At 35.2% G+C, this 72,089-nt stretch overlaps 1 protein-coding gene across 2 annotated transcripts; it reads right to left on the minus strand.

Annotated features, from left to right (window-relative positions):
* Nucleotides 1-619: 619 nt before the first annotated feature.
* LOC145692857 (uncharacterized) lies at nt 620-59,198 on the minus strand. Of its 2 annotated transcripts, XM_081768380.1 has the most exons (3): nt 58,981-59,198; nt 8,652-8,835; nt 620-3,881 (listed from the first exon to the last, which is right to left on the minus strand). In XM_081768380.1, exons 2-3 carry the CDS (start codon nt 8,706-8,708, stop codon nt 1,377-1,379), a joined length of 2,562 nt encoding a protein of 853 aa, XP_081624506.1. In that variant the 5' UTR covers nt 8,709-8,835; nt 58,981-59,198; the 3' UTR covers nt 620-1,376. The 2 variants fall into 2 exon arrangements, with proteins under 2 accessions (XP_081624506.1, XP_081624507.1); XM_081768381.1 differs by lacking the exon at nt 58,981-59,198 and having other exon boundaries at nt 8,652-8,937.
* Between the last annotated feature and the right edge of the window lie 12,891 nt (nt 59,199-72,089).

Below are 72,089 nucleotides of genomic sequence, written 5' to 3' on the forward strand. Positions count from 1 at the left end.
TTGCAAATTCTTGTAAGCTAAGCACTTTGCTTTAGGGTTCAATTGGGAAACAAAGGACCAGGTGCATAAGTAAAATGATATGTCATATTTTATTGCCTGACTGACACCGATGAACATAGTAGCTATTTCCTTTCTCACTAGAATTATTAGTCAAATGTTGAAATCAATCATCTTTCAGACTGAACCTACTTTATGACTTACTTTAAATTTTCCATTAACAGATTGAGGTATCTAGATCTGTTTGTCTCTAAGTCATTTTTTGACTAAAAATAATTCAACTTTCACCCTTTCATATGTGAAATAATGAGTCTAGTCACAACTTCAGTTCGAAAACCACCAGGTTCCTCTACCGGGGCTACATGAGAATAATATTTACAAAAGGATTGAAACAAAATACCAGAATAAACATACACAATAAAAATCTTATTTAAAAATATTTATTACACATGAATCATAAAAATTAATTTTAATATATAATGTTCAGCAAGTATCTCAAATATGTTCTTTTAAAAACACATTTAAAAGGCAATTAATAGCAATGTAGAAGGTTACTGAATCAATAAACAGCAAAAACTAAATATAAACATTTTAGAAATTGGACTAATAGCATCAATAAATATTAAGAATCAATCGTTAAATATAAAAATAGAATAGATTACACTCAGTTATTATTAATTTAAAAATTCTTTACGTATGTAAGATTTCATCCAGTTTTCTAAATATAATTATTAAGAAACATGACATACTGGCTAATATATAAAAATATGAGGAGCGTTTTCCAAAACTCGATAGAGCAATTTTTGAGAAAACGGATATATATATAATTGATATGCTTTTTATGCTACCAATCAAACTGTGAAATCAGAATTGGCAAATATCGAAATGTGCAGAGTGTATAGAATACTAAACCATGAGAGTTTTGTCAGAACTCAATTGAGGTTATGTACAATAATAATAAAAACGCAACACCTGTCAAAAAGATGTTTTGTGCTCTATCGAGTTTTGAAAAAAACGTTCCTCATATATTAATATCTTACTTATCTCACAAGATCAGAGCACACACTTGTCTAAATTTAACATTGACAACATTAATATTAAAGTCGGTCGTCGAAAGTAAGAAAATGAAGTTTACAAATATATTATAAATAAAAGTCAATATTTCAATGGTCAAATAAGATATAATAAAAACTTTCAAATAGTAAAATATAATATATTGAAACCTTCATAAATAAATAAAAGTAAAACCTAAGGTAGAGGAAAGAATATACTACTAGAGGTCAACTCAATTTGTTGTTTTTATATCCAGAGTAACGTTTCTGAAGGTAATCAATTGTAATATTATTTTTTTCACCATAGAAACATTTTCATGTACGAATTCAAATCAGTACATTAGAGTATTGCCTTAAAGTTTTCCAAAACGGAAGAAGTACATTGGGAATTTTTTCATCAACATGTTTTAACATAAGGTCAATATTGTCTAGTACAGTTTTAGGAACATCAAAACTTTTCAAATATTCAAGATATCCTTTTACAAATACTCTGGTTGTTTTGTAGTTAAATACATGAATTTCATTAAATTTCTTGCTATTATTATATATGTATTTTAAAACCTCCTTGTGAGCTTTCTTTAGCATTCCGGATAATTTGAATGAACTGAAGATTGTATAAGCATTTACTCTAAGAGAATGATTATGTCGAACTGTATTAATCTCTTCATCGGTTGGGTCTTTCAGCAGTTCTAAATAGTGAAGGATTATTTCAATGTTCCTTTTATCGTAGTCGTTAAGAGAATCACTTATCCGAGTTAAAATATCAGGGAGATCTAAAGTATTTGAAACCGGTCTATAATTTAAAATAAGAGATTTAAACCTTGGACTTAGAACGAGTTCGTATACATACTTGACTGCTTGTTGCAGGTTCAAAGAGAGTTTTTCTGGTTGCAACAACTCAAGTTGCTGAATGAGTTTCTGTCTAAGATATGATATACTAGTGACCTCTTCATTGCCACAAATATGGTTGGGTCTTGGTAGTGACGATGTATTGTGCAAATAACTCAATGGGAGGATTGCAGGATGATGCTTGTTAGAAATTCTAGTGTCGGCTCGTATCTTAATACTTTGAAGTAGTTGAAACATATCATTTCTGTCAGATTCTAACAAATTGCTTTTGTTTATGTTTTGAAAAGAGTTTCCCAAAGTTTCTATGTCAACTAGATGAATGGAAGTACCAGAAGACTCAAATGTTATATCACTCGTTGTGAATAAAAAATTATTCATAATGTTATGATTATGGTTTCGCATTTTGGAATTTCTGTAACACTTTGAAAAACAATTCGACTTTGGTAACGGTATAACAATTTCATTGTACTTGTCCTTAACTGGACGAGCAATGAGAATATCTTTGTTATGAATTGGAAAACTATTAAGAAATGTTTGAAAAAGACATTTTTGTGCTGGTTTAAGTACTTGTGGGTGTTGTTCAAGAAGTATACGAATGATAGCTTGAAAAAGTGGTCTTGCATTATCATGCTTTGAGATGTCTATTTGTTTAGAAACTATAGACCAATCAGTATTAATTTCTAAAAGTGTGTTTTGTAGCTCCAACAAAAGCATTCTCTGATCTTCAGGTAGTTGAAGAGATCCATAAGCATCTAAAAGTAACATGACGTCATACACTGATTTTATCATCATTTTGTCGCTTTCTTTAGCCATTTTGAAGATCACAGCAGCTAAAATAGATCTTATACTTTTTCTCCTGAGACTCCAGTTTGGTTCTCTATGCCACAAGTACTGCAAGAAAGAAATGAATGGTAATCGTGAATCGACAATTGAATCCCCTACAGCAATCTTCAAGAGGTCTTCATTTTTTATCTTTACAGCACCTTCAGCTATATCATTTTGAAGCTGTTCGACAGCATTAACAACGTCTATAGGATACTTATCGTTTTCTATCACTTTAGAAATATCAACTACACGTAAGCCTATTTTTATAACTGGTACCTTCATGATCTTCGATACGGTAAGCATAGCGTTTGCTAAGTGATGTACATGTTTCAAAACTATAGGATTAGTGATGAGGCCACTAATACTTATATTGTGCAAAGTGTCTGCCAAAGCTGTTGAAATGTCTTTGTAATTTTCATAGTCAATATTCACCAATATGTTCTTAATAATTTCCCTAAACTTATTGCTATTTTTAAATGTTTCTGTTACGTGCTCCAATGCTTTCTTTGCTCCTGGAATGATAGGATTTGTTGGAATATTTGAAAGAAAGGCTACAAACAATCTTTGATCAAGTCGAAAGTATTCTCTGCGTATTCCTTCCCAAAGCACTTCATAGAGTTTACCTTGTCTACTACAAGGAATGTTATACATAGCTTTTACCATGTCACTCAGTTTGGATAACCATCGAGATTGCAAAATGTCTTCTGAAATTAATGGTATATTCTGCAGAAGTACTCCATTGCTATAATTTAATAAACTATTAACAATAGGATTATCTATTTTAATTAATTTATCTACTGTGTTTATATCGCACATATATCGGACAGGAGCTGTTTCTTTCAGTCGTTTTAATATTTCAGCCAATCCAATCTTACTATCAAATATATTAGTTGCTAATACGTCTAAAACAACATCAATGAAATATATTTCTCCATTCTGAACAGCATATACAACATTTTTTAAAGCTTTTAGTTCAATTAATGTTAATTCTAGTTCTTGTGATGTGAGTAGCTCAGTGAAAAGAAGCAGAACGTTCTTGCGAAGCTCCTCTGCAGCTTGTACCGTCACTGTTACTTCGGACGGCTGTGGACGATGCAACAGTTCACTATCGTATATTGCAGACGGAGGAAGTGATTCTATTTCTATTTCACAACATTCCTGAAATTGCACAATAACAAAGAACAGTTAAAATAGCAATTTAATAATAAGATTTTTTCGATGTAATAGGAGCAAATACAAAATTGGAGGAAAATTGAGGAAAGGAGAGCACTTAACACAAATTGCAAAAATGTCAAAAATTATATGGAATGGTAAGAAAAGAAATGGTGCATTAGAAAGAGCAATGCTTCTAGTATATTTTTGTGAATTACGTTCTGCAATTTCATTATTATAATTATTCTTACAAATTGCGAAAAATTTACTGTATACGTTTGTTCGCAATTGAGTATGGTAATAGAAATCAGCAATCTTCGTAATTGTAAATCAATACCAATTCATTGTACCACACAGAAACTATACTTTATGCACTTATATTTATTAACAACACAGCCACACACACACACATACACACAAAATAAAAGTTTTCTGCACCGGGTCCCAAGATATGAATTCGATGGACTTTGTTACACATAATCCAAACTTCAAAACTCCAAGACGATTGACCTTGTCAATTCCTTTCTTATGGGCGAAAAATTTAGGGAATTTGGATAGGAAGGATACACGAAACACAGCCATACTAAATAAATAAATAAATAAATAAAAACGTTCTCTGTAGCGGACCTCAGGATATGAATTTGATGTATTTTGTTACACAGAATCCAAATTTCGAAATCCCAGGACGATTGAAAGGGTCAATTTTTCCCTACGTGGGAAAACCTTTTTGGATAAGGAGGACACACGTTTATTCGCCCATAAAACAGAATTGACACGGACACTCGTCGTAGGGTTTCGAAATCTGGATTCTGTATAACAAACTACATCGAATCTATACCCTGGAGACCACTATACCTTGAACAGAACTTTCGTCTTTTTTTTTTTCTTTGCATAGCTGTATTACGCGAATCTTCCCTATTCAAAATCGCTCAAGTTTTTCGCCCATAAAAAGGAAATTTAGACGGTCAATTGTCCTGGGGTTTTGCAATTTGGATTCTGTGTAACAAAATACATAAAATCCATACCCAGTTAGAGAGGAAAAATATTATGTCTAACAGTTGTTTATTCTATTTTCTCTATACGAACTACATTTCCTTTTCTCAATGTTTACGAATAAATTACAATATTAAACATACATCCTGTTTCCTTAATGTAATGAAATGAAGTCTTTCAGTTTTACATCCCAGCTAGGCTAAAGGAGACGGTGGAATGAAGAAAGTAGGAGGAGAACCTCGAGAAAACCTACACATAAGGTATTTGTCCACCACAAAGTTTACTTAGCTGGAGCTGGGATCGTATTAGGTTCTGTTTCCTTAAGTTTAATCTTTTCTTCTAATCAGTTTAAAACTTTGGCTCAGATTAATTACTGGTGCGCTACATCTTATAACTTACATAGTTGGTGGGAGTTGCACAAGATACAATACGCCTTTCGAATGAGCTGTGCCAAACTTATTGAAGTAAGCATAAACGTGTTATGTAATTCAAAGGACGATATGAGAGATTATTGAGTAATTTAACGATGGAGCGGATATATATTTCCAGAAATATTATGTTGTTCCACCAATTGCTAAAAACTTTCATCGGATATAAACCTAGCGTTAGTAAAAGGCGTGATTAACGTTCAGTTCATTTCCGTTTCTCCTTCCACTGACATAGTATCATATTTTTATTTCATTTTTGATGCAGATGACTACGGATGAGTATCTGGCGTTTAACAAATTAAAATCTTTTAGTTCAATCATCAATCAGCATTTGAAAGTTATTTCGATTAAATCAGTGGTCGCCAAGCTTATCAAGCTTTTGAGCTACCGTACCATTTATAAATTCTACTGTGAGCTACCAACTAAATGAACTATCAACTTTTTTAAAAAAAATCTTTCATTTGTTTATTGCCTATGAACTTACAGTTCTATTAAAAATGAAATCAAACTATCCAAATTAGCTAATGTCTAATATACATATAAAAAACATAATGTGTACAACCCTACGCGTATACAATCAACTGTGAGAGTAGGCTGACAAATGGCAGTTGCGTGGGAGAATCAAGCAGTTGTTGTCGTCAGCGCCCCCTGTCGTTAGCGTTAGTTCAGTAGATGGATCAAGGTTAGCCAATCGGAGCGTTAACGCGACCAACCGAAAATGTCTCCGGGAGCTACTAGTAGCTTGCAATTGACGGTTTGCCGATCACTGGATTAAATGATAAGTGAACGAGTAAATTCATCTATCAGTTTCAACCTCGCTGAAAAAAAAAAAAATTGAAGTTTCCTATTTCATAATTTGTGGACTCAATAACAGTAACTCAAAAGCCAACTATACTTTTCATATTCTTGAAACCGATATTTTACTAGCTTTCAAATGATAATGATCCCGCAGTTTAGAGAAACGATATTAGTAAATAAACCGAGCATGTCCCGAGCTGGGGCTCCTGTTATGCTGGTGAATAAATACGCAGTTCCTGCTCTTGCATTTTTGGACCATGCTCTTTAATTCGTCTCTAATTTGTTAATATGGCATATTAATGATTTATACAGGGTGTTTCAAAACAACACCGACAAAGTTTGGGAGCTGATTTCTGACACCAAGATGAGACGAAAAGTATAGACCAACCTGGGTGCACAAGTGCTTCCTTTCAGAGTTATTCGCTACCGAAAACACGAAATAAATTAAGTTTAAAGATCCATAGCTCCTAAACTATGGGACCTACCGTACTCTTGTCAAGATTTCACTTAGGAACTATTATGTGCACTATCCGAAAATACATGTTTCAAACTACTGCAGAACTTACGCAGCAATTTTTATAGAGGTAGTTTGGCTAATGCATATAATTGGATCCGTGACCAACTACTAATATAAAAGTTGTTCCGGAAGTTCCGCAGGACTCTCAAACATGCATATTTGGATAGGTCACATACTAGTTCCTAAACAAAGTCTTAACCCAACTACGGTAGGTCCCATAGTATTTGAGCTATGGACCCTTTAAAGTTCATTTTTTAAGTTTTCGGCAGCCGAAAGGAAGCATTTGTGCACCCAGGTTGGTTTATGCTTTTCGTCTTATCTTGGTGTCAAGAATCACCTCCCAAACGTTGTCGGTATTATTTTGAAACACCTTGTATATAATGTTTAATATGCAATAATAACGTTTATTTTGTGTTTAACTTACGGAATGATATATGTGCCTAATAGAAGTACCACGCTAATGACCACGTTTACGACTAATACCGTTGAATTTTACCTACGCCAAGGTGAAGAAGTTAATGTCCTACATTCTTGCTGTTTGAAAGAACTTGCGAATTCTTTTAATTAAAACAGAACGAAATCTTGAGCTTTTGCTCCTGCAATGGTATGTAGCTACAAGTTTGTGCATGAACTTCTATCGCAATTCTGCTTTTATGTACTGTTTAGTGGTGTTAAAACTATTTAAGAACCGGTTCAAAAGCAACGTGTTGCGTCATAATTTGTATAATAAAGGGTCAACTTTTCTACTTCTTAACTTATTGTTAGGTCAATTATGTAAAAAGAAAAATATGAATTCCAATATAAATAGCATTTATTACTAAATGCATAATATAATGTTGATAATACACCTATGAGGAAAAATCAATATATCTAGTACATAAAACAGTTTTAACATGACTTAAATCATGTTCACTGGTTTACACAAGAACTAGAGAAAGATAGCATGTTTTCAAGAATATATTCAGTGTCCATTGTTTCTGTGGATGTTAGTGTTTGATAAACACCCTGAAAAACTGGACGAGTATTACCAAGAGATATTTTAACATCAGGGCTGATATGTGTCGCCCAACTGAATAGAGCAGTGGTATTTCTTCAAGAAGTGTAGCCACATAAGGATAATCAACCACAAGATCTCTTTTGGTTTTAGAGCGACGAAATGGTATCTTCTTGAAGAGTTCCATGTCAAAACAGATGTATTTGAAGGAATGTATGCCTGGGAGTGCACTATCAAATTTCAGAGCAGTTATTTTCGTGATAGGAAAGCTAGAACCGGATATTGCAATACCAGTCTGTACTATTTTACTGTTCAACTGTTGGTACCTCCTCTATTGCTATACCAGCGACAATCGGTAAGTGGCATATAGCTCCTTCTCTCACTCAAAATGTTGCTGAGGACATATTCATTAACACAGAATATTTACTGATAAAAACGCGGGAGCTATGTTACATAATTGTAATTTACATGATAGATAACATGTAGCATTTCAAGATTTGTGGCATAGTTTTCCCTCTCACTAGACTCCTCAATTATTAACAACAATTATCTCACTAGATTCCTTAAAACTTTTGATAAATCCAAAGAATGTTTAAACTTAATCTTGTAACAACTTGACCGTAATTTTCATAACAAACACCTACAGTCCGGCTCAAACCTCCTGGCGTTTAAGGCATGTCCTCCTTTTGACAACATCCAATGCAAGTTGGGCGACCTTGTTCTAATAGCTTTGTTCCTGGAACAGAGAAAGCAGTTTCGAAGGTACATCCTTATGATTTATATCACTATTGTGTTAATAAATTTGTAAGAATGAATTTGTTTTTCAATATCTTAATTTCTTGCTTTAATGTTTCACGTCATGTCTGTACACGAAAGGAAGCGAAATCCGACAACGTCGCGCCTGCACACCATTGGCTTTCGACAGACGTCAAGAGGTTTGAGCCGGACATTAATGTCTTTATCGGGAATCAAACCGGGTATTAAACCAATGATAGCATTTTCGAATTAAAGTCTGATAGAAGCTTAGAGTTCTAGATTTAACTTACCTGACAGAAAGGTTTCATGAAATAAAGCACAAGGACAGATATAATTTTTGTTCTCATTTTGAAAAAGGATCTTCAAGAATTTTTGGTTTCTACTTTTCTTCACTGGGAGATATTCAATTCTACGTAATGACTAAGATTTCTATTCGCACGGCATATTATCTGTCAAGCTCGTATTGTTTTCCTCCTAAAACGAAACACACAGCCTTAAAACAGCATTAAAAGGAAACATATGAACCAATACTTCAAAGAGAACAATGAAATTGTGGAAAAACGTTTACTCAGTACTTGCCCACAGAAGTTTGACTGCTCCAAGAAATCTGAAGAACGATCAAATGCATAGTTATTTAATTCAGATTGGCATTTATGGACGACCGTGCAGAAGCGTTTAAGTAACAGCTTTGACTTTATGTTTTGTCAACTTTTCGGAAATAATTTACGGTATGTGTAAAGTTAGTACTCTTCTGAATTCAATAATATCCTAAATAGCAATATCTAACAATTTCAGTGTTTCTAAGAACTAAACAAAGAAAGACAAAGGGAAATGCGTTTTTATTCTGGCAAAACATAATATTATATTACTTGTACAGTAACTAAATTCACCTAAACGAAACAAGATTAGTAACAAGGAGAAACTGTTACTACATGATTTTTCTTTGTTTCTTTTTATTTAAGTTTTATTTTACGACTTTTTTCTTTTTTCTGTTAGATCTCAGTTTTCTGAAATCTAAAGGACGGCAATCAACAACAAACATATAGCAAAAGAGAAGAAGAGGGGAAGAGCGATTGAATAAGAATCAATGCCTTCATTACAGCAAAAAGAGAAAAAAGAAGAAAGAAGCATTTGATTTTTATGAAATATGTCTGTGTTTCTTCGGAAACCAAAAACTTATTTCAATTATATTGATTGAATAGGAGTTTAACGTCCCTTTCAACACTGAGGCTGTATGAGACGTACGTTTTACCCTGTAGGCTGAAAGACGGATGATTATAAAAGCGATTGATGGAATAGCCATGTAGGAGGAAACAATCGCGAGAAAACACACGGACACGATATTCTCTACCATAAACTCACATGGACTAGGATCGAACCAGGAATTTCTCGCAACAGAAGTGACTGTTTCATCACTTAATCGCCATGTTCCCTCATTACTGAATGAGTACAAAATTTTGTGATACGTCCTGACGAGTAATATACACAATATTCTGTGCCAGTGAGTGAAGTAATACTGGACACAGGTTAATTCTATTTTTCTTTGAAGCATGTAGTTATTGAATGCAGAAGGTGGCGTTGGAAAGCTCCGGGTCTTCTTAGCACATCGGTGATGTTAGAGATGGGCCCCGGGGCCTGAGGCCCCAGAGATGAGATACGAAAAGTTTGGGCTTGGGTCTCTTCTATTTACCTATTAAACATGGAATCCTTGTACTAGAATGGTAGCGTTTAAAAGGTTGAAAACAATTAAGAAGAGTGGTAATGTCAGAAATCGGACCCTAAACTCGAAGCCCCAGATATGGTGTCCCAAAGTCTTGGGTTCGGGTTCATTCTATTTCTCTTTAAGCATGAAGTTGTTGTATGCAGATGGTGATGTTGGAAAGCTTCGGATCCTCTCATCACAGTGATGATGTCAGAAATGTCAGAAATCGGGTTCCGGCCATGAAATCCCAGAAAAATGGTCCCGATATTTTCGGCACTGATCCCTTCTATATGCCTGATAAACATGCAGTTGTTATACGAGTGTGGGGGCGTTAGAAAGGTTCGGGTTCTCTGAGCACAACGGAAATGTAAAAAAAATCAGGCATTGGATTCAATGCCCCGGAAATGGGGTCCCGAAACTTTGGGTTTGGGTTTCACATTCGGTATTAAACAAAGTGTTTTTAAACGCAGGTAGTGGCTTTGGAAATGTCTTGGTCCCTTGAGCATTGCGGTGATGTCAGGAATCAGGTCCGGACCCAGAAGTTTGGGTTGTGTTCTAAACCTTTGCCGGGCTCAATCTCAATACTTAATTGCGCGAGATAAAAGCATCAATTCAGCTATAAATATGGTTTTATTTTGCGCAATCAGTTACTGAGATTAAGCCACAGAAAAATGTGACAATCATAAAAGGGGCCCTGACCCAATTTTTCACATTAATGCTGTTAAAGGAATCAAGATCTTTCCAACGTCACCACTTGTGTCTACAATTCCATGTTTAATAGGCAAATAGAAGGATCCCAAGCACAAGATTTCCGAACCGCATTTCTGTAGCTTCAGGGTCTGGGCCCGATTTCTGACATCACCGCTGTGCTCAGACGATCCGGACCTTTCCTGTGCCACCACTCTCGTCCAAGAACTATACGTTTCATAGGAAAATAAAATGGATCAGAATAAAAAAAATCGGGACCCCATTTCTGGAGCTTTGAGACCTTGGTCCAGTTTCTGATATTATCCTGTACTCAGACGACTAGAACGTTTCCAATGCCACCTTCCGCGTCCAACAACTACATGTTTAAAAGACGAATATAACGGATCCGAGCTCAGAACTACGGGGTCCTATTTCTGGGGCGTCAACCCAGGGGTGAACTTCTGGCCTCACCACTGTGCTCAGATGACCCGGTCCTTTCCTACACCACCACTCTCATCCAACAACTCCACGTTTAATAGGCAAATAGAATGGACCCGAATGCAAAACTTCGGGATCCTATTTCTGGAGATTTGAGACCAGGGTCCGATTTCTGACATTATCCTGTGCTCAAACGACTAGGACATTTCCAATGCCACCATTCTACGCGTTGGATGGGAAACACTATTGCATCGGCCATATTCCCCGGACATTGCACTGACCGATAATTATCTGTTCCGTTCCTTCGACATTCAGCTTAGAGGACGCCAGTTGAAGTCCCTAGTAGAGGTGCGAAATGCACTCGATACCTTCGCTTCACGGCCCACCACGTTCTACTGGGATGGAATCCTTGCCTTTGAGAACATTGGCGTCGATGCTAATGCAGGCCGGTAGCCACCCCGAAAATATAGGGAGGGCGTAGAATTTAGGGGTGCCCAATCTAACCATATTATAGTTCATTTGCAAGCCTACCGTGAAAATTTGGGCCAACAAAAATTTAGGGGGGCCTGGCCATCCTAGACACCATTTTGATACAGGCCTGTGCTGATGGGGACTATTTTTGATCTTCCAGATGTGTCTTAGGTGACATATCGATGTTCGAAAATGGTGGGTGAAAAAGCGATAGATCTTTCTTGTTTACCTTTATACTAGTTGATCTGATCGTCGTAACTTTCTTGTGCTCCAAACCACCAAGGTGATCACGAAAGCATTTTCCTTGTGGAAATATAGTAAGACAGCAAAGACACTACGTAATTCGAATTCTTATAGCATTAAGACACGAATAATTGCAGTAATGATGTGTGACGATCAATTGCTAGCATGTACAGTAAAAGGCAGAAATGATATAAAGGTTACGAATACGATTTGTTTTAACGGAATAGCTTTTGGGTGCAGAAAGTACACTACTTGTAGCCGTAGGATAGAGTGGGAGAAATTTATAGTCCGCCGTACGAGAGAAGTTTCGAAAATAAAGAAAAGCTACAAGCTTGTATATTTGTAACTCAAACATGGTAGCCCGGATATTCGCAAACTGGGCGTGATTTATTTTTAAATTTGTATTGAAATAAGGCACCTACTATTTTTGACCTAAAAGAAGTTTATATATATAATGATAGAACATTGTGATGTCACGCCAAAGCAGTTTGTTTTATTTGCAATAACTAAGAAATATTTTTCCGAGAATTTTGACATGTTCTACAGTGAAGACTAGTTCTTACTGTCCATTGGAATCATTAAACTAAAGCTTTTGGTCAGAAAGGAAATAGATGTCCATTGATTCAATATAATAAATAACTAACTCTAACTAACTAACTCTATGGCCTATGGAACCCGGAGGTTCAGTGCCGCGTTCACAAAAGCTCTCCACTGACTTCTATCCTTAGCTAATTGCATCCAGTTTCTACTTTGTATTCCTATCTCTGCGAGATCCATCTTAATATTGTCCTCCCATCTGCGCCTAGGTCTTCCTAATGGTCGTTTTCCTATGGGTCTACCAGTCAAGACTTTGAAAGCGTTTCTACTTTCTTCCATTCTAGCTACATGACCTGCCCACCTAAGCCTCCTAGACTTGACGACCCTAACAATGTTGGGTAAACCGTATAAACTATGTAGTTCCTCGTTATGAAGCTTCCGCCATTCCCCATTCTCGTTCCTCTTGGGTCCGAATATTCTTCTCAGGATCCTGTTCTCAAATACTTTCAGTCTATGTTCTTCTCTCAGAGTAAGCGACCATGTTTCACAACCATACAGAACAACAGGCATGATTATAATAAATAGAAAGGTCAATCCATAGGAAGTGGTTCAGAAGTGGTTGCTCGACCATCTCCGAAAATTATAAAACTTTGAGTGTGACGAAGCTTGTGTATGAGAAGGTCAATAACATAATTCACGTTGTCGTATGTATATACAAGTGTTCAAGAATGGCGGCCATCTTTGTTGTTGATGGAGTGCCATTTTTTGCATTTGCGAGCGTTTACGAAAACTACAGTTGCTCAGGATGTACGAATTAGACGAACACGAAACAAAAACGAATGTTTAGAGGAGAGACTGAGGTACACGGTAAATATAAACTTATGCGTCTAAATAAAAAAGCAGGGTTGCAAACCAATACATCAAATCATCAGAAAAAGTAAAAAAAAAAAATACACTTTTAAAGGTGCAATACTTTGGAATGGCATATACTGGGATGTTCATAAGTTTTGGGCTGAATACTATTCCATGTAAAGAGTCTGCAGAAATATCCACAGCTATGATACTACTGGCACCATAGATTTATGGGGGTCCGAAAGTTGAAGTTTGTGATTTTGATGCCATGTTTGGGGCGTAATATCTCAGGAGGGCAAAGTGCTTAAAATTGCTGCTTAGGTCACAAAGTAATTCTGTATGTGTATAAGCTATTGCAAAAAAATCATGACTGATATTACATGGAGAAAAAAGTGAGGACATGGTAAAAACGCAAAGAAAGCACGCGCGTGACGATGGTCGTAGCCCGGAAAAAAGTAAATATTTTGATATGTTTCATGCTAGATCTCAAAAACTACGCATGGTTAAGCAATTAGGCTTGCTTTTGTTTGTGTTCAGTTGTGTAAAAGCTTGCGAGTGGCGTATGTTCCATCTTTCTAGCTCCATGATCATTGCCACGTCTACAGAGTGGGCAATTTATCTAGACCATCTGTTATAACGGACAAACCAAAAGAGAGAGGAAAGCGAAACTTTGCTCGAAGCAACTATAAAGAGAGGAACATCTTAGTATGTATTAAACAGAAAGACTCAACGAACAGTGTTGCCAACCCAATAAAATTTATATTGCTTCAAATGACACTACGTCAGATTCTTACATACTTCAAATCAAGGTGTCAAACGTAAACTTAAAATACTACTCTTATTATTCAGTGTTGCAAACTAAGGATGTTATAGTATCACAAGCATCCAAAGTCCGGAAAACTCTAACGCAAATACAGCACAACCGAGATGCACAGGATAATGCACATCTAAAGCACTTTAGTGTTGGATACCATAGTGATGGTATGACTTTTTTCGAATGAATAGGAACAAAGTTACCAGGGCTTGAACATTTTAATATTTTTTGAAAGCATTTATTTCGAAAAAAATGCCAAAATAAGGGTCATATCTACTTACTTGTATGGTTTGTAATTGTTGTGTGAATTATTTTACCGTTTACAGCACCTAGATAAATCAAACCGTTCCGGGGATATGATAAACATTTCTGAAGTTCGCAACACTGCTTAAATCGTATAATGGCGAGAACTTGTTGTAATTACAGCTACTAAAAGCTATTGCTGTAATGCTATGGAAGAGAAGGGAAACAACAATCACTTTAAATATCTATTTTCCACAAATACGCCATTTTCAGCAGGATAGGATAGATAGGTGTAACGCTACCTTGTGAACACATTAACATTCGAAACTGGGATTGGATTCCAATGATACTTTGCTGATACATTACTGAAAGTGCATTAATACCGCGGTTCAGTTCGGCGATGGGTGTCGTGGGTGCAAGGGCCAATGATGTAGACATGGCAATGATCATGGGGCTAGAAACATGGAATAAACGCCACTCGCAAGCTTTTGCACAACTGAACACAAACAAAAGCAAGCCTATTTGCTGAACCATGCGTAGTTTTTGAGATCTAGCATGAAACATATCCGAACATTTAAATTTTTCTGGGCTACGACCATCGTCACGCGCGTGCTTTCTTCGCGTTTTTACCATGTCCTCACTTTTTTCTAGATGTAATATCAGTCATGACTTTTTTTTTTTTTTTGCAATAGTTCATACACATACATAATTTCTTTGTAGCCTAAGCAGCAATTTTTAGCACCTTGCCCTCCTGAGTTATTACGCCCCAAACATGGTATCAAAATTACAAACTTCAACTTTCGGACCCCCATAAATCTATGGTGTCAGTAGTATCATAGCTGTGGATATTTCTGCAGACTCTTTACATGGAATAGTATCCAGCACAAAACTTATGAACCCCACTTTAAGCCATTTCATATTACAGCCCCTTTAAAAAGTGTAATTTTCTGTACTTTTTCTAGTGATTTCATGCATTGGTTTGCAATCCTGCATATTTATTTAGAAGCAAAAGGATATGTTCTCCGTGTACCTCAGTCTCTCCTCTAAACATTCGTTTTGGTTTGGAGTTCGTCTGATACGTATGTCCTGAGCAACTGTAGTTTTCGTAATCGCTTGCAAATGTAAAAAATGGCACTCCACCGACAACAAAGATGGCCGCCATTCAGGAACACTTCTACATACGACAACGTGAATGATGTTATTGACCTTCTCATACACAAGGTTCATCACACTCCAGTTTCTATAGTTTTCGGAGATGGTCGAGCAACCGTTTTTACCATCTTTGGACCACTTCAGATGGCTTGACCCATAGAAGTGAGAATAGAAGAGAAATTGTTGAAATGAGATTAATTGGGTAAGATATTTGATAGGGATGTTACCTCTCACCAAGTTAATTTAATATTTATCCATAAAAAATAAATAATATACATAGGGAAATTAGTATTCTAATTATACGTAAAAAGTGAAACATGCCAGTGTGTGCGTCACGCTATCCTGGAATGTTATACAACCTTGCTTAAGTGAATTGTAGTGATGATTGCTGGAAGACAGGGGGCAAAATGAGAATTCCTTATTATAAACGGCTAACATTTCAGTGCGTCACGGTAATATCTAATAATAAACTGTTACGCTACTACGGAGGTCGTAGTTACGTTACCTGTTTGACATTAAGAGATGAAGCTATCTGCGGGATAATATAACAAGGTCCTTGAATAATTGTATAAAAAGAATATGATACGGAATTTGGGCTCGTTGTGGTCATGCTAAAAAGCAAAAAGCAATTTATTAAAGATTGAGTTAAGGTTTGTGCCTTGCTTTCCACTTGATCTAATGCATAGTTACATTGTCAGTAATAAATAAAAAGTTTAAAAAAAAAAACGAGTATGGCCAGAACATTGAAAAAACAGCGTATTTAAAATAAACAAGAAAAAACATTTAAAAAATACAAAAAAAAAATAATAAGAGTAATGACTAAGTGTTAGATAGAATACATACTGAAATAAGTATGTATTTAGTTAGATGTGCTGATAAGTCTGAAATGAAAAGGAATTTTCGAGTTGATTTTGGGAGGGTCACGACGGTTCATTGGTAGAGCGCTTACTTATGGTCCGTGGGGTTTTTGGTTCGATCCCCGGCCAAGTAAGTTTGTGGTGGACAACATAGTGTCCGTAGGATTTCTCGGATAACTCCCGTTTCCCTCCACTTTCGCTCGTTCTTCCATTATTATTCGTTTATCTTAGTAATCGTCTGCCTTAACCTAAAAAGGCATAATATTAGGATGTTAAAGATTTCGTTTCATTTGATTCACAGTTGATTTTCAAAAACATGGCTAACGAGACTGAATTTCGAATATCTTTCGGAACATCATTCCATAATTTCTCGGCTTCACACATTACTAGTTTCATGCCTCAGGAGATAAAGTAGTGACATTTTGCTACTCCTGGCGTTTCATTGATGAGAATGGTGCTGATATTGAAAACATGACATTAGGTACTCTGCTCTATTACATATCAATATCTTGATTAAAGTTGTAAGTATGTGATATCTAGTGCGTACCTTCAACTTCATCCACTTCAGCGTTTCAAAGTAGCTGGTAAAATTATTCGTATATTTCAAGTTAAATACAGGGTGTTTCAAAACAACAACGACAACGTTTGGGAAATGATTCCTGACACCAAGATGAGACAAAGAAGTATACACCAACCTGGGTGCACAAATGCTTCCTTTCGGAGTTATATGCTGCCGAAAACATGGGAAAATTAACTTTAAAGAACCATAGCTCCAAAACTATTTGACTTACCGTAGTCGGGTCAATACTTCACTTAGGAACTGCTATGTGCCCTATTCAAATATCCATGTTTCAGAATTCTAAGGTACTTCCGCAACAATTTTTATAGAGGGAGTTTGTAAGTACTTCAAACTATATGCCCGTAGCCAAACTCCCTTTATAAAAATTGTTGCGTTAGTACCACAGGATTCTGAAACGTCTATTTTTGGATAGGGCACATAATAGTTTCTAAGTGAAGTCTTGACTCGACTTCGGTAGGTCCCATAGTTTTGGAGCTATGGTCCTTTAAAGTTCATTTTCTCATGTTTTCGGCAGCCTATAACTCCGAAAGCAAGCATTTGTGCACCCAAGTTGGTGTATACTTTTTGTCTTATCTTGGTGTCACGAATCATCTCCCAAACGTTGTCAGTGTTGTTTTGGAACACCCTGTATATACTGGACGCAGGCATTTTAAATTCTTTGCAGTCTATTCGATATATATTCGCTCAAATCTAGATAAACAGTATTGCAATATCCTATTCAAGAAAGCACTAAGCTTTCCACTAGTTTTATTTTTATGGTGATCGGTAGATTTTTTTCAATCTACTTATGGAATAAAGAGAAGCAAACCTTTCCTGCATATATAACCAACGTGACTTCCCTACTTAAAATGTTAATCAAAAAAGAGTCCTTGTTTATTTATTTATTTATTTATTTATTTATTTATTAGTTTACCAACAACAGGTTTATTACGTTATTTAGGGATATGTTTGGGTTATCATTTAAGTCTGTTTCTGACATAATTCTCCTGACCACAATGAAAATAACCTAAGATTTATTCGGATTGGTAGATGAAGTGGCTTATTTTGTGAAATTTAAACAGAAAATCTATACTTCGGGAGAGATGTGGGATGAAAATACGTTACAAAAATTCAAATGCAACAAATTGGGACTAGATATGTATCAATTATAGAACTATAAGAGGAGAAAAGGTAGTAGAAGCTTCGATACCAAAGTTCACGGCTCTTTCTGGAAACTGCAGCATTAGAAGTCAGTCACGAGTGAGTGCTAAGTCGTATGATTTCCACAACAGAGAATATCGTACGAAGGTTTACAACCCGAGAGGGATAGCCTGAGTGATGTGGTATTGCAATCGTGCTATTTAGGCAGCATTCAGAAGTGAAGCTTGTGCAAACGAACAGGAAACGTGTGAGAGTGTCACAATTCTTTATTGACGTCCACGGACCCAATATGAACAAAGAAATATGTTTAGAACTGGATCGCATGGTGCACTTATGGAGAGACGACTTGCTGTACTAAGTAACTGAAAGTGTTATAAGAAATGCCATCACACATTGATGCCTGGGTGGAAAGAATAGACAGAAGAGAACAATAAACTTAGCGGTTGGACTATGAATCGTAAAATGTAAACACACCACGGCAGCAACACATTTTGTCTGTATGCAGTGACGTATTGTAAAGCATCGTCCAGGAATTAGCAAGTCTAACACTGAAACATGGTGAAGCGTGGGTTTGTTTATGTTAGTTTGACCATGCGTGCTGAACATCACGCATGTCTTTGCTTTCATTAATCCAGAAACACAAATGCTTGAACTGCAATTGACGTTTGATCAATACATCTGGCATCTGAGATGTAAACGCTCGTACTTGTGACCTCTTCTCTTCTACAGCAAGCGACTTTGCTGACAAATTACGGATGCTATAGTGTATGATGCCATTGTGGACAACACGGAATATCTGGTGTTATACATTGAAGGGAACCCCACTAGTTACTACTACATCAGAGAAGTTCTAAATGGCAAAGTTATATCCTTCCTTCAGACAATGTCCAGTCAACTGTAGTCCATCATGTGTCACCCTTTGACGAAAGTGGAGTACGGCTGCTTCCCTGGTCTGCACGACCTCCTGATATGTAGTATATTGAATATGTCTAAGATGTTTCACTGACCCTTCTTTGTCACTAACAGAAACCTTCGATGTCTTGTATACGCGTATACAAAGAGCAAGACAGGAGATTGAAAAGGAACAAATCCAACGCCTTTTTTGATTTGATACCACGATGTGCAAATTCTGTGATTTTAGCACATAAACAGTACGTGTCATACTGATTTATCAAGGTTAGAGGTATCATTTTTCTCGTAATCGTTTAACCATATAAATTTGATTCCGTTGAAGAGTGATTTCCTTTGAATTGCAATTTCCACATGCACCATAGTAATAGTGAAGATGAGAAGTGCAAATATGTAATAAGAACAAAAACAGGAATGGGACGAAAAGGACTTAGGAATAAGAAAACATATTTTGTGAGCTTTTGAATATAGAGTTAAAGAAAATGCTACTTAAATGTTTTATGCCCTACATCTTTTGTCAACACTTTTTCTCTCACGAGGGAACCTATCCAAGTGTAACTCTGACTTCGAGTCGAGACTATGGCCGTTGGATACCTTGTCCAAAAAGAACTTAACACGAAAAGGGATACATCCTCGATCGCAACTGTTGTGAAGATAAGAACGTGAAAAGTTAGAAATTGAGCTCCATACTATACATTACAAAGTCGGATTCCGGGTCAGATTTTTCGGCAACGGTCGGATAATCAAACGCAGCGAATACATATCAAATTAGTGTGGGGAGCACAGCACCTTTTGAATGAAACATTTGTGTCCACGGGACACTCGCAGGGTCCCAGGCGGGGTCCAACTCAAAATTTGCAAATTGGACCGGGGGTCAAGTAGCATATTGTATGAAAGCTATTGTTAAATAAAAGAAGAAAGAACAAATCTTAACTCTCTACGATAATCCTGTGCAAACGGGCAACTGGTCAAAATGTCAATGCAACCTACATCAGAAAATCTATGACCACGCTTCTAAATCCGTTAAGTTGCGACAATAACAAAACAGAAAAACACGTTTAAAAATGCAAGGCATTGAAGTAAAGCAAATTGCTGCAGAGTCCCTCTCTCAAAAGCATCCTCCGATATATTTTATTTCTGCACCATTACTCCAGTTTTCTCCAACCCTCCGATAGAAATTTCACGGTGCAATCTGTGAATCTGGGGTTCCGATGCGAGAAGCATATACCTTTGCCTTTTGACCTTCTCACCCTCCACGACGGTTGCGATTGACAATGTATCCGTTCTCTTCTAGGACACGAAGTCCAATGGTCATGGTCATTCTATGGTCCATTGGTCATTCGAAGTCACACTTATACTTGGATAAGGTCCGTTGTGCAACTCTGTGAGAGACTGCAGCAATTTGCTTTACTTGAATACCTTGCACTTTTAAACGTGTTTTTCTGTTTTCTTATTGTAGCAACTTAACGGATTTGAAAGCGTGGCCATAGATTTTCTGATGTAGGTTGTATTGACATTTTGAACAGTTGCCCGTTTGCACAGGGTTATCGTAGAGAGTTGAGATCTGTTCTATCTTCTTTTATTTAACAATAGCTCTCATACAGTATGCTACTTGACCGGTTCCATTTGCAAATTTTGAGTTGGACCCCGCCTGGGACCCTGCGAGTGCTCCGGGGACACAAATTTTTCATTCAAAAGGTGCTGGGCTTTCCACACTAATTTGATATGTATCTGCTGCGTTTCCTTACCCGACCGTTCCCGAAAAATCTGACCCGGAATCCGACTTTGTAATGTATAGTTTGAAGCTCAATATCTAACTTTTCACGCTTATATCTCCGCAGCGGTTGCGATCAAGGATGTATCCCTTTTCGTGTTATGTTCTTTTGGGACAAGGTATCCAACGGCCATAGTCTCGACTCGAAGTCAGAGATACACTTGGATAGCTTCCCTCGTGAGAGAAAAAGTGTTCGCAAAAGTTGTTGGTCAACCAATTCGTTCGCGAAGAAACAAGGGTTCGTGAACCGGTGATTCACTGTATATCCAAGATTTTGACAAACTTCAACTTGTACTTTATCAGGGTTTCATCGATCACTGAACAGCCATAAGCTACATGTAAGAGTTGTTCTTATAAAAATGAGAGGGAAAAGGAAAAGAGAAAAACAAGAGAAGATAGCTGAAGAATGTTGAAAGATAAAAGAAAATGTCAACTAGCTTCTATCTTTGAATCGCGTTACAAAACGGAATTGTGTAATAAGAAAGAAAAAAACTATCGAAATATAAACTGCGCCATTAATTATGAATAGGTTATTGCACATTGTTAAATAACTGAAACTAGAAAAGAATGCGATAATAACAGGTGTGTAAACTATAATACAGTAGTTTGGTTAATACCGTCTATCAATAGCACATTAACGGGTACCTCTTCCCTGAGATGAAGCCACAACAATAATAGAAACACAATTCATGGTCCAATGAACATGTCAGACGGCAGAAACAATGCCAGAGTCATAATAATACCTGAATAAACACTAATTATTATCTTGAATAATCAGGTAATGGTGGATGATCCTATTGTTCTCGTATGGTGTCATCTTAAATTTGCTTTCGTAGTTGCTGCTTTTGTTCTTCAACGAGAGTTATTAAATTACAAATTAAAAACTTAATAACGACAAATATTGACGATCAGTCCATTAGCAGCGGCTGATGAGATCAACTAGCTAAGGTCATCCGCTCACAACAGTCAAGAACCTGGCTGGCACCGTTTAATCATGATAAAATGGCTACTTTCTCTACTGATAATAGCTTCAACGCAAATACTCCAACAGGTAAGATTATATACGAAATACGTAATAACATGAAGTGAACCCAAGGTTCAACAATTCCTCTCTTCGCCTGAAAAAAAAAAATTGTTGACGAAAACAAGTTTTGTGAACGAGTTCTGCTGCATTGGCTCGCGAACGATATTTTGGGTGCAAATGCATACACTCACCCGTACCCATAATCCCACTCGCTCAAGAGTGTTTTCAGGGCTGGCACCGCCATTTTGTGCCACACGTGAATTTACACGGGGCAGCAAAATCCCTCATAACTATATTATTTAAAATAAATATTTCTTGTTGGAAACAGGCTTCATGACTATGGTACTTAAATTTATTAAGCTGACCTTCTATTTGAATACTACATTCACAAATCATGTTTAGGTCGCATTAGTTTAAGGTCACACAGACAGTCCTAAAGCAAATAGTCAAACAAATCCCAGCATGGATTACTTGATTGTTGTCAAATGCAAGAACTCAATCCTTGAACAATAGCAAACACCTGTTCCATTTAGATAGTTATCACAGTTTTGTTATGAAAACTAGTATTGTCTTTGTTATAAAGAAGCTCCTTATCATTGAAGGTGGAAACATTTTTAAAATGTTTTAACAGATGTACAAGGAAAATCAAGCAATAAAGATAAAAGAGCTAGTTGCACTGGAATTGCAATCTGATATATTGAGATTGAATCTCCATATTGTATCTTATAATGAGGATTACCATCTTTCCTCTGTAGATGTGTTTTTATTTCACTAACATAATTCATTATTGTTTAAAGAAAAAAAACAGCCACAACGAGATTGTATTTCTAGTGTTTAGGCCTGTCTGAGTCCTAGTGCTCTTCCCTCTCCTTCGTTGTTCATGATGGGGTAGCATAATTAAAATCTTGTCGTTTAAGATTTTCGATTTCCGGAGAAAGGTGGGGGCCGGCAAATGATGTCATTGCACGGGGCGGTTATTGGCTAGGGCCGGCCTTGTGTGCTTTCGACCGTTTGCCGCAAACATTATTTGTTACAGTGCTATGTTCAAAGATTCTACATTTTGTTATCTCTTTGCTCTTTTTATGATGCATATTTCAACTCTCATTTAGCCTCCTAAGAAGATAAAGAAAGGGTTAACTGACGGTAGCAGTTAAAAAGCCTAAGCATATTGCTGTGTACGTAAAAAAAAGAAAAAAGAAAAAAATCATAACAACCGTTAGCCAGCATCCGCCCAAAGAGTTACGTCTTTTTCCTGGGGTGGATAACTTTAATGCTAAACAATATTTAACACTACATACATGAAATAACCAGCCTTTTATTTTTATTATTATTATTACTAATAGTTTACTTGTAATACACTCAGATTAGGTACTGTGGTTAAGTCTCTACCAGTCGGAAGCAAAATATGCGGATATTTCAAGTCAGTAGCGCCATTTCAGATTTTCCTCAGGGGAGGGTGGAGAAAATATTCACGAGATAAGAAATTCAAATATTTTATTAGCATTTTTTAGTATATTCGTATCAGCGGCGCAGAACTGTCTTCAACATTGGGGTCATGAGGGTAAGAACGTTCCCGTTTTTCTTTTTTTTTAAAGCGATGTTCAAAGTATTTATAAAGTTGAAAAACAATGTTTTGGAAAATCAGGGAAGCAGAGTTGTCTTCAACATTGGGATGCTGGCAGATTTGAGGCTTATTCTGAGGGACATCAATTTCATCTCACTTTCCTTTGTAGCAATCGGACACAAATCATCACATCCCCCCCCCAAAAAAAAAGAACAGATTTCAAATTGGATTATTGTGGATCAGTAATCGTCAGTTCCAAAGATTGTAAGGGACATGTCCCCCTCATCACCCCTGGGATTTGCGCAAGTGATTAGTATAGAATTAATTTTAAAAAAAAAAAAACTTTCTCAGAATCGGGAAGGAGGAGCAATTTCCCCCGCCCTGCCTTCCATAAATGACACTCCTTCTTCAAGCAGCTAATGGGAGACGAATGTACCAGCGGTTCTTACTTTGCAATAAGGTAATATTTATAAGTATTTCTAGTAAAAAGCGGATTATATTTATCTAATTTACAGAAGCAGTGAGACTATTTATTCGTAAATTACGTACGTCTTCTGTCACATAGTATTGTACTTGTACCGATTATAGCCGGGGTCCCTAATATGGCCCACAGACAATATCTCTGCAGATTTACGTTGGTGCTACTAGATGACAATATAAACTATGTCCTCATGACAAGCGTAAACATATTTGCGCGGCTCAGAGGACATAGTTTATATTGTCATCTAATAGCACCAACGTAAATATGCAGAGATATGATGGGTGGACCATATTAGGGACCCGGGCCATAATCGGTACAAGTACCATATACAATAAAATATATAGCCAATTTAATTAGTATGAAACCTATGTATAGGGCTATATGTTACGTACCTAAATACACGGTAGTTATAAAAACAAAAGTAGTTAACGTATTGTAATTCTTTAATAAATTATCAATGATAATTAACAACGGGATGTTTTAAAGTCTCAGCAGAACCACGTCGAGATGCGGAATAATTTCTTCCAAATTAGGGCAGGTGGTAATCCTCAAAACTCTATCGAACTCAAGGGCCTCAAAATTAATTTTAACTTAAACTTCATCATCATTACCATCATCGTTGTTATTCTGCACTTATTGGCAGAACGTTTGCTGCAACTAAGAAGGTTCCATGCACCACGGTCTACAGATAAACTTTTTGTCTTCACGTACACTGAGAAAAATAATTGTAGTTGGCGTACTTAAAAAGATAGGCGTACTTAAAAAGACATGCGTAATTTTTGGAATTAACGTACAGCAGACGTATAACTGAAAACGAATGTTTTATAATACTTTGCGAATAAGTGTTCCATCTATACGTACTTTCCGTATGAAACAATATAGACGGTCAAGATCTCACTTACAAATGGACGTTTATAACATATAGCTGAGGAATGTAACATAAGTATATGTATGTGATATATGGAAATCTGTTAGAAGTCAAACATCCTGCAAAGGCATGATGTAACATCTAAGGGAAGTGCGTATGTAGCATACGGATAATGTATGCTCCGTACTGATTTCTGTAGTAAGCAAGAGGATTCCGTATACAATGTACCGCTGTCCGGAGAACGGATTATTCTCACTGTACGATATTTCTGTTTTAACACCATCCATCAGCAGCATCCTTCGTTCCCTCCCTCTCTTTTTTGCCACCATACCTTCTAACACATCCCTCTTGATACAATTCCTTCTCAGCCAATGTCCCAATCAGGTTCTATTCCGCTTTTCAAATATTCCTACAACTAAAACTGTATTTTTCTCCTCAACTATTTCTACCAGTCGACCCAGTTTTCAGTTCGACCCAGTTACTCCATTCTTCTCCACGTCGACAATTCGAACGATTCAATTCTCTTCTCATCGCTTTTGCAAAAATGTCCATGTTTCTGCTTCGTATACTATAATACTTTACACGAAATATTTTATGGGTCTTTCTCTCAACTCTTTATCCAAGAATCCACAAAATTAATATTCTTATTAAGCTTCTCTCTTTGTATCTTATTAATTCTTATTAAGCTTCTGTCTTTGTATCTTATTAATTCTTATTAAGCTTCTGTCTTTGTATCTTATTAATTCTTATTAAGCTTCTGTCTTTGTATCTTATTAATTCTTATTAAGCTTCTGTCTTTGTATCTTATTAATTCTTATTAAAACTGCAAATGTATCGTCTACAGTCTAGACTAAGTAAACCTACGTCTGGCATACATTTTATTTTAAAATTCTAGAATGCCGTGACACAGCGTTGTCAAGGTAAACAAAATTTAGATTTATCCTATATTTATTCACTTTACTACAGCAGATTTAGACTACTTCGTTCCAGACGTTTATCTAAAAAGAATAATAATTACAAATCACTACTCGATCTTTACAACAAATTTACATATATAAATTTGTTCTTATTTCTACTAAGAACAGAGTGAATTTTATATAGCAGGAAAAGTTGATGATGTATGTGCGACTGTGCGTGATATGAAAATATTGACGTTGCCATGTAGCGACTCAAGCAGAATTACTGTGGCTTTGTCGTGTAACTCAAACAAATAATGTCATTGAAACTTTAAAAGAACAAATTTAATTGTCTCATTTTTATAATGGATATCCTTTTCGTATATTATTATTATTATTATTATTATTATTATTATTATTATTATTATTAGTAGTAGTAGTAGTAGTAGTAGTAGTAGTAGTAGTAGTAATATTGAAAAATGTTTAGCAGAAGGGGTCCAGCTATTTTCTCTAAAAAAATATTACAATTTCGGTAGTTTCTGTTCACATTAAGTTGGTTGAAGTTAGTTCAAGTTAGTTTAGGTTAAGTTAGGCTAGTTTCTGTTAGGTTAGGTTACTTTATGTTAGATTATATTAGTGTGCGGGTGCGGCATAATTTTCCAAAAAATGATGGAATTTCGCTTATTTCTATTAATATTAGGTTAGGTTAGGTTAACTGAACTAGTTTAGTTCAGTTTAGGTTAGATTCGGTTGGGTTATGTTAGGTCTAAACTACTTCCATTTCTCCCGTAAATTTTGTATTTTTACGTACTTCTGGACCCCATCTGCTAAACATTTACCTTATTATTATTCATCCTAGTGAATTCAATGTGAGAAAACGCAATTTGAATTTTAATTGAACCTATCGATAATATTAATTCACCCACTTGATAGTCAAAACAATAATACTGACTATCAGGCTACAATACATTTTCCATGAGTTTATGTGTCCCATGCAAATGAAACCAAGTTCTAAGTTAACATAACAATAGTGTTAAAAAAAAAACACGAACGTAATTCGAATTCGTCTATTCGGGTGAATTAATGTGTGCTATTGAAATTGGTTTTATGGCCGGAAATACGTATATGATACTTTATATGTTTTTGTTCACAAATGAACTTAATGTTTCCTAAGTAGTATCAATTCAATTACCGATAATATTTTCACAAAGTATCACAAAATATGGAAAATAAATTAAGTATGTCTGACCGCCATTTTTGAATAATATTTTTCCTATAAATTTGGTTTGTGGTGGACAAATACCACATGTGTGTTTTCTCGGGTTCGATGCATTTCCTTGCATTTTCCACCGTAGTATCCATCTTATTATCACTGTCTTCCTCAGAGCATAATCGAGGTATGTTAAATTCAAAAAGTAATTTTCTTTTATATATATATATATATATATATATATATATATATATATATATATATATATATATATATATATATATATATATATATTCAATTTATAATGCAATATTTCCTCGCATTGGAAGCATCCCATATCCTTCCGGTAACTCCAAACTGCAACGGGTGGAAGAGGCTCCTCTATCCTTTCCTCTGAATTGCAACGGGCAAGAGGTATTCTCGCATATCTCCTAGCTGCAGCGGGAAGGAGATAATAACCCTATCTCCAAGCTGCAATGGGCAAGAGGTCGAATTATAGAGGGAAAAACTTTTAGAGAATTATTTATTTGTAATCTTCTGTATAAATTGCATGAACATTTTTATAATAAAAAAGGTTAGAAAAAACCAGGAACCGTTACTCTTCCGATTGTTAGAATAATTATTAAAGTATTAATATTCGCCAGTTAAAAGTTGAGGTTTGTTTGCATGTCATAAACATTCTAAATAAGTAACGTTATAAAGTTAACGCAGTTGTAGTTCTTAGTCCTTGTTTTAACATTTTCAAATTCGTGCTCTAGTGTTCTAGCCCCCTACTTGCTTCTTTCTTGATAATAAGTTATTTTTGTTGTATCGCCTAATTGTTTATTATATTTTAATTAATTGCGTTAATATGGATTAATAATGAGATTAGTTATGTTACAAAATTGATAGGAAAAAATTCTCAACAATTATGTAAAACTACTTAAAAGCTACACACACTTCACAAACACGACCACTCACGTCGGCTTATAATCTCGAGCCCCCAAACAAACTTCCAATAAATTATTGTCATAAAAAATAAACAATAGATAAGGTTTAACAATTTTGATGTGGCAGATAGCAAGATAGCAAGGGAATGCTATTGACAATAGGCAACGCAAATAGTTTGGATTGTACCGTATGTTGCCATTGTATTCTATGCGAAGACCTCCAAAGGATGTCATAATACGAGTCGTCAAAACATGTATATAGGCTTACGTTTTAGAAACGTGTTATGCATATAATACGCATCAAATTTTCCTTGTCTAAGAGGTCAATGTGTACCAGCATCAACAACAGATGGTGCTAGTGTCAATAGATGCAATGTGATACAATCACTTGAGAAAGCACAGAGATGGCGCAAATACGGCTATCATTGGAGCAGCGTAAAATATGTTCCGAAACAGTATTGGAAGTTCGAGAATGTCTATAAAGTGCAACGACGATGGGGGCAGGAATATGGAACAGAACCGCCTAAATGCTTAAGTATTGCTCTCTTGCAAGATAAGTCTGAGAGTGAAGGAACAGTGATGAATAAGGCTCGGAAGTTGAAGACCTAAAAATTACCTAAAAAGGGCCTATAAAAAGACCTAAAAACTGGAAAAAAGGAAGTAAAGATAAGACCCAATTTAATTAGAAATAAATATTTAATGAACATAATGCTCAAGAAATACAAGTTTCTGCTGGTTAATGGTCTGTCCTTCCGCAAATTGAAGTACAAACTAAAATAAGAAAACCTACTCACCCTCACATTTCCGTCGCTGGAGGACATTGTTACGCCTCCTTATCTGCCTTGTGAATGTTGCAGATCTGGTCTTATCAGTCCAGTCGTTGAAGAATGTCTTATGTTTTGACTTTTCATTACTAAAGAAAAGATGTTTAAGAGGCGGTGGTTATTCGAGTTAAAAGCCAGTAAATTTATTGTCGAAAGATGAAGTGCCAAAAAAGACGTTAAGACCTATGTAAAGCTTTAAAAAGACCAATAAACAAAAAAGAACGATGAAAAAGGCAAAAAAGGACAAATAAAACCCACCATTTTTTGGCCTACAATGACCCAAAATGAACATATATTACGTTAAGCCTCGTCTTCGGGCACTCGTAAAAAGAAGGATTTTTCCTCAACTTCCGGGCCCTAGTGATGAATATGCATAAGGGAAAATTAGGCTGGTCTCGCATAGCCGCAATTGAATCATCGTCTGTTAAAGTTTTAGATGTCACCACGTGAAACAAAAGTAAATAGGACAAGCGTAAGTCGTGTTTTGCGCAGAGCAAAACGAAAACTGTAAATCCATATCTGTTACATGCATTGAACGAGGACGACTAATGTATGCACAAGGGAAAGAGGAACTTAATGGACAGGTCTAACATGACGTATTACCGCCAGCACTTGCTATTCATTTGTTTCAAATAGGTTTCAAAGACATCAGCTGCAAATGGAACTTACAATATAATGAAATAGAGAATTTCGATTTTTGTTACAAGTTTCTTTAAAAAAAAAAAAAGGAATCTTCAAAAGCAATTAGATCAAAGATACGTAAGGGAGGGAAACATATTTATATATTAACAAAAACTGAAACATACACAGATCTATGCCTAGTAGGTATTTACCTAGTAGACGTATTGTTTGAAACCGAAAAGAAGACTATTTTACATCCTTGTATTTAGGTTGAAAGTAGAAGTAATCAAATAACTTGACTCATCCATTATGTTTCCAAAATGGTATGATGCAATGGTGCACGCTTTAAATTAAATTCTACGATTAACCGGCATAACTGTCTATAGTGGACTCTCAAAAATTCACATGATTATGTCGAGCAAGGGATCAATTCTTCAGGATTCAATGTCTGATGTGGCTATCATCAAGGAGACTAATCAGATCGTCCTTTTTCCAAAGTGCAGTTACTGGCCAGGATTATTTGGGAGATGCTCGACACATAAATTTTACCACTCATTTTACCATAAATTTACCATCCATAAAACTGAGGTCTTACTCTTTGCTCAAGATTTTGAGATTAACCTCAATGCGAGACAACGTGACGTCATTTGAGTTTAATCTCAGGCACCTGAGTAAATGCTCGGAACTTATAAATCCACTGTGATTTCTAACTTTCCGTATGCATAAAGTTGAGTATAATCTCAACTAGCTGAGATTAATCTGCAAATTTGGTGAACCACCTCAGTCTCTGTCACACTTGTCTCACAGTGCATGAGAGTGGATCAAAATGACTAAATTTATGGATGTGGAGTAAAGAAGAATGGTGTACAAAGTTCGGAAAGGCTCTTATGTACATGACTATAAAGGTCTATATAGATTTGAAAAGCAAAACTTACAATAGATGACACAGCATTTTATTGGGAATGTTTTGGAAACCAGAGGCGAGGCTCTGAATAATGAGAAGATGAGTTGTAAGTACTGTACAACGTTTGTTACAGATAATGGAAGGTGGATCAGCTGGAGGCACAACGCAGTACCTAGAATGGCAAAACCTATCACGTTGCACTCCCAGTGATAAATAAATCCAATAAATGAAAAATTAACATATTAAAAATAAATATAAGAAATAAATAAATGACGGTGTAATGAGAACCGCTTCTTGTTCTTTAGCAATTCATAATGGACACTATCTTAGGGTCTCCAGTGCCCCGTCCACTTCCGATTTCAACATGTACGCCCTACTATACTGTGTGATGAGATGTAACTTTATATGAGAATGTACTTGATCATTTTTTTATTTCCTGTAATTCTGGAGCTACTCAATTTTTTTCTGCTTATTTTAAAACTTTGACTCCTGTTCTTTAACCTCTTCGAGATGTTTTCGGAAAACCGAAATAGCCATATTTTAATCCCTGCAAACCCCTAAAACAAAAAAGGTACACTTTTGCATTTGTGATTGGAAAACAAAACAGAAGTGCTAACTCATGCAACGATGTATATATACAGGGTGGCCCAAAAGTAGGTATAAAGTACCGTACTGATCAGCTCATTGCATTTTATATCATTTCTTATTGTTAACCAACAGAAACACTTTGTTTCTTTATTATTTGTACTTAATGTGTTTATACTTACATCTTAAGCTCGAAAGAGCCGAAGCAAATAAAGCCGTAAACTAGAATGTAATACTTGATCAATGCATGAGTGTATACCTACTTTTGGGCCTCCCTGTATATATATATATATATATATATATATAATTAAGTCATTATGCTTGTACTCTTAATCTCTTGAACTATCCGACCGATTTTGATATATGAAGTTCGGACCTGGAATGGTTTCTGTCAGATCACTTTGACGGTGTAACTTACTTAGGGGAAGAAGAGGAGGAGATAACTAAAAATGATCGAAAATGACCGATATTAGTGTCTTTCGGGATAGCTACAAAGAACTGTGACACTTCCGATGTTGTTTATATCCAAATTCAGCCTCACAACTATGGGGTGGGGAAGATAACATAAAAATGATTAAAAATGACCAATATTGGTGTCAAATCCGTAGTTTTCCAAGTTGTTAAAATGAGTAGTGACCAGTTGAGTATTTACGATTTTGTTTCAGGGTGGGTGGGACTTTGCTAACTTTATTCCTGGAAATGTGAAAATCCTGCAAGATATTTCATTTACTTTAATATAGTAAATAAAATTTCAGGGGGTTTAAGTTTGGAAGCCCCCCTTAAATACGCCACTGGCAGTGACACTTCCGATCCTGTTTAAATCCAAACCCAGTCCCATAACTTAGGGGAGGGAGAGGGAAGAGGTGTATAAAAATGATCGAAAATGACCAGTATCAGTGACGAATCCGTAGTTTTCGGGGTAGCTGAGATGAACAGTGATACTTCCGATGCCGTGCTCTGCAACGTGTGGGAGGTGGAGAGGATATATATATATATATATATATATATATATATATATATATATAAATGATCGAAAATGACTTATATCAGAGAGCAATACAGTAATAGTAAAAAATGACAAACGGAATATACTACATTTTTTCTTATTTTAACCGAGCGAAGAGGGTAATTAACGGTAGTCCAATATTAATTGGCTCCTCAAGCTTGAAGCAGAGTTGCGGCTGTATAGTGCTGAGAAGTTGATTGTCACTGTTTAATATTTCTGGAATATTCAAAGTAGCCATAGTTTAATCTAGTTCGAGAGGTGAGATTACACTCAGTAGTATTTACTCGTCTTTGTGAATATCACTCATTATGGTTTTGTTTGATGATATTTCATATTCACAAGATGGCGCCCCGCTGTACTTTCAGGCAAATAATGTGCCTACTTGAATAACACTGTACCGCGACGTTGGATAATATGATTAAGGGGCCCGATTTGATATCACTGACATTCGCGTGATTTAACGACCCTAGATTATTATTTGAGAAAGACCATAAAGAATGTAGTGTACAGTAAGAAGCCACAGTCACTAGTGGAACTGCATTATTAAATTGAAATGACTTATAAAGCAGTCCTTGTGGTTACTCTGGAAGATGTCATCGTGGTCAAAAGTGTTTGCACGCTGGTGTTCTGCAGTTTGAGCACTTATTGTAATTGCACGAAAAAGCTATGCCTACATTGTAACTTCTCCCTTTGTATTGCTTTTATACAAAAATATGGTAGATATTCTTTTTTTTAAATACATGTACATTTTTTTAATAGCTTGGGTTATTTATATACAAACTGATCATTTCTCTTCGCTTATAGGTAGATATCGGATTTTCATGCAAATGCATATTTGGTTTGGTTATATGCATCTCTCCTTAACTTAGCAGGGATATTCTAACAACAATTATACAGCTCGAATTTGAAGTTTTACAGTGCATACAAATGCATATTTTAAAGGTTAGAACATATATTAGTGCTTTATAGCGTATTCAACATATTCTGTAAAGGTAACCGAGAAAGATCTGTCGCTTTTTCACCCACGATCTTCGAACATCAATATGTCACATAAGACATACCTGGAAGATCAAAAATAGTCCCCATCAGCATTGGCGACCTTCTGCCAACGTTCTGGAAAGCCATGAATTCCATTGCGGTAGAACTTGGTGGGCCGTGAAGTGAAGAAGTTATCAAGTGCATTTTGCACCTCTACTAAGGATCTGAACTGGTGTCCTCCAAGGTGATTGTCCAAGGAATGGAATAGGTGATAATAGGAAGATGCATTTTCCGAGGAGTATGGTGGATGCAATAGTGTTTCCCATTCAAGGCGTAGAATGGTGTCCCTGGTCATTCCAGCCACGTGGGGCTTAGCGTTGTCCTGTAACAGGAGGACAGAGTCGTTTTGACGTATTATTAGCGTCATACTAAAGACCTGACTACTGTAGGGAACATATGTTAGTCCAACTCTAGTATAACACTAATCACGCGTCAGAACGACCCTGCGTAAGGACCTATTTTATCAATTCTCTCCTCAAAAAACTGGTCTAAAAGTGTTTAAATAATATTTTATTTTTTACAGTGTTGATTTGAGACTTTCAAATTTCATCCTATTTTCCACTGGAAAGTATTTCATCAAGGAAATAATTATATATTATGATTAAATTGAAATTCATCGTACCATTTTATATCGGAAAGGTCAGATCCACCGGTATTGTAACAGAGTGGTGCTTGAACGATTCACCATAGAAATTCAAACTCCGATTAGTGATAATTTCTCATCCTCGTTTTATTACAAGTGTAAACTCTTTAGCCAGTTCACATAGTTCATGACGCTAAGTCATGGTGGGTGGTGATTCAAAGTGGGTTGTGGATCACATTGGGTTGTGGGTTAGTAGTCATGGGTCAAGTTTTCATTGACTCATGCCATCTTTGTGTAGTTCGATATGTTTTAAATTCAAATATGAGGTCGTCAAAAATATTGATCCGTTTGACACTAGATGGTGTTAGTGTCAAAAAATCGCAGTAGATATGAGTTGCAGCAGGTTCGGTCTAACGTCATTTGCCAAGTGACAGTTGAAGCTAGTGGATGAACAAAAGGTGTTGAAATTCTTATAATCAGACGTAACGTTGTGCGCCGTGTAAACGAATGAACTTTCCGAAGAGCTGCGCTACGTTTTACAATTTCATTTCGGTAAAGGCGCAAAAGCTCTGTACGATGGACAAGATACGTTGTGAAAAGCTATAACGAAAAGATGGTTCAGCCGCTTTCGTTTCCGAAATTTTGATGTCTTGATGGTCTTCGCAGTGGTCGGCTAATCACAGCAAAAGTGGTTGAAATTACGACAGAAGTCGAGCAAGACTTTCATCATAGCATTGCCAAGGACGTATATATGCATCATTTCACAATGTTAAATTATTTGGAGAAAGCTGGCTACAAAAGGAAGCTTGACGCTTGGCTGCAACATGATCTGACTCAAAAGCATTAATTCGATCTAGTTGCTACCTGTGAATCTCTTGAACTTAACGAACTTGATTGATCATGAGTGATGAAAAGTGGATGGCAGAGTTGGCGTGGGTCAATGAAAACTTGACCCACGATCCACTGACCCACCATCCACCGTGACCCACTCTGACCCACGACCCACCACCCACCGTGACCCACTCGGACCCACCACCCACCGTGACCCACTCTGACCCACCGTTACCCACCACCCAACATGAACCACTCTCATTCACTGCGATCTACTCTGACTCACCAAAATCCATCGTCATCAATTCTGAACACGATCCACGCGGCCTCTTCTGAATTGACTAGAGAGTTTACGACTGTGAAATTGTCACTAAATGGGGTTTGAATTTCTTGTCAATCGCTCAAGCACCACTGTTACAATAACAGTGGATCTGACCATTACGATATAAAATAGTAAAAGTGTTTGTCAGTGAGGAAATTGAAACAATTAGAGGTGGGAGGAAATTCGTGTGTGCCTAAAATATACTTGTACTAAGAGAGTAGTGTTGCAAGTGTTGCTTTCTGAACGCATTCCAAAACAAACTTCTATTCGCAGGAAAATACCTCTGTACAATATGGAAAAGGTTATGGTTTCTCAGTTCACAGTATTTTTCTCACAAAAGACTTGAAAAATCAGTTTTCCATAATGTATAAAGGTGTTCGGGTACCCTATGTGAGAGCATCTCCATAAAGTATGCTCATAATTGTAATTTGTGTAATCACTAAAACACCTCGTTAAATTTAAGTTACAAATATGCATAATTGCAATTATTATGAATATTTATTCAGAGTAGTTTACCTAAAACAAAGAAGAGACTTACTAAAAATTAGGTACAAAGTTGAATAACACAAATAAGCCATTAGTAATACAAGTATACGTTTTCCATAACTCGTAATTTTCCACCCTAAAACAAATCTGAAATCGGATTTATTTCCTGTTGGTAATTTTTTCGCGGTAAATCATCCGCAGCGGAATGATGTCCATCCTTCAGCCAAGAAATAACTAGCTCGTCTATTTTTGAGTTTGTCTAGCGGTGGGTCATTAACATTGATGAACAACAAGTTAGACTATGTTTGAGAACTTAGTCTATTTCTAAAATCAGTCATGTGTAAATTCATAAGGGGAAATCCCCGTTCGCGCTCTGTCGTGGAAATTGATAATACTTCTAGCCGATTTCTGCAACACCTCATCGACAATCTGCTTTTTAGACTTATGTGTGATAACGATTTTTCTTGGTCAGTTTTGAAATACTCAGCAAAAAGTATCATCTCTCTATCACCATACATATCGATCATGTCAGTTGGCAATGTCGACTCATGGAGAAAAGAAGCTTCAACTACCATGTCTTGGATGGGGAATCTTGTGAACAAATTATCAATTAAAGCCTGATAAACTGATGATTTCTTATTTGTTTATAAATTTATTTTTTGAAATTACACATAAAAGTTTGATGCCATTACCAAGTTCCCTCCCCCGTCTAGAAAGCGAAAGGGAACGAGGTTCCTGGAAAGTGTTCGGAGGTGAATGGGAATTTCCCTCCTTCTTCCACTTCAATTATTACCTGCTGTTTGCCATGTGCCAAATTACGATTAATTTAATTAAATTATCATAGTATAATTATTTCCTTGTTGAATTATCAATACTTTTCAGTGGAAAAAAGGATGAAATTTCAAAGTTCCAAATCAAGGTAAGTAGACCAACGTAAAGGGAAAAAAGTATAAATTTTTCCATATAATGATGCGTACAATCCAAACTTAAAATATCCGTGTAATTAAGCTTAGAGTACAAATTTTATGCCTATTTTTCTCACAAATTTATGGGTTGATTGCCCTGTACTGTGGGCGCTCCATATAATAAACATAAGCTTCAGCAATTACTATAGCAGAAAGCAATGGATATATGAAGCCAAGCACTGTTTTTTTTCTTTTTCTTTTTTTTTGGTTTCTGATTTTTTTTCTTAAACAACATCGATCATTTTCGATCATTTTTACAAACCAACTCACTACCAATTTTCCATATATAAAAAGTGCCTCCCCCCCCCCACACACACACAAAGGAGAATTTTTAAAAATGCTAGGACACATTCTGTTTATTTTCAATAAAGAGTTAATACACTGAATTTCAGCTCCGTAAGTTTAGCGGCTTGCGAGATACTCATTTTTCCCCCCGCAAAAATTCGGATCCTCACTACCTCCTTAGGATATTATGCATTATAATAAAAGCAATATAACATCCCAGTTTGGATTAAGGCCTAACTACCAGGTATATACCAAAAGTAATTAATTTCATTTGATTTTGCAGTTTGACCGTGATGATCAGGCACACATAGTTATATTCAATTTTTTATAAAATAATTTATATATTACAGTGATTCAAAAATGTATTTTTACCAGTAGTTAACTCCTCTAAAAACTCACAGATCTCGAAAGCCAAGTAGTAGTATAAGTCCTATTGCTATTATTACCATTAAAAATATCAATATCCGAAAGTGCCTGAAGTTCTTTTTTCACTTGGTTAGATATACTCACCTCAGATAAGTAGACAGAAAGAAGTGGAAAAGGAAGGGAAATGAAGGTCTTGGAAGTAAAACGAAGACAAATTTATCAGTCTTCAGAAGATACTGTCTACAATGCAGTGAGCAGAGAGGGTCGGTAGATCATACTTAGTCGCGGTCGCAGTGGGTCATGGTGGGTGGTGGGTCACAGTGGGCCATGGTGGGTGGTGGGTTGCAGTGGATCACGGTGGGTGGTGGGTCACAGTGGGTCACATGCTGTTAACCCACGACCCACTCAGAAAATTTGACCCACTTGACCTACTGACCCACTCCATCTGTGGATGGCATATGACAACATACGAAAATGATACTGATCGAATCCAGGAAAAACTCCACAGTCTGAGGGATAGCTTACTCTGACGCTCGGGGAAGTTATATTGTGATTTGGTGAGATTGGAAGGGTATCGTGCATAACAAGCTCCATAGTCTGAGGGATAGCCAAATTTGACGCCCTCGAAGGTTATGCTGTGGGGTTGAAAGGACATCGCGCAGAACAAGCTGCACAGTATGGACTTGTATAAAAGATCGGACGACTCGAAGACTATATCTATTTGGAATATTGAGTAAACATTGTGGTATTGCCGAAAAAAATGCCAGAATGTTACCATATAAAATTATGCATATATGGTTTCAAAGTGTTATTTTCAACTAACAAATATATTTTGAATTCTGACCTAGGGCTCAATGCTTTTTACGCAACTTGATAGTTTTCCACCTGGCTTTGGTTAGTTTGGTTAACGTTTGGTATCCATTTCACTATTGAGGCTTATACATATCAGACGTGAACCTTTAGTTTAACGTGTCATACGAACGACATGAGCTCCCATCGCGAATCGAACCCACATCTCTAACTAGTACAATGTTGTTCGATCAACAGCGAAAGAAATTATCGCTTATGTCAATGGTAAACATGCACACGCTTGGATAAATTCTTGATTGTGCTCTTTATATTGTGAAGTTCTGCTTATGCAGGTATAGGTAGAGCAAATTATAGTTCGTAATCCTTTTCTCCCACTGCCAAATTTTATTACAAAATCCTCTTTTCTATAAACAGTGTGTTACGAAACTAACTATGATGTAAAATCCTCTATTACTTGGGTAAACGATGGTATCTCAAGGTCCGAGGAACCTAAGGAAGGATCTCCACAAAGCTCCAAGCAAGCTAGGTGGAATGGATTTAATATCTGCAATACTCTAAGTAACCAGTGGGGATTAAAGATCACAAGGCTCCACGAAAATTGAGTGACTGAGATTTAAGAGTCTCATAGAGTTCCAAGCAAACCAAAGGCTTTGGGTTAAGTTGCTCTCAAAGCTCCAGGCAAGCTGAGAGTTAAGGTGATCAGCCGAAAACTGATGATTGTCGGTGAGATCCTGCTGGTTATATAGGTACTCCAGTGTGGCTGGTACTTCGTTATAATATGACCAATAATGTCACTGGCGTTCCTGTCGTTTGGCAACGTAGTAAATCGTGGTAGGATGCACATGGTTAATGCTTTTAACGTAAGCACGTGTAACTTGTTTACCAACAGAGCTACATATGTGCGGGATATTACATATTAATTGGAGGACGCTGAATCCAATAGAACTATTTTAAACCTTATTCCTCCATGCATTCACGAGAAAAATAACTTCGAACTTGTTAAACATAAATAACCCAACTTTCAATTCACTTTTCTCATGATTCTATGTACGGATATGCTGCAAAATAGTTCAATTTGATTAAGCGTCTCAAAATTAGTAACAGAAAGCGCAATTAGAAATTAACTCAGTCATGGATACTCTATTACCATTAGCATAAATGGTAAGTTCTTAGTGCAGTTACTAAGATTCGATCGCGGATTGCGCTTACTGTAGCAAAAGAAACTAAACACATTTGAAACCCTCAGTAATTCACACACACATTAGAGATGAAATGGTCGAGATAGCATAATAATTCATAAACTAACTTTACATCCAAAATATTACTTTACTAACTGAAATAGCAGTCGTTCGCTTGCAGGGGAGCATATATTTATTGGAAAGCACTTGAACCCTTTCCCCTTAGAATACGCATTAATAAAAATCTGTAATATTAATCCCATTCCACCCACACCGATGGAGGCTGAATTTGGATTTAAACATCATCGTGTGTGCCACTATTCATCTCGGTGACCAAGGAAACTATGGCTTGGACATTAATATCGGTCGGTTTCGATCATTTTTACATGTCATCCTTTCCCACCTTAATTCCTCACCCTGTATACCAATGGGGACTAAATTTAGACTTAAACGGCATTGGGTGTGCCACTATTCATCTCAATGACTCCAACACTATGGGTTTGACACTAGTGTCACCATTCACTTTTTCGGATAAATCATGACCCACTGTTTCCCGCTTGAGAAATGCGTTTTAATCAATCTAATGTCATAAGATTTTTGGAAGACCTAAAGTTGATAATCTTGCCAAGTATCACTTTAGTGGCCGCAGTGGCTCAGAGGTAGAGCGTTCACCTCTGGTGCATGGGGTTCTTGGTTCGATAGCAGCTCGCGGCAAGTGAGCTTTGTGGTGGACAAACACTTTGTGCGCGGGTTTTCTAGGAGTTCTCTCGTTTCCTCCCACTTACTTCATCCATTTCTTATCATCACCGTCTCCTTTAGCTCATCCGGCATAACCGTGGGACGTAAAACTTAAAGATTTAAACTATCACTTTAATTGGTTCATAGCTATGTTTGATGCGACAAGGGAAACTCATATTCGCGCTTTAATATATGTATTTATGTATTTAAAAAACATTTGCATTTTAATATACATATGCATTTTAATATATGTATTTAAAAAAAAAGCTTAACGCATACTGTAAAATGAAATGAAATCTTTGAGTTTCACGTCCCACAGTTATGCCGGTTAGGCTAAAGAAGACGGTGATGATGAGAGATGAGTGAAGTGGTGGAATAAAGAAAGTAGGAGGAAACGGGAGAACCCCGAGAAAACCCACGAGCACAGTGTTTGTCCATCACAAAGTTCACTTTGGCGGGGGCTGGGATCGAACCCGGGACCCCAAACAGCAGAGGTGAACGCTCTACCACTGAGCCACCGCGCCCCCTACTCACACTGTATCTGGTACAGTCACGAATATTAATAAATGGAGGCTGAAGCCATTGTTTCTTATGGCTCCAACCTCCATTTATTAATGTTCGTGACTCTACAATATATGTTTCCATTCAATTGTGTTTTGTTTCTGTTCAAGGCCTTTTTGAAAATTACTTTCTTAATGCGCCTCCTATGATCGATCTTGTACTCCCTTAGAATACGCATTTTAATTAATTTAAGTTTCTTGGGAGGCCTATAACTTGATAGACATGCAAAGTATAAAGTATATTTGACTTCCAATCAAAATGATCATTTAAATGAAATAGGCAATTAATACAATTGTTTCAGTAGCTATTGCGTGATGCTATCTAGCAGAAACTCACATTCGGTTTTATATTTTGTTTAAACTAAAACACAGCCTACAGGCTCTATTTGCTACAAGATTTCAATACAGTCTTTTCTTTTCTTTTCTTTACAGGAATGTTGTGAAATAGAAATCAATGAGACGCCTATTTCCTCATTATTCGAACATGGCAAGATCACTCGTCCGGTACCTCAAGAAGTGGCAATTACTGTTCAAGGAGCAAACCAACTGCGGAAGAACTTCCAGTTCTTATTGGCCAACATACTGACTGAACCGGACCTGAAATGGCCACAAAGTGATTACGACGCAGTTAGCAACCTTCTGAATGCACTGCAGCAAGGACAAATCAATTTCTTGGATGTTATTGGTAATGTTGTAATTAAAAATCCAACCACGCCTCAAGAAACTATTCAGGAGATATTGGCTAGGCTTCAACAGACTGTCCCAAACTCATATGCGTGTAACGTCAAGAAAGTCGACGAAATATTTAGGCGGGAAAGTTCCGTTATTGTCAAAATTCTATCTGAAAATAATTTAAATCCTTTACAGGGTCTTCCACAGTTTCCAGAAAACGTTGTCAGTTCATTGTGGTTATCTAGTGTAAGTGATTTAATCCAATCTGAATATAATGCTCCTTGTAATAGGCAAGAACGGTTGTATGAAGTAATTATTGAGGCAATCCGTCAAGATTATCTTAAATTTGATTTGGAATTATTCATCGAAATACTTGCTAATTTTCCATTGGACTCAAATGTACCCGGTGCATATCAAGCATTAGAAATAATAATTGAAAATCTGAGAAGAAACCAGCAATTAAAAGAGTTAATCCAAAAGGTGATTATTGAAATAGATATTAAGAAGTACGAATCACTTCAAACTCTAATTATTGATGTAATAAAAATAGTAATAGATGAAAATCCTCCACTTGATCCGGATTTACTGAAGTATCTACATTTAGTAGCAAACTCTTCAAGTGTCGAAGTTATAGTCGTAGTACCTCCACCTTTAGAAATTAATATAGGTGCCTTCTTTAGACCTATTATTCCAGGCGTTTATCCACCAGACATTGTAAATGCAGCAAAAATACTGGAACTAAATATCAGTACTGGTCTCATAAATATTAATGCAATGGCTGAGGAAATAAACAAAATTACTCAAGGTGACTGGAGAGATCCAAGAGTTCCATTGATTGCGTTTCTAAAATTGCTATTGTACGATCAGCCTGAGACCAGCTATGTTAGGAGAGTTATTCAGGCTATTTTGATCCACGTAACCTATCAGCATGGTAGAGATAACGATATAATCAGGATAGAGTATGACAGCGATGTTGTGGCACTTTTAGCAGCTTATGGGACTTTGGAACTCGTTCAAGACTTGAGAGTTTTGGAATTAGAGTTGCAGAGCGTACTCTCACAAGTTTATATTCAATGGTTGGCAATCACAGCTGATCTTTATATTACGTATGCCAATCCCAGACCATTTTTTGAAGCTCTTATTGTTAAAATTATTGAATTACCTGGCCTTTTTGATAGACCTCTGCAATGTCGTTTGCAATATCTTCTTAGTAGTATCCAATCCGCAGAAGGTAGTGTCACTGCCGGAAGACGTAGTCTTAGTGAATCTAGTGAGTTTAGTGCTAAAGAAGATAACAGATACTGTAAATCCCAATGTCTTAATCCATACTCAAAGGATGCTAGCAATCTTCTAGTCTATGATTATTTACCATTGTCTAATGGAACAGAATATCAAGATGGCTTGAGATTTTTATATAATCAAATAAATGTGAATAATTTATCAGACTTAGAGAGGATTGAGTTTCTAGAGCATTTGGCTGATGTAAAACAAAACACTAGAAGTGAATTATCACCTCGACGTTTACTTTCTGCACCAAGTGTATTGGCTCCCCCTCGACGTTTACTTTCTGCACCAAGTGTATTAGCCCCCCATTCTGGAGGCATTAAGGAACGATTTGGAGGTTTGGAGGACTGCGGCGTGTCATATAACAATACCGGAAGTTATATTCAAACAGTGATTATAGAAATAATTAAAGAAATAATTGGACGACCGGATATCCCAGACGAAATTCGCATTAGCATCGAACGTGTATATCAGTTTATTTCAAGTGAAGCTTTCATAGTTATTATCAAAGCATATCCACCATCTTATAATATTGATTTTGTCACAATTCTAAGATTTCTACTAGAGTTCTCAGACACACCAAGCGAAATTACGTTTGATATACAGATACTAATTAATTATTTCGTTTATGGTACCGAGTGGATTACCATTCGAGATGAAATTATTATCAAACTTAAAGAAATTCTTGGTACTCCTAATCTCCCACTCGAAATTATCGAAAGTATCAATGCTATAATAGTTATTGTGGAGGGTCCAGATTTTCCGGGCTTCATTTTCCCAATACCACCCCAGGAGAATGGAATAACCGTAGAGATCTTGTTGATCTATCTAATGAAGAATCCACAGATCGAATCGACAATTAAAGTATATATCCAAATTCTATTGAACTATCTGAAACCACCTGTTAACCCAGCAGTAAATACTGTTATCGAAGTTATTATAGATATACTAAAGAGACCAGATATCCCTCCTTATATCAAAACAATTATTTTTGAAATAGAAATCCTAATTTCTAAAAAGAATTTTACTGAAGTAATTCCCATTCCACCTAGTGTAACAAATGTAACAGAGATTTTGATTATTATTCTTGGGAGTCCATATATAAGCGAGGAAGACAAAAATAAAATCCAAATATTAATTAATATTCTTATTTATGGAACGACATGGGTAGAACTCCAGCAGCAGTTATTAATTCAAATTGAGATTATAAAAGGTATGCCAAACTTGCCAGATAATGAAAGATTGAGTATTGAATTCATTATAAAATATATTAAGGGTCCTGACTTTGCACTCATTATTCCTCCTGGCTGGAATTCTTGGAACATTACGGAAGTTTTGATATTTATTTTGGATCATGTATCCAATGACGAACTACATTACCATTTAAAAATCGTCATTAATTTTATTACAAAACAGAAACAAGAAGTAATTATACAAAATAAAATTGTAGCATATATTATCGAAATATATAATCGCCCAGGAATTTCTGATGATATAAGAAAAAAGATTTACGAAGTAATAATATTCATATCGAAACCAAGTTTTACTATTGTCATTGAGAAGCTTCCGCAAGTGCAAGATATAATAACTTTACTGATAGAAATAGCAAAACTACCAGACATACCAAATGATATTAAAATTGAGATTGATTTGATAATTAACATAGTTCGCTACGATACTGTGTGGGTCGATATTCAGCGTGAAATACTCATAGAGTTGGAAATTATTTTGGGTAGACCCGGAATACCAAGCCAACTTAATGACAGCATTGCAGTTATAATTGAATATATCAGAAATCCAACGTTTGCTATTATTGTAAAAAATTTTACGAATGCAGGGAACGGTGTGGTGTCACTTAAGGATATATTAATTTTAATTCTTGAATATGAAGGTCCAAACTCACAAATCTCAGTTCATATTAACCTCGTTATTGAATATATAGACAACCAAACATATGAAATACAAGTCCAACAAAAAATTTTAACAGTCATACTTGAGATACTGCAGAAGAATCCAGATCTACCTAAACATTATGTAGAAAGGCTAATTTTACTACAAGTATTCATATCTAAACCAGAATTTATCATTATTCTGGAACAACTTCCTGGACAATTGGGAATGGATGTTACGAGAATTTTGATAGAAATTTTGAAACTTGAGAATATACCAAAAGATATTCGAGTAGATATTGAAATCATTTATTATATTATAAAAACAAACACAGTATGGTTACAAATACAGGAAGAAGTCAGAATACAAATAGATATATTATTGAACCAATCACTTCCGGATAATGTTAGAACTAGTCTTATTGCAATAATCGAGATCATTGAGAGTCCCAAATTTGCGTTAATCGTTGAACTACTTCCTCCTCAAGATGATAGAATAGCTACAATATTAGACATCTTGATAATTATCAGAAATCGTCAATATGAAGAATGGATACAATATAAAGAAAGCATAGATATAGTTATTGTGTATTTACAAGAGCAAAATGAGATCACTGTAATACAAAACAAACTTATTGTAAAAATAAAAGAGATACTTCAGCTACCTGATTTGCCGCGTGATATTAAAGAAATTATTTTCCAAGTAGAAGTTTTTATTCTACAGAATAACTTCACAGAAATATTAGCTCTCATAAATATGACAAATATTGAGGACACCGAACTTTATTTGGTATTGATCAGAGTACTAGAGACACTTAACTTCACTAAAGAGTTCGAAGTAAAAATTAGGTTGGTAATTAGCATTATGCAGTATGGCGTCAAGTGGATACAAATTCAAAAGGAAATACTTATTCTCATTGAAGTAATACAAAGTAAACCGAATATTCCTGACAATTTAAACGTTAGTCTTACGGTAATAATAGACATTATCAATGGACCCGATTTTGCTGCCTTCGTGATTTATGCCCTCAAAAATAAAGTAACTACCTTCTTGGAGTTCTTACAACTTCTAATTGAGTGGGAACGATACCAACAATATAAAGAAAGCATTGAAATCGTTATTGAGTACGTAAAAGCTGAAACTGTTGTGACTAAAACTCAGGATATTATTGTAACTGTAATTAGAGATGTATTAGTACGCCCTGATATACCCAAAGATATCAAAACAATTATCTTCAAAGTAGAACTTTTTGTGATAGATGCCAATTTCACTGTGATATTAGAGCTTCTCAACATTACAGATGTTCCTAACCGAGATAATATTTATAAACTATTGATCGAAATTATTAAACTTACACAAGTAAGTGATGATGACAAGCTTAATATTCAAATAGTAATTAATATACTACAATATGGAACAACTTGGATCGAGATCCAAAAGCAGTTGCTTATTGTTATTGATATATTACGAAACACTCCTGACCTTCCAGAAAATGTAAAAGTAAGTATCGAATACGTGTACGAATTTATAATTGGACCTAAGTTTGTACTTTACGTGAAAGATATAAATATTGGAAGTAACTTCTTGGTTATTTTAGAATATTTATACTATTGTTCAAACGTTGATGATGAGTACTTACATAAGAACATTGAGGTAATATTACTTTACATATACAAAGAATCAAACATCACTACAGTACATCGTAACATTATAATAGAGATTCGAAAAATTTTAGAGCGCCCTGATATTCCCGATGACATAAAGGTAAAAATTTTTGAATTAGAAATTTTCGTCTTAGACGGAAACTTTACATATATCTTAGAGTTAATTAACATAACGGCAGATATGAAAGTATTAGAGATATTGAGAATAATACTTGATCTTCCACATATCCCAAATAAAGTCAAAATACAGATACAGTTAGTAATAAGCATTCTGGAATATGGTTCTCAGTGGATACAAATACAGAAGGAGATTCTTATTCTGATTGATATAATAAAGAACAGACCATCTATTCCTGAAAATGTTACAGAAAGTATAGAAGTAATAGAAATATTTGTGAAAAGACCAGACATTGCAATTTACTTGAAGGAAGTTATATTAACTGTAAATTTGACGAATTTCGAAGTTTTCTTGTCGTTTCTAAAAAGACAAAATATTTCATACGAACTTAATATAAGTATAGATATTATTATAAATTACATTACAAGCCAATCCGATGTCATATATGCACAAGAGCTTATTATAGTGAAAATTGAAGAAATCTTGGGTTACCCAGAACTTCCTGACGATCTAAAGCAACGTATATTCGAATTGGTAGTCTATATATCAGATTCGAAATTTATTGGTATTTTGGAGATTGTGGTGACAAAGAGACCGAATGATATTTTGACTATCTTAATAGATCTACTAGAAATAGAAAACATCACTGTCAGCTATAAGCAAACGATTCAGATTGTTATTAATATTATAAAGTACGGATCTCGCTGGCTAACGGTTACGCGGGAAATTAAGATTCTTATTGAAGTAATTCAGAACAAACCAAATCTTCCTGAAAATGTGACTAAAGGTATCGATATTATCATAGACATCATAGAGAGAAGAGTAGAATTATTTATAATATGGATAGAAGATTTGGAACTGAACATGAACATGTCCACATTGATATTATTCTTGAAACACATTAAAACCATGCAAATAACAACTGAGGAAGAGTATTACATTGAAGTAGTGATTAATTACATAGAACAGCAAACAAATATCACAGTCATACAAGATGAAATTATAATAAAAATTCAAGAAATAATGGAAAATCCTCATCTGCCGGACAAAATAAAGGACCAAATCTTTGAGCTTGAAATTTTCATCATAAGTGAAGAGTTTATCGCTATACTGGAAGTCATAACCGTTGATATAACGCCCCCAATTGACAAGGCGACGCTTATAGAAATTTTACTGGAAATAATGAATCACCAGAACGTAAGCAAAACACTTAGAGTGACGATTCAGTTAGTTATTAACATTATTCGATATGACACCAAATGGATAACCATTCAACGAGAAGTTTTAACTCTGCTTGAAATATATAAAAATAAGCCTAATGTTCCACAACATATTATAACTGCTATCGAGATTGTGATTGACTTCATATCTTTACCAGATGTTGCAGTGTATATTGTGAATTTCAAGCTGTCAGAAGTGAAAGACCTCTTGATTTTCCTTAAATATCTTATTACGGAAAACATCAGTGATGATGTAAAAGTGCAAATCACCTACATAATTGAATATATAGAGGGACAATCGTACATAGAATATGCACAAACTTTAATTATTACTGAGATTAAAAAGATTCTCATAGATTATCCAGATCTTCCTGATGATATGAAAGATCGTATATTCGAGTTGGAAATTTTTGTACTGGATTATAATTTTACCCTTATATTAGCAGAACTTAATATAACAGAAGAAATTGAAATCATAAATCTTTTGCTTGAAATCTTGAAAGTAACATCTGTAGGGGATAGATATAAAGAAACAATTAACCTGGTGATCACAATTTTAAAATATAAAACTACATGGATAAAAATTGTTGATGAAGTTACTCTTCAGATTGAAATAATTCTGTCCAAACCAAATCTCGATGAAAGCATAAAGAAAAATCTCGAATTAATACTGGTTTTCATTAAAGGACCACATTTCGCATCCTACGTAGTTGATTTCCAAGTAACTGGAAAATTGATTAAACTCGAGTTGTTTCTAAAATATCTAAGGGACAAAAAATCTCTCCCTAAAGAGTATGAAGAGGCTATTACAATTATTATTGACTACTTAGAAACTGAGTCAAAAATTGTGTTAGTGCAAAATAGAATTGTTGCTGAAATTAAATTATTACTTACTAAAACTGACGTTCCCAATGACATAAGGGAAATCATATATAATGTGGAAATTTTTGTATCAGACCCTAACTTTATTACAATATTAGTTCTTCTTAACAATCAAATAAATATTGACGACATTGATGTAGTATTAATACTAGAAGAAATACGCAAACTACAAAACGTAACGGAAGAAATACAAGAAGGAATTTTGTGGATAATCACTATCTTACAACATGGTACCACTTGGATAAAACGGCGAGATGAATTAGTGATTCAAATACAAATTATAGCCGGAAGGGAAAATATTGATGAAAAAGTAAATGTTAGTATATCTAGAATAGTGGAGTTCTTCTTAGATCCAAATTTTGCTTTTATTCTTGTAGATATTTGGCAATCAAACACCATCGCTAATCTCCGCAAGATTTTGGAAATACTTATAAATGATTCACGTGCAGAAAATTATAAAGTCGACATTGAAGTGATCATTCACTACTTGGAACAACAAGATAAATACGAAGACGCACAGCAAAACATACTTGCTACAATAGTTCAAATAACAAAGGATCGAGATATTCCAGAGGAAATTCTTGCCATAGTTGCTGAGGTAGAAATGATTGTTCATCAACCTGACTTTATCATTATTCTGCAAAATATTACCATTGATGGAAAATCTGTCGAGGATATGTTATGGGAAATTTACATCAAAGGTCTCTTAGGTGACGATAATACTAATAAGCTAATAGTAGTAATAAACATAATAAAGTACGGTACTTATTGGATTAAGTTAAAGCAGATTATTCAAATACAAATAGATATGATAACTAGTAAACCAGACCTCAACGAAAATGAAAATCGTAGCATCTACATACTTATTGAGCTTATTTATAGCCAGGACTTCCCTCTTATAGTTAAGGATATTCCTTCAACAGAAAATAAAGTACTACTAGTGGATTTCTTAAAGATTATTCAATACAATGCTAATTTGAAGGAAGAGTATAAACAAGCAGTTATAATCATACTTGAATATTTCTCTAAACAATCCAGTCTTAAAGAAGCTCAGAATAGAATCGAAGTTGAAATTGGAACAATACTGATTAGAACAGAGTTGCCTGAAAACGTCAGGGAAGATGTATTGTCAGTGTATAGTTATGTTACGCAGTCCGACTTCCTTGCGCTACTAAAATTGGTTGAGTTTAAGGACAGAACTGTAGCGGATATACTATTCGATATAGTGAATCTGCCGGATGTTAACGAGAATGACAGGTGGAAAATATACTTAGTTATAAATATTCTACGTTACTCAACAAAGTGGGTTATAATTCGGGAACAAATTATAAACTCAATTCTAGTAATACAGGGTGAAAATATTACGGATGACATTTTCAAGAGTACTGAAGTTGTTATTGGTATTGTCAATAGCACCCAGTTCCCTCTTATTGCTTCAGAAATCCCATTAACAATTAATATAAAAGTAATTTTGACATATCTTAATCAGAGTACTTCTATTACCGACGAAGAAAAGTATTATATTAATATATTAATTGTCTACTTGAATTCAGTAGGGAAAACATCAAAGGTACAAGAGATCATTATACGTGCCATTCAACGTATTCAACTGAATCCAGATGTACCAGACAACTTGAAGAAAAATGTTTCACGAGCACTTGAAATTGTTTCAGAGACAAATTTCACTGTTATTATTAAGCAAATTCAATCAAACGAGCAAGATGATGCGATAACAATTTTGAAAGAAATTGTACTACTTCCCGGTTTAGACGAAGGTACCAGACTAGATTTGAAACTAGTACTTTATATTCTTCAGGACATTCAATGGATAAAAGTCAGAGAGCAACTTCTCGTAGAAATTAACTTTACATTAAGCAAGCCGCATCTTTACGAAAACGTTACACAAAGCATTTATTACATCATTGATATCCTTGAAGGACCAATATTTCCTGAAATATATGCAAACTACAGTACTACTGGAAATGAAACTGGTTCTCTCAAATACTTCTTGGACTATTTAATTACGGTTCCAGGACTAGATACCGAATTAATAAATATATTAATTAAGTACATGGAGTCCGAAGCATTTGCCTTAGCAATTCAAGAACAATTAATTATTTTGATCGAGGAGAAGTCGGTGCAACCAGATGTAACCAAAGCAATTAAAGATGCCTTTATTACACTATTACAATACGTACAAAGTCCTGGATTTCTCACTGTTATTCTAGAGTATAAAGAATCACCAACGGATAATATCCTCATTTTAATTTTCATTAAGAATCAAGCATCACTATCCGATGATGAACGAAGTGCAATTCAGCTTGTAATCAATTACCTTCTTTACGGAAGCAAGTGGATACAGTTCCAAGAGCGTGCTTTAACTGAACTCCGTAGTTTAAAGAACGTAATTGGCCTTCCCGAAAAGCTCCTAACCAGTATCACAATAGTAGAATTATTAATTACAGATGTTGACAGATTTCCGCCTCTGGTTGTGAACTTCACAACGAGCAACACAGAATTATTTTTGATAGAGCTATTAACATATCTCAGTGATACAAATGTAGACGAGGAAACTAAACAAAGTATCATCATTATTATAAAATATTTGAAATCAAGAGATCTTGTAGACGAACTGAGAGAAACAATTCGTCTACTACTAGAAGAACTGCGTGCAAGACCAAGTATCCCGCCTGAGATTAATAATGCAATTATAGTGCTACAAAGCATAATTTACTACGATAATTTCCCGTCTCTTGTAGTAGATTATTCAGAATCAACGACTGACGCTATAGCTATCTTACAATATTTAATTAACACTGAATTGAGTGATTCTGATAAAGAAAGTATTCAACTTGTGATTCTTTTCAAACTGTATGGTAGTGAATGGATAAACATCCGTGACAGTATTCTTGTACAACTTAAAGCACTTACAAATATTCCAGAAGTTGTAGAAACTAATGTAAGTGTAGTTATAGAGCTTGTTAAGAGCTCAAAATTCCCACCTCTTGTAGCAGACTACAGTTCCACTACTACAGAACTAAAGGCAGTATTGACCTATATAAAAGGCCAGAAGGACATAACTGATAATCAGAGAAATAGCATAAAGATAGTGATTGCTTATGTGAATGCAAAAATTCTTCAGACCGAGATACAGAGACAACTTAGCGTTCTACTTAGCTTTGTTACCAACATACCTGATGAAATAACTAATGCTATCAATAACATACACAGTCTAGTAATGGCTAACAGTTTCTTGTTAATTATTTCAAAATATACACAAGACAATACAAACTTATCAAATATATTAACTTTTCTAAGGGATCAACAAGAATTAACCAATGACAACAAACGTGATATTGATTGGATACTGATTTACATAAAATATAAAACTGATATTTGGGTCGATATTCGATCTGAAATGGTGACACAGCTTAACAACTTACTAAAAGAACCAAACTTAACCACCGAAGAGGAAAATAGTATCAAGGAAGTACTGACATTTGTGTTAAGTACTGAATTCCCTGGTATAATTGTACAATATCCAGAATGGTACGGCGACTTGAGGGCTGTTTTAATTTACCTCAAAGACAATACAAGTGTATCCATTAAGGATCATATTAAAATAGTGATTGAGTATCTAAATTTCATAACAATCAGAGATGAGGTTCTTCGTCAATTGAACATCCTGCAAGATAAAACTGATCTATTTGAAGAAGTCAAGATCAGTATTGAGAGGGTACGTACTTTAATTCTGAGTAACGTCTTCCGAACTGTCATTAAGTTATACGATTCCTCCAGTAACAACCTTGAAGACGTCTTGCGATTCCTTGTAAGTCAAACTGAAGTGTCTGATGACGATAAATTTAGCATACAATGGGTACTTGTATATTTGGATTATGGAAGTTCTTGGGTGCAGATTCGAACGGATGTTTTGGAGCAACTCGATAAATTAGCTCAAGATACTGATGTGCCAGATGATGTTAAGGAAAGTATTGTAATAGTGAAGAGCTTGGTTCTTACTGTAACGTTTCCACGTCTTGTTTCTACTTACAAAGGTAGCACAGATCTCCGATTAGTATTAATTTTCATTAAAGATAGTAAGTCTTTAAGTAACACGGATGAGGAGAATGTAACTGTTGTCATTAAATACTTAGAGTTTATTATCATTCGAGATGAAATTTTAGATCAACTGCAAGAATTAAGTACTAGATCTGACTTATTTGAAGAAGCCGTAAACAGCATACAAAGTGTTCGCACTTTTGTGCTAAGCGTGAAATTCCAAAGTATTATTTTTGGTTATGAATCACCAAGTAAAAAACTTCGAGATGTCTTGTTTTATCTGAAACTTGATTCTGGTGTGGATGATAATGTAAAAACGAGTATAGAGTGGATACTGGTTTATCTAGATTATGGGAATACATGGGTCACGGTTCGAACAGAAGTGTTAGATCAACTTCAGAAGTTAAGTCAAGATCCAAAGACACCCAACGACGTAATCGACAGTATTAGCAGAATAACAGTTCTAATTCAGAGTTACACCTTCCCAAGTCTCATTGTTGGTTACACTTTCCCAACCGACGTCTATCTTTACGATGTGTTCAGATATCTTGTAGATACCCAGAATGTAGGTGAAAATAACAAGAACGATCTCATAATTATTTTAAAATATATAAACTACATAAGGTTAAGAGATGCAATTCTTCTGCAACTTGACGAAATTAGGAACGCCAAAACATATGTGTTTGAAGAAGCACTTAATGGTACTGAGGATTTACAGATATTAGTAGAAGACCAAGGACGCTTCATACCGATTAGTTATGGATACAAGTCACAGAAGACAGAGCTAGTAGTTATTTTGGAATATTTAAAAGATAATGAAAACTTGAGTGAGAAAGAAAAACTTAGTGTTGAATGGGTACTCGTGTATATACGGTTCCATTCTGAGTGGACCGATAAGCGAGATAAGCTTATAGCCGGACTCGGAGCAGTACATAACAATAAAAAAGCAAATGAAACAGTCAAAGACGCTGTATTGTATGTTTTGGATTTTGTAAAAAGTCCACGTTTCCCTTATTTTATTTATTACTACAATGTTACCGCTGATGAGTTCAATATTATTAATGTCCTTATTTATCTGAGAGATCACCAAGATATGGACGCGAAAACAAAGCACAATATTATCATTATATTAGACTTCTTAAATTCGCTTAATGAACAGGAACAAGCCCAAATAAATAGAGCAAAGCTTTCAGTTAACATAACTAAAGTCTTTTCGTACTTACCACCTGCGACTTTCAACAAAGTAAATGAGTTCCTGATAGAAGTAAGTAAACACAAACAGATACAAGAAGGTTTCAATTTTACGAAATACAAAAAGAACAGGGTGTTCGCTCAACAATATTTGAAGTATGTAAATAACTACATACAAACGCATAGAGAAATTAAGTACTTAAATTCACCGAATAGATACCAACAATTGTATAATCAAATTATGCCGGTTATTCAAGAAACAATACCACTTACTCCTGTTGAACTAAATAAACTACAACTAGATTGACAACCTTGACAATTGTTGGAATAATGCATTAGTGTTTTCATAAGTGAAGTACAGTAAACGAGCAATTTAAAAAAAAAAGATTGGCTCGCCTCGTGAATAACCAGATACTTAAAGAAGATAGTCTTCTTTTAAAAGACTAAAGAAAGTGAATTTATTATAGATCATTCTACCACTTAACGAAAACAGAGCAACTCTAAATAAATTTTAAAAAGATGAAGAATGTAAACTTCTTTTTTCTTTTTTCTTTTTAAATTTTACACAAAATTGTCTTCGAAGAAAAAAAAACTGAATTTTCTCTTCTCTGAATTCTCCTTTTCGTCATTTAATGTAGTTATTCACAAAGGTTATGGAAACCAAGAAGAAAATTATTTTCATTTGTTTTCAATATAATAATTTAGTACTAAAGTAATTTTAATCAGTGATGTCAACCCGTGCGAAAAACCCCATTACGTGGGATTTTTTTTGACATTATTTATTCGGAATGTGATGAAGGGAATTTTCGTCGAAATTGACAACATGTATGGGATTTTTTCTATATGTGTAATCCAGCCACAAAATTCTCCAGGAAAGCAGACATAAAGAGTCATCAATAAACGTGTCTGTGTTCTTAACTTTTAAGCTTCTTCTTTGTCATCACCCAAATCTATGCTAGTGAGGAGTGACGCAATCATATGTGATTCTTAAAAACCAAGTACCAAGAAATGAAATTTGTGCTCTAGTATTTGAAGGAAGAATAAAACAAAACAATGAACGAATGAAAGAAAGAAAGTTAAATATGAAGTCAGAAACAGTTATTTCCAAACATTCCACATAAAATGTATGAAGAACAGAACCTTTTTAGTATCATTCGGCTCAGTATAAGATGATGATACAAGAAAGCCATGGAGTCACCACATTTCTGACAATATAACAATATATATTTGTAATAGTTATTCAGGAAATATTCTACATACTTAGAAGGTCGAAATTTATTGATAACTTACTCTAAAATTGAAAAAAAGTAACGGATGTCATACTTAAGTTTAAATTCTATATTATTATTATTATTATTATTATTATTATTATTATTATTATTATTATTATTATTATTATTATTATTATCAATAATAATAATAACAATAATAACACAATGTAAAAATTCAGATGCAAAATGAGATTTTTTGCATCTTGAGATGGGATTTTATAGCGTTTCAGGTTGGCATCACTGATTTTAATAAAACGTATTTTAATTGTTTCGTGATGTTAGAACTCAGTAAAAAAAAAAGAAAAAACTTTATTCTGTAATTATAAACGAAATAATTGTTGCAAATGTATGTTTACCTACTGTACATGTGTATAATAATCAGTACAAAAACATAGATACTATTAGTTCAAATATTTGAAATGTTATCGACGTAATAAGTATAGTATATACTTAAGCTTGTTTTTGAAAAACTACAACGGTCAACAATATTGAATATAAGCTACATGCTGTAAATATTTGTTGTGTAAGATTTCTGATTTGACCCATTATTACTGTAGTAGCAAATATGTTTTATCTTATGTACAAAAAATCGCATCTTGTCAAAATAAAAGATTTAATCAATTAATATAATCACAAATTGTGTATTTTTTTCATTCTTTTTAAAATTGTTAATCCTACTATTAATTAATAACAAAAATATTATATTTGCATAATCTTATTTCGCCATCTACATTTATTCCTTCTTTATGTGTTACCTCTAATAATAATAATAATAATAATAATAATAATAATAATAATAATAATAATAATAATAATAATAATAATAATAATAATAATAATAATAAAATAGTGTATACAAGGTGTTTTAAAACAACACCAATAACGTTTGGGAGGTGATTCCCGACACCAAGATAAGACAAAAAGTATAGACCAACCTGGGTGCACAAATGCTTCCTTTCGGAGTTACAGGCTGCCGAAAAATTTTAAAAAAAGAACTTTAAAGGTCCATAGCTCCAAAATTATGGGACCTACCGTAGTCGGGTCAAGACTTTACTTAGGAACTAATATATGCGCTATCCAAAAGTACATATTTCAGAATTCTAAGGTACTCAAGCAACAATTTTTATAGAGGGCGTTTGACTACGGGCATATAATTTGAAGTACTCACCAACTACCTCAACAAAAATTGTTGCGGACGTACCGCAAGATTCTGAAACTTGGATAGGACACATACTAGTTTCTAAGTGAAGTCTTGACCCGAGTACGGTATGTCCCATAGTTTCGGAGGTATGTTTTCGGCAGTTTATAACTCCGAAAGGAATCATTTGTGCAGTCAGGTTGGTCTATACTTCTCGTCTTATCTTGGTGTCAGAAATCACCTCCCAAACTTTGTTGGTGTGGTTTTAAAACACCCTATATATATATATATATATATATATATATATATATATATATATATATATTAGCTTTTCACATAGAAAAGAATACCTAAAGCCACTAAATTCAGTACACATACACAAATCTTTATACTCTGTACGAAACCCTAGTAGCTGTTTTCGACTCGTTGGAGTCGAGTCGAATTTAGGGGGTGAAGATGTATGTAGGTTTCTCGCAGTTTCTGATAACACCATTGATATGTGTAACTCTCATTACCTAATGGCTGTGCTCTCATTACCTAATGGCTAAAATTAATTATCATTAATGTTTGAATATCCAGAGTTACCCTCTCGTAGAAATTAGGACACTCGGAAAGAGTAATTTCATTCAAATATGAGAGGGAAAAAGGTGAAAGAAAGATGAAAGAAATTTTCGATATGAAAATCTTAATTTGCTTATCTCTTTCTGGAGAAAGTGGTCACCGCGTTACCGCGAGGATATCATTTCACCTTAAATTGTAGGTCCGCATGTCATATACGAGGGTCATTCAATATGTTTCAACTCTAACATATAAGGAGAAGATCAACATTTAAAATTGTTTGTTTAGATTTCTATATAACTTCCCCTGGCAGAGAAAAAGATTTTGTCTCTGACTGTAACGTGTATGATGCAAATGTTGTTTGTTTAGTTTCTGAAACAAGAAAAAAGACACTTGGGCCCATGCATGAAGAATAACGTAAATGAGTACGAAGCTGGAATCTGCACTGTTGAATTGCAGCTTTGGGAACAGTCGCTTGGTGCACAGGACACTGTTAGGTGACGTGTTCCGCACTTTACTAAAACGGTAGATAAATAGCAGTGCTTTCTACTTTTGTTTTCATACTTTAAAAAAAAATGATGCAATCGTTCCACTAACTTTCGTCATCCAACGATTGTTGCGCCACCTTTAGGCTTAGAATATAATGAATGCGCCTCGCAACCTTGGCGTTGAAAAGGGATTCTAAAATACAACACACACACTTACGTCATTGTTACATTGATTAATATCGTAATTCCATATACAGCATGTGACACAGTAGTAGAGCGCTCACCGCCTATGCAAGAAGTTTCTAATTCAATTGCAGGTCATATTTCTTTGTGGTAGACAAGACAACATCGTGTCCGTATTTTCTAGAGGTTCTCCCACATTTTGATTCCACCATCATAATTGTTCTTTTTCGTTGGTTGATTGATTAGAATTTTACGTCCTTTTTAAATATGAGGTTGTATGAGACTTCATCCTACAGCTTAACATGGGCACAGTAGGGCATAGTGGCTTAGTGGTACGTAGCTTATTTCAGGTGTGATGGGTCTTTCGTTCGATCCCAGGGCAAATATTTCATCCATTTTGGAATTTGTGTTAGATAATATTGTATTCCGTGGGTTTTGTTGAAAATCCCCCGTTTGCTTCACATCTCCATTCCTTCTATCCATTCATCATCATTATTCACTTTCGCTAACCATCTGTCTCATTACATACAGTACATAAAAGTGGTTCTACAATTTACACACTGAGCAGGGTTTTGAACGAAATGGTAGACTCTCACGTTGGGGGACCTGGCGACCCCCTAATTATCACAGGGTAATGATTGATACCGTATTGGAAAGCTTATGGAACACTGATTCCAGCGAGGTAACACTTGTACAATTCCCGCCCTCTTCGTAGAAGAAGAAACAAAACATCCTAAAAATACGAGCAAAAAATAATTTAGAAGGGACCTGGCAACCCTTACAGTCACTCTACGCTGACAAAATGAAGCTAATGTGTAGGCAATACACTTACTATACTAGTATAAGAAATAGTATCCATTTCTACAAGACAAAACAAGATAAAATATTCAGAACAAAATTCCTATAAAAAAAGGCCCTGTATATCATTTTCGAAGGGCTTTTACAGACCTTTAATTTGCCGACCCTGGTGATCTCCCTAATTACCACAGAAATCATTATTCATACATCGCTGGAAAACTTATAAAACATAGATTCCAACGAGGAAACATTTGTGCAGACCTATTCAGTGAAAAGGTATCTTATCTTATATGAAACCGTCCAGAAAATAAGTGTAAAAATAAGTTAAAAAATCTGAGACCCAAAAAATTGGCCAACTTAGTCCCTCTCTTACTAACCCATATAAGCGACAAGTACTTCTGCATGGTATTAGCCTTTAGTGAACTACTTCATTCCTTCACATACCAACTTTTGTTACTATATCTCCAAGAGAAGAATGATCCCTTAGAAAGAAACCTGAGGCAAAAAAGATAATAATAATAAAATAAAACTAAAAAGAATTGTCAATTCACAAAAGGGAATTGAAGGAGATTGGTTGTAGTAGCCTATGGTAGCTAATCAGCATTCAGGAATTGTTTCGCTGTTTCTTATATACATATAATCTGTCACTACCTGTCAATTCATAGTGTCTGATGAAGCCAAGTAGATAGTTGATGAAACTGTTACATGTTAATATTTTTTTTTTATATATAATAAACGTCAGTGAGTATATAGTTTAAATCTGATTCAAGTACGAAGTTTTTTGAGGGGAGGGCGGGGTGGAAGTTCGGACATGGTGGACAAGTCGTGTGAGTGAGTCAGTAATGCTCACTACTCAGTGGTGCCCACCCCCCTCATGTCCATGACGCACCCCCCCTCAATTGCCTATCCGTAGGTGTTCTTCCATGAAAAAAAAAAAAACTTTTCGATTAATTTTTACACCTTCTCAAACATGTTTATATAGGTTTTTACCCCCCCAAATATTTCAATGACGCAGTTTGCGTCATAGCCCCCCCTTGTGGGCACCCCTGCACTACTTAACCACGAACATTCATTTCTTTGTTCCATAATGTGACATTTCTTGATGAAGGCACCATGCCTTGAATATTTCAAGTATAATATTTCATGTTTATTCGTCTTCACATACTGAAAAAATATTACAATAAGACTTTTAGCATAGACCATACAAAATGATTTAATAAAATTCTGTTTGGGGTCAGCGGTATCTTTTATAATCTCAATGACAACAAGTTTTACAGGTTAGCTCTATTAAATGTTAATGATTTCTCATAAGGAAACATGTAGCGTATCTTTTCTGCAATTCTTACGTGTTAAAACTCTGATAAGCATTGTAGTTATCTCTCAGTGTAATGATTTGACAGGCAGAGACGCATGTAACAAGTGAAAAGCAAAATGAAAATACAGTATTTATTTAAGAAAAAAACAATCCTGTTACATACCTGAAGCTTTCTTCACTTCTCTACATAATCAACACCTTCATTTAAACATTTGTCGCATCTATTTTGCGAGTTTCAGAATTCCCGTGTTATACTCTTCTACCGGCAGTTCATTAAGCCACGTTGTCACTGCATTCTCCAGCACTTCCAAAACGTTTGTCACTCAGAAACTCTTTCAACTTAGAGAAAAAAGTGGAAAGCGCTAGAAGCAAGGTCCAGACTGTAGGGTGGGTATATGATCAAAAAATTTCTTACCCGAATTAATGCAGCAATTCATCCATGCAGTTTATTTTGACCACCCTTACAAGGGCAACTTCTTACAACCTCCAGTCACAGCTGTTAAGGAAGTCAGTTGACTCTGAAAGGAGAATGAGAAGAAGAAGTAAGCTGCACGGTGGAAATACCTTAGAGGACTTTTGTTTGAATACAGTATATAGAAGAGTATAAGATGGGAACTTTGAAGCTCGTGAACAGGTACAACAAATGATTACATGAAAGTGGTGATTATGGAGAGCTTATGAAATGGTTTTAAACACACTTCCTGAGCAGGCCTTCCAGGATGCCTTCGCAGATTGGAAATCCCGCTGGCAAAGATGTATCAGCTCAAAAGGATAATATTTTGAAGAACTGTAAATGGATGTTTTTCTTTTCATACTTATAGACTTGGTGACATTACTTTCCGAGCAGACCTTGAATATGTTTTAAAATTCTTACATATTCAATTTATCAACTCCGTAGCAAATTGCTATTTTATTCCACATTTACGTACTGCTATACTTAACGTCTTGTCTTAATATTGTCCAGAACTTTGAAAGGCTAATCAGTAAATCTCATATTTGATACATCTCCGAGCAGGATTTCTTAAAAAAAATAAAAAAAAAACTTTCCCGGGCTGGAAGATATTAAAATTAAAGTATAATGGGACTGCACTGGAACATTATGTGCTAAAGGACATGCCCTGCAAAAGAGTGATGCATTGTAAAAGAAAATCATATGTGAATTTACAAGAAAAACACGGTGGCAATCTGTTTGATAAGCCTCAATGTAAACCAATTTACACTTATAAAGTAAAATTTCTAAAGTACTGCCAAAATGTCTTGAGCCGTGGCAAAAATGCGAACTAAAACACCCTCGACACACCCGCGCGTTGAGCCAATAAGGGTTCAGCTGTTGCTAAGCGAGAGACCTTCAGCGAAAGGGAGTTGTATTCCTTCAGCCTATAGCAGCGCTCGGAACGGAAGACTAGGTGTCAAGTCAATGTGATACATTTATAATATGAAATGCTGTAAAAATACATTTTTATGAATAAAAATATAATATTTTCTTATAAATTTACTGTAAACATATAAAAACCGGCAAATTTTGTAATTTAATCTAAGGAAATGTATATGAACTTACAAAATGAAAGGTTAATGATTTTATATTGATATTTGATAATTTAAACTACAGAATTTTTTTTCCAGTGTATGTAGACTAATCGCAATTTAAGTTATCTTTGCTCCGGGAACTACATAATTGCGGACCGATCCTCCCTTTCGTTAAATCGACCATTCCATGCCAATTACAACAATTCATTCAAATGTTAACATCTGTTATCAAGCACATATTCTGGAATTTGTTCCAAAAGTTTTCAAGAGTCTCAAATTCAATATGAGGATAAATTTTATTTAATTTTTTTTAAATCACACATCGCTAAAATTAGACTAAATCTATACAAAAGTGGAGATTTTAGGGGAGTCTAGATTCCCAGAATCCATCGTCTGCGGACCTCCAAGACTGTTACTAATATCATATTGTAATGCGCCGCTATTATACCGTCGAATTACACAATTCTTGGATGATCTTAAAGTTAATATCTAAAAAAATAATAAAACTTTTTCGAATCGAAATTGAAAAACAAATTGATATAATCAAATATGGTGAAGAAGACATTTGTGATTTTGGTTGGCAATAGATATATTAGAAATATGTATCTATAAACGAGTAAAGCCTCGGATCCAATGTTGAAAGCTAAAACCAACTATGATTGTACAGAGGTTTTTCAGTCTACGTTTGGCCAATTTCGACTTACCTAAAAATTTAGAAGAATCCATGGCGCCAGGTCTTTAAGTGCTCAATGTGTTTCCCTTGGTTCCTAACAATAGCCCGACAGCGTAATTTCCACTGTAATAGGCTTCTCTGATAAACTGGGAGGGGAATCTTGTCCCATTCCCTTTACACAACTTTCCAATGTCCTTCCACAGTTGTCACACGCCGTTTTTCCAAAGCTCGCTTCAGCAATCCAAATCCACAATAGTCCATAGGACTTGCATCTGGAGATTTAACAGGTACCTCATTGAAAGGTATCACCTGTATACCACTTGCCCCCTCCATCTCCCTGTAGAATGCGAGGGACGATTGTTAGGTATGTGATATGAGGCCTTGTCAATGTGAATGCGCGCCAGATTGGCGTCATTTTCGTACATTCTTGGATTCTCATGCTCGTAGATCGGCCTCATGATCTGCTCCTGAAGTTACTTCGAATTTAATTTGCAGTTCTTCGCCACCCTACAAATCTTCAGTTTACCTCGGTAACAGTAGCCAGTAACGACCATGAACACTTTTGGGAAGGATACAGACACGGACCCACCTTCTGAAGTTCTTGGTGCCTTTTTCTCGGTGCATGATGGCCCTCGGTTTGCCGCAGTCGGAAAGGTAAATCCATGCTTCATCGAGCGTTACGACGTACATCCACCTTTGTTTTGCCAGATGCCGTTCGTACAGCTTTCGGGAGTTACACTTTCGTTCCTTTTGGTGGGCATCCGTGAGAAGATGGCCGCGAGCTTTCATGACTTTTTCCATCTTGAATTGATGGTATAACGTCCGGCTCACAGTCCCCAAAGACACGTCAAGACGATTAGCCATACACCTTTGTGTTGGCGGATTTTCTTGCAATGCCATTTTACAAAGTTTCCTCTGCATGGTGGAGGTGGCCTTGGTGAATTCCCGCTTTCTAGGCAACTTCGTTGGTGATCCAAATGGTGTAGCTTCATTGCCCTTGTACTTTTTAATAACATTTTTTATTCCACTTAAACTGATGTTGCAACCATCCTTCTTGCACTGTTTTCTAATGACAGAAACACTAAAGTGGGCATCATAAAGAGCCTCAACATTGCCTTCACAAAACCGGCTTAGTTTGGGCGGCATTTTGGTCACAGAGGGGAAACCCACACACTTGGAAACAAATTTAACACAACAACTTTAATGAAGAATTAGTTTAGCTTCTCATGATTATGGTCTTTAGGCTAAAGAAGACAGGTGATTAATGAAAGTGAAAGTAAAATTTTAGTGATCTTCTACCGGGAATTGAACCCGGAACTATGTACACCAAATATGCACTCGCTAACTACTAGATCAGCGGGAAGGGCTAGAATTAGATTAACAACCTCATACAAAACTTCCATATGTATGACGATGTTTTGTCAACACTGGAACTGTTCGAGTCATAGCGAGTCATATGTCTACTGCTTTCACGTCACGAAATTCGTAGCTAGTTTAATCATTACTTCCAAATACCAAATATAACATGATGTTGGTTTCAACTCCAATGGGAAGGAGTTGACAGCGGTCAGATACATTTTTTAAAAAACGGGATTCAATTCTCCGCGTGAGCTCATGCGGTTCAAATCCCATGTTAAGCTGTATATACAAGTCTATCATAGTCTCGCTAGTGAACGGGATCTAAACTCACATCAACTACAACTAAATACAGATATTCTAGAAAGGGTTCTACTTACCTTTTTCTACATAACGAAATTTTATTCATGTTGTAAAGTTTTCTCTGTCTATAGGAAATGAAATTAAATTTTTGAGTTTTACGTCCCACGAATATGCCGGCTAGGCTAAAAGAGACTGTGATGATGAGAAATGAATGAAATGGTGAAATGAAGAAAGTGGGAGGAAACGGGAGAACCCCGAGGAAACCCACGTCCACCACAAGGCTCACTTGGCGGGAACAGGGTTGTGGAACGCGGGACCCCAAGCACCAGAGGTGAACGCTCTACCACTGAGCCACCACGGCCCCTCTCTGTCTATAGGGTAGAGCAAAATACAGTAGACGGGAGATTGGACTTTTCCATTACTTTTTTTTTTTTATTATAAAAGTGTCTTCTTGAATACAATATGTTACAATAAGTATAGTTTTTTCGAATTATGTAGGTTAAATAATGAAAGGAACTCAATGACCAAGCATTTTAAGGTGTGTTGATTAGGTGACTCAATGACCATGCATTTTAAAGGAACAGTCGACTTAGAAATGAAATTTTTACAATTTTTTCCATTTGTAGAGCTGAAAATTCTAAAAGAAATGGTGTCTGTTTGATCGCGATACGTTCAGTTGTTAGCGAGTAACAGATGAAAAAAAGATTCTGTGATGACGTCATACGTGGTCAAGCAGTGAGAGCAAGCTTCCGCACACAGTGCCAAGAATTTCGTTGGTGAAAAGTGTGGTGGCACGTTCTAAAGTACAATTTCCTTTTTCATAACTGATTGCAAAGACTTAGAAATGTCATCTGCACGTAGAAAGGTGGGCTGCACAAAAGTTTTTATAATATTATAAATCGTAGTTTTCCTACAAAGCATGAGATCAGCGTTTCACAAACTGATGCAACTAATTTCTTACGGACGTAATTTATCTTATTTCTTTACAAAGGGAAATATTTAAAAGAAAAACAAATAAATTTGTAGTCGACAAGTAGTGAGTTTTAAAAGATTTATTGGATTTTAAGGGTTTGAAATATGCTGAATAACAATTACATTTTTTTTTTTTTTTTTTTTTTTTTTTTTTGGTCAGAATCATCATATGGTTGACACTTATTAAAAATATTTCTATCCAAGAACATTTGGAAAGTATAATAAATGGGCTGAATACCACCATTCTTTCTTTTCTCAGCGCTGCAAGTTTGGCACCGAAAAGCAACGGGCGAAGTTCCATAGGTACTTTTCCACAAATGATTAAATTAGATTACAAAAAGATTTTAGGAGTTTTTCCTTCGATTCCAGTATTTGACAAGAAAGAAGGTCTTTTAAGAATTGAAGGACGAAGCCCATCTAGACCTCCCGCGCTCTCTGACAGAAAGGATTAATTGAGCTTTGAACCTCCATAGTCGAAACTCTTTTGTAAGTGTATTGATTTTCAGGAAGATCCGGCGCAATGAAATTGCCAGGGTAGGCAGGATGTTTCTCCAACAGGTTATCCAACACACAGAGGTATCCAGAACCGCAACCATATCATCAGAAATTATAAAACTTACTGCTCCACGAATGTCACAATTGGCAAGTTTATTTTCTACAATCTTCAAATTGAAAAATAACTGGTTTGATCGAGATTTCTTCATCTTAGTTGAAGGCCAGGATTTAGGATTTAGATTTCTGGGCTCTCAGCATTTATGACCATTTAGCTCGTCACGTTGAGAGATGACGTCCCTTGGTGAGCACACTATCAGGGGAAAGGGAAGGAAGAAAATATTGGGAAAGAAGGAAGTGGCCTGAGACCTATAAGTTAAGTACCATCCCAGCATTTGTCTGGTGGGAAAGAGGAAAGCCCAGGAAAACCTCATTCAGAATGGCTGCCCTGAAAAAACTTTATACACCTTCTCTACCGAGTACCCCCGCCGGAACGTTGAAGGCCATGTTAAAGCATCATGATCCATATATTATATATGATATATGCTTATTCACAAATTAAATACATGCAATATTTTCAAACTTGAAGTATTCTGCATCCATATTTTTCAGAAACAATATTTTTCAGACTAAAGAAACAATATAACTAAAGAATTTTATTTTTTTATTTTATTTTATTATTATTATTATTATTATTATTATTATTATTATTATTATTATTATTATTATTATTATTATTATTATTATTATTATTATTTTAGATTTTCCATTCATCAGTTTTTCGGAATTATTTTACAAACAGATTTGTCAAATTCTTAAACACAAACAGTTTTCCTGAGTTGTATCACTCATGTTCCTACATGAAATTATTTTGTATTTAACATGCATTAGCATAGGTGAATCTCGAAGCAATTTTCAATATTTTACGTTTTGACATTAAAATATTTAATATTTTATGTAATTTTAAATATTTTTCTGTTTAATTCATACTATTTAAAATAACATTTCAAGTTACGTATTTCATTTGTATGAAAGCAATTCAAAGTTTGAAAGCCATATATGAAAGCAATATATATGAAAAAGAAAAAATAGTGACCGGATTATGAACATTTAAACTTTTGAGGAAAATATTACAATAATAATATAAATATATACCTTATCACGCTAGTAGCAAGAAAACTTTCGGCCAGTTGGCGCGTGCTTGGTTGTTGGCTTTCTACACTTGCACTTGAAACGCTTGCTTTCATACAATCTGCCTTTTGTGCACTTACAAGCAATGCTTTAGACCCTTCGCAAAGCATCATAGAATCATTGGCCGTTCAATGGTTATGACTTAACTTGATTTGTAGCACGCTTGCGTCAAGCTTGAATGGAACAATGCAAGGTTATCCCCATGTAACTTCGTTACTGGAATCCAGCTTGCGGCATGCTTGCACGTTTTCCAGTCAAGCTGGATGTAAGTTTGGCCGACTTGCAATTCAAGCTTACAGCAAGTGGTTTGCAAGTTGTCTTTGCTACTAGGGCAATATATCGGTACATACTCAGAGTAATATGAACATCTTTAAAGAAGCATCCAATAATGAATGTTAAAACTTCTCACATAATTCTCAATTTTGAAATAAAATAAATAAATAAATAAATAAAAGTGAATTTTATGTAGTAATATCACACTTTATCCCCATATGCCTCAAGTCAAGCGAATATTGGAACTGTCTACTTAATAGGAAATATCCCACGAAGGATACAATCTCAGAAGAGGATATAATCTTTAAATGGAACAAAATTGGTCCAAGAAGTTCTAACATGAATTTTAACATGAAGTTTAAAAAGTGTTTCAATATTAAAGAAAGTTAATAATACCTTTTGCATTTATAAACGCTCCGAAATCTTTAAATATTATAAACAAGAATTCTAGGAATGATTCAAAAAATGCATCAAAAGATTCCGATCTTGGCCAATAATTGGTTTTGGGATCAGGGGCCATAAAATTTTTGAACGGCCCCTAAATCAACTTTTCGTATCTTTTACGGAATAAGCACATTATACTGAGTTAGGTGATAGTTTGGGTTTGGCTACACTATATGTAGTTCTCCACATATAAGGCGTACAAGAAAATTTTTGATTGAGTGAAATATATTGGATTTTTTGGATCAGAGGCCACAAAATTTCTGAACGACTCCTAAATCGAGTTTTCGTATTTTTTACGGAATAAGCACATGATACTGAGTTAATTGATAGTTTTGGTTTGGATATACTATATGTTGTTCTCCAGATATAAAGCATACAAAAAAAAATTGCCTGAAATATATTGGATCCTTTGATCCAAAAAAAAAAAATTAATAAACAATTTTTGCGGAAATATTTTATCACACAGTGTATAAATTTGGGGAAAAAAATAAATAAAAGTATCTTTATGAATTAAATAACATTTTATCCCCATATTTCCCCCAAGTGAAGATGACACTAGAAGCGTCTGCTTACCAAAGAACTGGCAACAAAGCAGATAATATCATCTTTAAGTGGAATTTCAACAACTCAACAATGGACCAAGAGGTTCAAGCAGGGGTGGATCTAGGACGGACTTCTTAGGGGTGTGGTGTGTTGTAATACTGCTACATAGAGCTACTTTTAAGAGCTCCAAACTCTGGGATGTTTTTTATTTATGTATAAATAAGAAAATTTCCTCTTCTGGGAGGGATCGCCCCCCTGGATCTGGTTCTGGGTTAAAGATTTAAAAAAAAAAAAAAAAAAAGAGTTTCAATACTAAAGAAAGTTAATAATCCCTTTTCATTCATTAGTTTCTGAGAAATCTACACTTTATCAATAAATATGTATAGTCCGTCCTTCATACAACAATCCACAATGATATTTTAGTGAGTTTGCGTCATAGTTTATCTGATGACATATAATGCGAAAGTATTTACATTTTTTCCTTACATTTGCTCCAATTATCTTCTTGTTTCGTACTGAACTTCAGAATGATCAACTTTTTTAGAAACACTGTTGCCAGTGAACGTGATAAATTTTAAATAGATGAACAGTGTTGCAATATGTATGCTGTTTTTGGTGAAATTTTATCAATTTTCGAATTTTGAAAGTTACTTTCTTATCCACTCTCATAACTTTGACAGACTATTCCTGTTGAAGTTCCTGATTTATAACCCGAGTTTTGGTCTCAAATAATTTTGTCTGTGAGTGTATAAGGGGATTCAACTAACATTTATTTTTCATCATAATTTTTCTTCGTTCAATAAAGACTAAAAACTCCAGGAAGTTAAAAAGAATAATTTTTCCTTTTATACACTGCACAATCTTTCGTTTGGAAGTTTTGCAGGTGTTTGGCAGACCGACAGGCACCAGTTAATAGTGAAAAGGAAATGATAACGCATTCATAATGCAAAGAGTATACGTGAGAATGGCCAGCTATTCGATCACTTCCTTAGACTTGCCAAACGCGTTTTCTTTATGGTCTGTTTTGTTTCGTATATAAACGTATAGAAAATAAATAAATAAATTAAATTATGCCCAAGAACTATAATTACTTTATGAATATAATTACTTATTTTACAATACAGTTGGTTAGAAACGTTTATTTTGGTGCATGAGAATACACTATTCCAAGTTATCTCAGAAAAGAACTGAAAAGTAATGTTGTCAGTACTGTGTAAGTTTGTTTAGTGCCACTGTCCTATATTAACACATAGAAACACTTGTCCACATTCTAGTGACATTTCATGAATCTTAAAACAACCGGTTTTTTTTTTTTTTTTTCAGCGAAACCAAACAAAAGCTAAGAATATTTTTAGTTCTTAGTACAGTGCTTGCATGTACTCGACTTTCTGTCCCCTTAGAGTGCATAAGTGTTGAATATTAACGTATATTGAAGCAATATGTAATTCAATCATACAGTCGACAGCAAAAATATATATCTCAACCGACTGTTATGTCTCCATTAGGTTGGATCTAATACCTTTGTCTGAATAGAAGAAACTCAACTTACACCTAACATTTCAACCAGTACACGACAGATAGTAAGCCTGTGGAACACTGAATACAGGCTTTTCCTGTGAATTTAATGAACGAAGAAATTTCTCCATTTTGAGATTATTCTTTCTTGTTTGGAGCATGTTGTCCAATGAGTGCTGTGCAGCATTGATAACATAACTGGTTGTGTGCATAATATATTATTTCACTGCATTCTGTACTTGAGAAGAAAGAAGAAAACAGTGATCATGGTTAGAAAATAGTTGAAATTAACTGAAAATGTCACATCTGGAACAACTGAAAGAAATAAGTTTGTAAATCTTTGTCTTCGTTCATAGACCCAGGCCCATGTTTAAGTAAGTGCTCGAGCCAAACTTGAGGGTTCAGCAAAATTTTGGATTTTTTTGAAGATTCATAATAAAGTAATATTTAAAACTAGCAAGCGTGAGAAAATATGTTAATGTGTTTAATTCGCTCTAATTACAGTAGTTACTGATTAGCCAGCTTATCTGATTACTTTTAAAAAGTCATTTTCTCCCACCCTCACCCCAAGGAGCGAAGATTAACTTGAACATCATGAAAACTGATACCGCTAAACTCATCGACTGGAAAACTAGGAATTCAACACTAATATCTGTAGTTTTCAATTACTTTCGATTACTCGCTCCCCTCCTTGGGAACTGGAGTATGACCTTGAAGTTGCATTGGATTAAAAACTGTCACTATTCACCTCAGCGGCCCCAAAAAATTATCAGTTCAACCAGCCACGTAACATTTCAAATATAGGAGGGGGCAAATCATTTTGTTTCACCCCTCTCTCAACAGCGCGTAATTTCCACTAATCCTTACAGTATTACTTTTTTTTTTTTTTTTGAAATGTGTGGGAAAATAATTGCAATTTGCGTAAAAACTATGCATTTGAAACATTAAGATATTAGACTTACTTGAAATAAAGACAGCTTCTTCACACTCCCAATGTATTCATTCAACACAAGAGTCGCACATTAGTAGACCTCATTTGATTTGCCTCGGGATACGTATGAAGTACAGTTTACTATTAATTAACCACTAAATAGTACGACATGATTGTTCCGTATACGTTCGGCACCAAAGTCACATTCTCACTCTCCAGGACTCATAGGCTGAAGACATATTACAACCACAATTTTTTTTTCCTAAAGTGATCAACAGATTCTTACAATTCACCTACATGCACACTTTTCTTATTTTACTTTCACACCACATTAATCTTCAAATGTTTCAGTACATAGACAGAACTGCACTTTGTATTCATGTATCTGACTAGAGATGCAAAATAGCCAGATTATTGAGACGTGCTTTATTTTAATTTTAAAAAAAAAGGCTTTTGGAAAGAAAACGGAAATTTTCGCTTTTTCGACACAACTAGCATCTTATAAGTGCCACGTTGGTAGTCTAACCATGATATCAAGTTCTCGAAATTTATACATCTTGAAATGTGTGTTTTCGGGTTGCTTAAAGTCAAACTAGGAGAGAAGAAAGAGCATCATCACCGTTCCACAAACACTATTGTTTCAGATACTCTTCAAAACGTAATATTAGAGCCGAAAAGGCTTCATAATTGTGTCCGTATTCCAGAAAAAATATTTCACTAATAACAGCAGCAAAATAGGATTTAGTTTAAGGAACTGGAGCAAGAAATCTTAGTGTGGTGGCCCGTACCTTTTTATTTTTCTTCAGAATGCGGTATTTAAAAAAAGTGATGGGAAAAGAAAACTGGAACACACTGTTATTTCTTCATTAAATATGTAATACTAATAGAAAAAATCCCAAGTCAAAAAGCATGAAAAAGATTTAAAAAAAAAAAAAAAGAAAAAAAGTAAACTTTTTCCGAGACCTTAGATCACTATTCAGAATAGTTATTATTCCCACCACTAACTTTTCACTAAAACACTTTTTGTTGTTAGACATTATTCTAAGAACTCGACAAACAATTCGTTCGAACTAGAAAACCCTATACATTCGTTTTTGAGACTTCCGCTTTTTTTTTTTTTTTTAAGGTAAATTTTAGACTTTGAGTCAAGCTGCTATTGCGTCGAGACTATTTATCATAGGATCATGGTTCATACCTCGTTTTTCCGAAATGAAGCAGGTTTTCAACTGTAGCAGCCAACTTTCCCTAATATGTACCTAAGGCAATAAAATTCCCTGGAAAAAAGGATTTTTTTAAAAAAAAATCCCTGTTTACCGCGAAATTCTCCCCTTCGGTTCACGACACGGACCAGCGAATGTTACGAAAAAGAACTTTGCTTCATTCGGAACAAAACGAGGTATGAACCATGATCTTGGAGTAAATAGTCTTGGTGCTAAAATTCATTTACTATTTTTTCCTAATAACTACTAATCTATTGTTATTCAATAAGCTCTAGTGTGAAGACTCTTTATCGTAGGATCATAGTTCGTACCTCATTATGTTCGTAATGAAGTAATGTTTCCAACTGTACCACTCAAATTTCTCTATTATGTACCAGAAGTGGAAAAATCCCGCTCAAATTGGGAAAAAGAGATTTTTTGTTAGGAAAAAATAACTTTTTCGGAAATTTGTTGCCCTAGGTATATGCTAGCGACACGTGAGTGGTACAGTTTGAAACGCTGCTTCATTACAAAATGAGGCACGAACCATGGTCTTGCAATGAACTCTCTTGATGCTAGAGGTTATTGAATAACAATACATTACTAATTATTACTCAAAAATGGAGAGGGAAATTTAGTAAACCAGCTCTAGCACCAAAACTAGTTATTCTAGGATTATGGTTTGTACCTAATTTTGTTCATAATGAAGTAGCGTTTTCAATCGTACCACTTGCATGTCCCTATCATGTACCTGAGGGGAGGAATTTCCACCCAAAATGTATAAAGGAAAATTTCACTTTCTCGGAAATGTATCTCCTCAAGTACATGACAGCGCAACGGTAACGGTACCGTTGAAAACATTGCATCATTACGAACAAAAATGAGGTACGAACAATATGACAAATAGGGATGACACTGGAGCTACTTTACTAAACACATTGACCAAAAATGTGACAAAATGAGGTACGAACCATGATCGTAGGGTAAAAAGTGTTTTTTTTTTTTTTTTTTTTAATTTCTGAATTTTCCCCTATTACACATTACGAGAAAAATTCAGAAATTTTTTGAAATATTACTTTTTACCCTACGATCATGGTTCGTACGTCGTTTTGTTTGGAATGATGCTAGATTTTAAACGGTAAAACTTGCATGTCCCTATCATGTACCTAAAGGAAGGAATTCCCGAAAAACGAAAAAGATCACCTGAAAAATCCCCTTTATCCACTTTGGGCGAGACATTCCCGCTTCCGGTACGTAGTAGGGAAATTTGAGTGGTACAGTTGGAAACATTTCTTCATTACAAACACAATGAAGTACAAACTATGATCCTAGGATTGATAGCGATGTGTCAGGAATTTTTTTTTAAAGGCTCTAAAAGTTACCCTTTTTTCCTTTGTCCATGTTTGTGACGTCACTGCCCGCAAGGCATCGCACGCGAGACTGTAAAATGCCCATGAAATATATTCTTTTAATGCTTCCCCGCTTGAATGAATGCAAAACACCCGGTATGAAAAGCATTACTAGAGATTTGTAAAGAAAATTCCGAAGGTCGACACCATGGTTCAGATCTGTACCAAAAGTCTCCAAAGGGTTAATATATTTGCCCTTCTTTTTCTTGTAAGTGATCGATTATTCTTGATTGTTGAACTTCTCATATTTATTTTTCTTCAGAATGCAGTAATTAAGTCTGTTTTTCTTCTTATAATGGGAAACAAAGGTGGAAAGTACTTTCTTCATTAAAATTGAAATATTAAAATAAATAAATAAATAAAAGTTAAAAATTTCTCAGGCATAAAAGCAGTGGAAAAAACTTTTTCTAAAAAAAAAAAACTGTTTTTTAGCCCTTGCGTACGTAACATCCAACTTTTAATACAGAGTGGCCCAAAAGTAGGTATACAGTCCCGTATTGATCAGCTCACTCTATTTTATATCATTTCTTATTGTTATCCTAGTTTCTTTATTATTTGTTCTTAACGTTTTTTTCTTTGTACGTATAAATTAAGCTCGGAAGAGTCGAAGCAAATAAATCCGTAAAGTAGATTGTTATACTTGATCAATGCAGGGGTGTATACCTACTTTTGGGCTACCTTGTATATTTAACAAGA

The sequence above is a fragment of the Thermobia domestica genome, chromosome 8, assembly GCF_964235325.1.
Source record: "Thermobia domestica chromosome 8, izTheDome1.hap1.1, whole genome shotgun sequence".
In the NCBI taxonomy this organism is placed as follows: domain Eukaryota; kingdom Metazoa; phylum Arthropoda; class Insecta; order Zygentoma; family Lepismatidae; genus Thermobia; species Thermobia domestica.

What these genes read in the sequence shown, in the direction of transcription:
- LOC145692857 (XM_081768380.1), bottom strand. Translation starts at nt 8,708, where the DNA reads ATGAGAACAAAAATTATATCTGTCCTTGTGCTTTATTTCATGAAACCT. An exon ending in TCATGAAACCTTTCTGTCAG is followed by an intron (nt 3,882 to 8,651) that starts GTAAGTTAAATC and finishes GTGCAATTTCAG; the next exon opens with GAATGTTGTGAAATAGAAAT.